Source organism: Sphaerodactylus townsendi, linkage group LG16, assembly GCF_021028975.2.
Source record: "Sphaerodactylus townsendi isolate TG3544 linkage group LG16, MPM_Stown_v2.3, whole genome shotgun sequence".
Classification (NCBI taxonomy): Eukaryota; Metazoa; Chordata; class Lepidosauria; order Squamata; family Sphaerodactylidae; genus Sphaerodactylus; species Sphaerodactylus townsendi.
Window position 1 is genome coordinate 6754205 of NC_059440.1, and position 67156 is coordinate 6821360.

A 67156-nucleotide genomic window follows, 5' to 3' on the forward strand; every position below is an offset into this window, starting at 1 on the left:
GGGGGGGGGTGGGGGGGGGGGGGGGTGGGGGGGGGGGGGGGTGGGGGGGGGGGGGGGTGGGGGGGGGGGGGGGTGGGGGGGGGGGGGGGTGGGGGGGGGGGGGGGTGGGGGGGGGGGGGGGTGGGGGGGGGGGGGGGTGGGGGGGGGGGGGGGTGGGGGGGGGGGGGGGTGGGGGGGGGGGGGGGTGGGGGGGGGGGGGGGTGGGGGGGGGGGGGGGTGGGGGGGGGGGGGGGTGGGGGGGGGGGGGGGTGGGGGGGGGGGGGGGTGGGGGGGGGGGGGGGTGGGGGGGGGGGGGGGTGGGGGGGGGGGGGGGTGGGGGGGGGGGGGGGTGGGGGGGGGGGGGGGTGGGGGGGGGGGGGGGTGGGGGGGGGGGGGGGTGGGGGGGGGGGGGGGTGGGGGGGGGGGGGGGTGGGGGGGGGGGGGGGTGGGGGGGGGGGGGGGTGGGGGGGGGGGGGGGTGGGGGGGGGGGGGGGTGGGGGGGGGGGGGGGTGGGGGGGGGGGGGGGTGGGGGGGGGGGGGGGTGGGGGGGGGGGGGGGTGGGGGGGGGGGGGGGTGGGGGGGGGGGGGGGTGGGGGGGGGGGGGGGTGGGGGGGGGGGGGGGTGGGGGGGGGGGGGGGTGGGGGGGGGGGGGGGTGGGGGGGGGGGGGGGTGGGGGGGGGGGGGGGTGGGGGGGGGGGGGGGTGGGGGGGGGGGGGGGTGGGGGGGGGGGGGGGTGGGGGGGGGGGGGGGTGGGGGGGGGGGGGGGTGGGGGGGGGGGGGGGTGGGGGGGGGGGGGGGTGGGGGGGGGGGGGGGTGGGGGGGGGGGGGGGTGGGGGGGGGGGGGGGTGGGGGGGGGGGGGGGTGGGGGGGGGGGGGGGTGGGGGGGGGGGGGGGTGGGGGGGGGGGGGGGTGGGGGGGGGGGGGGGTGGGGGGGGGGGGGGGTGGGGGGGGGGGGGGGTGGGGGGGGGGGGGGGTGGGGGGGGGGGGGGGTGGGGGGGGGGGGGGGTGGGGGGGGGGGGGGGTGGGGGGGGGGGGGGGTGGGGGGGGGGGGGGGTGGGGGGGGGGGGGGGTGGGGGGGGGGGGGGGTGGGGGGGGGGGGGGGTGGGGGGGGGGGGGGGTGGGGGGGGGGGGGGGTGGGGGGGGGGGGGGGTGGGGGGGGGGGGGGGTGGGGGGGGGGGGGGGTGGGGGGGGGGGGGGGTGGGGGGGGGGGGGGGTGGGGGGGGGGGGGGGTGGGGGGGGGGGGGGGTGGGGGGGGGGGGGGGTGGGGGGGGGGGGGGGTGGGGGGGGGGGGGGGTGGGGGGGGGGGGGGGTGGGGGGGGGGGGGGGTGGGGGGGGGGGGGGGTGGGGGGGGGGGGGGGTGGGGGGGGGGGGGGGTGGGGGGGGGGGGGGGTGGGGGGGGGGGGGGGTGGGGGGGGGGGGGGGTGGGGGGGGGGGGGGGTGGGGGGGGGGGGGGGTGGGGGGGGGGGGGGGTGGGGGGGGGGGGGGGTGGGGGGGGGGGGGGGTGGGGGGGGGGGGGGGTGGGGGGGGGGGGGGGTGGGGGGGGGGGGGGGTGGGGGGGGGGGGGGGTGGGGGGGGGGGGGGGTGGGGGGGGGGGGGGGTGGGGGGGGGGGGGGGTGGGGGGGGGGGGGGGTGGGGGGGGGGGGGGGTGGGGGGGGGGGGGGGTGGGGGGGGGGGGGGGTGGGGGGGGGGGGGGGTGGGGGGGGGGGGGGGTGGGGGGGGGGGGGGGTGGGGGGGGGGGGGGGTGGGGGGGGGGGGGGGTGGGGGGGGGGGGGGGTGGGGGGGGGGGGGGGTGGGGGGGGGGGGGGGTGGGGGGGGGGGGGGGTGGGGGGGGGGGGGGGTGGGGGGGGGGGGGGGTGGGGGGGGGGGGGGGTGGGGGGGGGGGGGGGTGGGGGGGGGGGGGGGTGGGGGGGGGGGGGGGTGGGGGGGGGGGGGGGTGGGGGGGGGGGGGGGTGGGGGGGGGGGGGGGTGGGGGGGGGGGGGGGTGGGGGGGGGGGGGGGTGGGGGGGGGGGGGGGTGGGGGGGGGGGGGGGTGGGGGGGGGGGGGGGTGGGGGGGGGGGGGGGTGGGGGGGGGGGGGGGTGGGGGGGGGGGGGGGTGGGGGGGGGGGGGGGTGGGGGGGGGGGGGGGTGGGGGGGGGGGGGGGTGGGGGGGGGGGGGGGTGGGGGGGGGGGGGGGTGGGGGGGGGGGGGGGTGGGGGGGGGGGGGGGTGGGGGGGGGGGGGGGTGGGGGGGGGGGGGGGTGGGGGGGGGGGGGGGTGGGGGGGGGGGGGGGTGGGGGGGGGGGGGGGTGGGGGGGGGGGGGGGTGGGGGGGGGGGGGGGTGGGGGGGGGGGGGGGTGGGGGGGGGGGGGGGTGGGGGGGGGGGGGGGTGGGGGGGGGGGGGGGTGGGGGGGGGGGGGGGTGGGGGGGGGGGGGGGTGGGGGGGGGGGGGGGTGGGGGGGGGGGGGGGTGGGGGGGGGGGGGGGTGGGGGGGGGGGGGGGTGGGGGGGGGGGGGGGTGGGGGGGGGGGGGGGTGGGGGGGGGGGGGGGTGGGGGGGGGGGGGGGTGGGGGGGGGGGGGGGTGGGGGGGGGGGGGGGTGGGGGGGGGGGGGGGTGGGGGGGGGGGGGGGTGGGGGGGGGGGGGGGTGGGGGGGGGGGGGGGTGGGGGGGGGGGGGGGTGGGGGGGGGGGGGGGTGGGGGGGGGGGGGGGTGGGGGGGGGGGGGGGTGGGGGGGGGGGGGGGTGGGGGGGGGGGGGGGTGGGGGGGGGGGGGGGTGGGGGGGGGGGGGGGTGGGGGGGGGGGGGGGTGGGGGGGGGGGGGGGTGGGGGGGGGGGGGGGTGGGGGGGGGGGGGGGTGGGGGGGGGGGGGGGTGGGGGGGGGGGGGGGTGGGGGGGGGGGGGGGTGGGGGGGGGGGGGGGTGGGGGGGGGGGGGGGTGGGGGGGGGGGGGGGTGGGGGGGGGGGGGGGTGGGGGGGGGGGGGGGTGGGGGGGGGGGGGGGTGGGGGGGGGGGGGGGTGGGGGGGGGGGGGGGTGGGGGGGGGGGGGGGTGGGGGGGGGGGGGGGTGGGGGGGGGGGGGGGTGGGGGGGGGGGGGGGTGGGGGGGGGGGGGGGTGGGGGGGGGGGGGGGTGGGGGGGGGGGGGGGTGGGGGGGGGGGGGGGTGGGGGGGGGGGGGGGTGGGGGGGGGGGGGGGTGGGGGGGGGGGGGGGTGGGGGGGGGGGGGGGTGGGGGGGGGGGGGGGTGGGGGGGGGGGGGGGTGGGGGGGGGGGGGGGTGGGGGGGGGGGGGGGTGGGGGGGGGGGGGGGTGGGGGGGGGGGGGGGTGGGGGGGGGGGGGGGTGGGGGGGGGGGGGGGTGGGGGGGGGGGGGGGTGGGGGGGGGGGGGGGTGGGGGGGGGGGGGGGTGGGGGGGGGGGGGGGTGGGGGGGGGGGGGGGTGGGGGGGGGGGGGGGTGGGGGGGGGGGGGGGTGGGGGGGGGGGGGGGTGGGGGGGGGGGGGGGTGGGGGGGGGGGGGGGTGGGGGGGGGGGGGGGTGGGGGGGGGGGGGGGTGGGGGGGGGGGGGGGTGGGGGGGGGGGGGGGTGGGGGGGGGGGGGGGTGGGGGGGGGGGGGGGTGGGGGGGGGGGGGGGTGGGGGGGGGGGGGGGTGGGGGGGGGGGGGGGTGGGGGGGGGGGGGGGTGGGGGGGGGGGGGGGTGGGGGGGGGGGGGGGTGGGGGGGGGGGGGGGTGGGGGGGGGGGGGGGTGGGGGGGGGGGGGGGTGGGGGGGGGGGGGGGTGGGGGGGGGGGGGGGTGGGGGGGGGGGGGGGTGGGGGGGGGGGGGGGTGGGGGGGGGGGGGGGTGGGGGGGGGGGGGGGTGGGGGGGGGGGGGGGTGGGGGGGGGGGGGGGTGGGGGGGGGGGGGGGTGGGGGGGGGGGGGGGTGGGGGGGGGGGGGGGTGGGGGGGGGGGGGGGTGGGGGGGGGGGGGGGTGGGGGGGGGGGGGGGTGGGGGGGGGGGGGGGTGGGGGGGGGGGGGGGTGGGGGGGGGGGGGGGTGGGGGGGGGGGGGGGTGGGGGGGGGGGGGGGTGGGGGGGGGGGGGGGTGGGGGGGGGGGGGGGTGGGGGGGGGGGGGGGTGGGGGGGGGGGGGGGTGGGGGGGGGGGGGGGTGGGGGGGGGGGGGGGTGGGGGGGGGGGGGGGTGGGGGGGGGGGGGGGTGGGGGGGGGGGGGGGTGGGGGGGGGGGGGGGTGGGGGGGGGGGGGGGTGGGGGGGGGGGGGGGTGGGGGGGGGGGGGGGTGGGGGGGGGGGGGGGTGGGGGGGGGGGGGGGTGGGGGGGGGGGGGGGTGGGGGGGGGGGGGGGTGGGGGGGGGGGGGGGTGGGGGGGGGGGGGGGTGGGGGGGGGGGGGGGTGGGGGGGGGGGGGGGTGGGGGGGGGGGGGGGTGGGGGGGGGGGGGGGTGGGGGGGGGGGGGGGTGGGGGGGGGGGGGGGTGGGGGGGGGGGGGGGTGGGGGGGGGGGGGGGTGGGGGGGGGGGGGGGTGGGGGGGGGGGGGGGTGGGGGGGGGGGGGGGTGGGGGGGGGGGGGGGTGGGGGGGGGGGGGGGTGGGGGGGGGGGGGGGTGGGGGGGGGGGGGGGTGGGGGGGGGGGGGGGTGGGGGGGGGGGGGGGTGGGGGGGGGGGGGGGTGGGGGGGGGGGGGGGTGGGGGGGGGGGGGGGTGGGGGGGGGGGGGGGTGGGGGGGGGGGGGGGTGGGGGGGGGGGGGGGTGGGGGGGGGGGGGGGTGGGGGGGGGGGGGGGTGGGGGGGGGGGGGGGTGGGGGGGGGGGGGGGTGGGGGGGGGGGGGGGTGGGGGGGGGGGGGGGTGGGGGGGGGGGGGGGTGGGGGGGGGGGGGGGTGGGGGGGGGGGGGGGTGGGGGGGGGGGGGGGTGGGGGGGGGGGGGGGTGGGGGGGGGGGGGGGTGGGGGGGGGGGGGGGTGGGGGGGGGGGGGGGTGGGGGGGGGGGGGGGTGGGGGGGGGGGGGGGTGGGGGGGGGGGGGGGTGGGGGGGGGGGGGGGTGGGGGGGGGGGGGGGTGGGGGGGGGGGGGGGTGGGGGGGGGGGGGGGTGGGGGGGGGGGGGGGTGGGGGGGGGGGGGGGTGGGGGGGGGGGGGGGTGGGGGGGGGGGGGGGTGGGGGGGGGGGGGGGTGGGGGGGGGGGGGGGTGGGGGGGGGGGGGGGTGGGGGGGGGGGGGGGTGGGGGGGGGGGGGGGTGGGGGGGGGGGGGGGTGGGGGGGGGGGGGGGTGGGGGGGGGGGGGGGTGGGGGGGGGGGGGGGTGGGGGGGGGGGGGGGTGGGGGGGGGGGGGGGTGGGGGGGGGGGGGGGTGGGGGGGGGGGGGGGTGGGGGGGGGGGGGGGTGGGGGGGGGGGGGGGTGGGGGGGGGGGGGGGTGGGGGGGGGGGGGGGTGGGGGGGGGGGGGGGTGGGGGGGGGGGGGGGTGGGGGGGGGGGGGGGTGGGGGGGGGGGGGGGTGGGGGGGGGGGGGGGTGGGGGGGGGGGGGGGTGGGGGGGGGGGGGGGTGGGGGGGGGGGGGGGTGGGGGGGGGGGGGGGTGGGGGGGGGGGGGGGTGGGGGGGGGGGGGGGTGGGGGGGGGGGGGGGTGGGGGGGGGGGGGGGTGGGGGGGGGGGGGGGTGGGGGGGGGGGGGGGTGGGGGGGGGGGGGGGTGGGGGGGGGGGGGGGTGGGGGGGGGGGGGGGTGGGGGGGGGGGGGGGTGGGGGGGGGGGGGGGTGGGGGGGGGGGGGGGTGGGGGGGGGGGGGGGTGGGGGGGGGGGGGGGTGGGGGGGGGGGGGGGTGGGGGGGGGGGGGGGTGGGGGGGGGGGGGGGTGGGGGGGGGGGGGGGTGGGGGGGGGGGGGGGTGGGGGGGGGGGGGGGTGGGGGGGGGGGGGGGTGGGGGGGGGGGGGGGTGGGGGGGGGGGGGGGTGGGGGGGGGGGGGGGTGGGGGGGGGGGGGGGTGGGGGGGGGGGGGGGTGGGGGGGGGGGGGGGTGGGGGGGGGGGGGGGTGGGGGGGGGGGGGGGTGGGGGGGGGGGGGGGTGGGGGGGGGGGGGGGTGGGGGGGGGGGGGGGTGGGGGGGGGGGGGGGTGGGGGGGGGGGGGGGTGGGGGGGGGGGGGGGTGGGGGGGGGGGGGGGTGGGGGGGGGGGGGGGTGGGGGGGGGGGGGGGTGGGGGGGGGGGGGGGTGGGGGGGGGGGGGGGTGGGGGGGGGGGGGGGTGGGGGGGGGGGGGGGTGGGGGGGGGGGGGGGTGGGGGGGGGGGGGGGTGGGGGGGGGGGGGGGTGGGGGGGGGGGGGGGTGGGGGGGGGGGGGGGTGGGGGGGGGGGGGGGTGGGGGGGGGGGGGGGTGGGGGGGGGGGGGGGTGGGGGGGGGGGGGGGTGGGGGGGGGGGGGGGTGGGGGGGGGGGGGGGTGGGGGGGGGGGGGGGTGGGGGGGGGGGGGGGTGGGGGGGGGGGGGGGTGGGGGGGGGGGGGGGTGGGGGGGGGGGGGGGTGGGGGGGGGGGGGGGTGGGGGGGGGGGGGGGTGGGGGGGGGGGGGGGTGGGGGGGGGGGGGGGTGGGGGGGGGGGGGGGTGGGGGGGGGGGGGGGTGGGGGGGGGGGGGGGTGGGGGGGGGGGGGGGTGGGGGGGGGGGGGGGTGGGGGGGGGGGGGGGTGGGGGGGGGGGGGGGTGGGGGGGGGGGGGGGTGGGGGGGGGGGGGGGTGGGGGGGGGGGGGGGTGGGGGGGGGGGGGGGTGGGGGGGGGGGGGGGTGGGGGGGGGGGGGGGTGGGGGGGGGGGGGGGTGGGGGGGGGGGGGGGTGGGGGGGGGGGGGGGTGGGGGGGGGGGGGGGTGGGGGGGGGGGGGGGTGGGGGGGGGGGGGGGTGGGGGGGGGGGGGGGTGGGGGGGGGGGGGGGTGGGGGGGGGGGGGGGTGGGGGGGGGGGGGGGTGGGGGGGGGGGGGGGTGGGGGGGGGGGGGGGTGGGGGGGGGGGGGGGTGGGGGGGGGGGGGGGTGGGGGGGGGGGGGGGTGGGGGGGGGGGGGGGTGGGGGGGGGGGGGGGTGGGGGGGGGGGGGGGTGGGGGGGGGGGGGGGTGGGGGGGGGGGGGGGTGGGGGGGGGGGGGGGTGGGGGGGGGGGGGGGTGGGGGGGGGGGGGGGTGGGGGGGGGGGGGGGTGGGGGGGGGGGGGGGTGGGGGGGGGGGGGGGTGGGGGGGGGGGGGGGTGGGGGGGGGGGGGGGTGGGGGGGGGGGGGGGTGGGGGGGGGGGGGGGTGGGGGGGGGGGGGGGTGGGGGGGGGGGGGGGTGGGGGGGGGGGGGGGTGGGGGGGGGGGGGGGTGGGGGGGGGGGGGGGTGGGGGGGGGGGGGGGTGGGGGGGGGGGGGGGTGGGGGGGGGGGGGGGTGGGGGGGGGGGGGGGTGGGGGGGGGGGGGGGTGGGGGGGGGGGGGGGTGGGGGGGGGGGGGGGTGGGGGGGGGGGGGGGTGGGGGGGGGGGGGGGTGGGGGGGGGGGGGGGTGGGGGTGGGGGGGGGTGGGGGGGGGGGGGGGGGGGGGGGGGGGGGGGGGGGGGGGGGGGGGGGTGGGGGGGGGGGGGGGGGGGGGGGGGGGGGTGGGGGGGGGGGGGGGGGGGGGGGGGGTGGTGGGGGTGGTGGTGGGGGGGGGGGTGGTGGTGGGGGGGGGGGGGGTGGTGGTCTCTCCTATAGAAGATTCAAAGGGGCTTACCATCTCCTTGCCCTTCTCCCCTCACAACAAACACCCTGTGAGGTGGGTGGGGCTGAGAGAGCTCCGAGAAGCTGTGACTAGCCCAAGGTCACCCAACTGGCGTGTGTGGGAGTTCACAGGCTAATCTGAATTCCCCAGATAAGCCTCCACAGCTCAGGTGGCAGAGCGGGGAATCAAACCCGGCTCCTCCAGATCAGAGTGCACCTGCTCTTAACCACCACACCACTGCTGCGTTTATATATATATAAACTGCGTTTATATATTTATAAATATATAAACTGCATTTATATATTTATATATATAATATATATTTATATATATATAAACGCAGCAGTGGTGTAGTGGTTAAGAGCAGGTGAATTCTAATCTGGAGGAACCGGGTTTGATTCCCTAATATATATTAGTTTCACAGGGAGAGAGGTGTGGGAAGTATCCCTTACTTGGAGAACTTGAACTTGGAGAAGCGAATGGAGTTCTTGATGTAAACAGTGAAATTTTGGGCATTTGCCAGAAGAGGTTTTCTGGAAAGGAAAGGATAGTGTAATGGTATTTGTAACAGGAGCGGGAGGCATGTTCGGCCTATAATAAAAAATATGGAATGACTTTTTATTTTAGATGCAAGGATAAGAACCAACTTGGGTTTGCCTTTCTTCTCCACCAGACACCAAGCAAGGATTTCACATGCCTCCACATGTCTTCATTGTTAGCCTGTGGGTACAAGTTTTCTTTATTTCCACAGCATAAGCGGCAGAGCAGGGAATCAAACCTGGTACCTCCAGACCAGAGTGCACCTGCTCTTAGTCACTACGCCACTGCTGCTCTTTAGGGAAGCTCATCAGTAGGATCCAACTGTCTGTTTTTCAGGGATTGTCTCTCATATATCCCTGTTCCAGTTTTTGCCATCTGGAGGTGCCTTCTTAACATTGGTGAGTGTGATTAGCTGAAACGGTTGCTCGTCAGAGTTCAGCCCCTTTCACTGCAGTGAAATGTCTGAAGCTCTATGGCAGGGGTGTCCAACTCTGGCACCCCAGATGTTCATGGACTACGATTCCCATCAGCCCCTGCCAGCATGGCTCTATGGGGTCGCCATAAGTCGGCCGCGACTCAACAGCACTTTACACACACACACAGTAGTTAGAAATTGCCTTAAAATGTTAATTCAAAAATGAATCCAAACCAGCAGACTGATTACCTCATGGTGTAGTGGTTAAGAGCAGGTGCACTCTAATCTGGAGGAACCGGGTTTGATTCCCCGCTCTGCCGCTTGAGCTGTGGAGGCTTATCTGGGGAACCAGATTAGCTTGTGCACTCCAACACATGCCAGCTGGGTGACCTTGGGCTAGTCACAGTTCTTCGGAGCTCTCTCAGCCCCACCCACCTCACATGTTTTTTTTTTGGGGGGGGGAGGGAGGAAAAGGAGATTGTCAGCCCCTTTGAGTCTCCTTGCAGGAGAGAAATGGGGGTATAAATCCAAATTCTTCTCTTCTTCTGTGGTTTTCAAGCATCCTCTCTCTTCCAAACCACTGTAGTAGAAGCACCAGACGTTGCGGAGGATTCTGGGAAATGTGTGCAGAAATCGCACAGGGCAATTGGCAGTTTGATTGAATGGATTTATTGGGTCTTGTGATGGTCTCCCATTAGTCAAATTGTCACTGCCAGATCCAGCTATTATACAATGAACGGGTGGAGGTGAAGCCTTACAGAGGTACCAGTTTCTGCTTGGGAACGCTTTCAGAAGAAGCCTTATTAGAATCTACCCTTTTGATTTTTTGCCCTCTAGTTGCAGCTGACTTATGGTGCCCCCGTAGGGTTTTCCAGGCAAGAGACAAGACGATTTGTCGTTGCCTATCTCTGGGTAGCAACCCTCGACTTGTTCAGTCTCCCATACAAATACTAACCAGGCCTGACCCTTCTTAGCTTCCGAGACCCGTCCTGCACCAAATTAAACGCTTAACCCAGCTACCTAGTGCACTTGGAAAAGGTATCGCAGTTCCTGCTGCCTTTCAGGTAGTACCTCTCATAGGGTTTCCCTGACTATCTCTTGAAAACCACTGGATTCAACGTCGCAAATGGGCCCTTTGGCCCAAACTGTACGAAACAGTAAGAGACTTTTTCCTCCTCTGCTTCTGTCGTTACGGCAGGTCGAGCGTCAGGAAGCCCTTGCCCGAAAGTACGGTCAACGGGAACCAGAGCGACGACTCTCTGTCCAGACTGGACCAGCTGAGACAACTGCAGACCGACGAGACTTAGCGCCCGGCGGTCGGCTGGAAAACGTGCCTTGCAAAGTCTACAGCAGCCGGTTAAGAGGGAGCTACCGAAGAACCTCTCAGGTGAACGGACACTGGGATACAGCGGTCGCTTTCGCCTTGAAGCCCGAGGACTACTTGTTTTCCCAGCTGAAGGGGAGGCATTCAGCAGCATCCAGGCCCAAGGACATCTCTGCAGGTCAAGACGAGATTTTAACTTTGTTGATAAAACACAAAAAGCAAAAACGACATGCACACGTTTGCGTGACGAAGACACGGAAGTGAGTTCTGTCTGCCCAGCCACTTGGAATGCACATCTCTGTGTGTCGGTCTTATGGTTAGTCAGTGGGCTAACATTTTCAGACTCAACCAGCCTTTATTTTTTTTTGCGGGGGGGAAGTGGGGGGTGGGGAGTCGGTGAGAACCACTGCTGGCATCCTGACGGAGGGCTTATGTAAAGCAACACATTTACACCTTCCAAGTCACTCATTTGTCCATCTTCCACCTGTATGAGCCGACTTTTAAACGGACAACCCTGAACAAACTCATGATTGGTTGCGACCCAAGTGGGATGTGACCTCACACTAAAATGGAAGAACTTTGTGTCGTTTTTTTTCGTATTGGCTACCTGTGTATGTAAATCTACACCTCCAAAGGAGTCGGGTGGGGGGGGGATTTCTCTTGAAGGAAACTTTGGACATTTGAAAAAAGTTTCACAGCCTATCCATGCAGATGGAAAGTCACAGGGATGATGTAAGACAGGCATGCATTCACCAACATTGGTTTTACCCCGGGCTGCTACATCGTAACACATATAAAGAAATGGACTGGCAGATAGCAGCTACCCCACAAGAGCGCTTGTGATGTCTCTTGGGGGTTGTTAAGAGACACCCCAGATTGGTTCTAGGACTGTCTGGATCACCACAGCAATGAGGGAAAGCAAAGGGGCTAATTTCATTGAGGTTCCTCTCCTTACGAATCAACTCGGCTCCGTTCTTTGTAGCCCTTCCCACCCCACCCCCACAAAGCCCGCATTCTCAATTTGGTTCTTGAACACACCCCAGTGTGACAGAACGTTGCAAACTTGTTTTTGCACACGTCAATATGCGGTATTTATGGACAGGATCGCTGGCTGTTCTGCGGAAAGATCCACAGTCAGCTTTTGAACAGCTGGATTAGAGATCAGCCTAAATTATGAAGTGCCAACTTTTGTGTGTGTGTGTGTGTGTATATATATATGTGTGTGTGTGTGTGTGTGTGTGTGTATTTAAAATGCATGCGCTCTGTTATGATCTGCTGCTGATAAAAAGCAGGTTGGAAAGTAAGTAATGTTAAAGGTTAGAAGTTTTGAAATATCTAACGGCTATGCGAATAAGGAAAAGGAGCAAAGCAGAAATCTTTTTATAGGATGGCTAGCTTCTTATTACTGCAGTATTAAACTTCGTTAAATGTGAACAAAATATCTAGCGTATGTACCTAAACTTTACGAAGATGCTAAAGCAGTGATGGCGAACCTTTTTGAGACCGAGTGCCCAAATTGCAACCCAACCCCCACTTATTTATCACAAAGTGCCAACCCGGCAATTTAACCTGAATGATGAGGTTTTAGTTTAGAAAAAAACCGGTTGGCTCCCTCTTCCTCCGCCCCACCCGCTCGAGCAGGGGCCAGCCTGCTCTAGCCTCCAGCAAGTCCCGCGTGCACCACCCTGTGCCTCTCTAGCATCTCTGTCTCCTCTGCGCCCCCCCCCCCCCCTCGGGCAGCAGCCACCCAAAGCACAGTCACCCGGCCCACCAGCCGAGTCCTCCCTGCTCACCGTGGTGTGTGCACATCATGCTCAATGGCCCAGGCCAGCCTAGATGTGTGTGTGTGGGGGGGGTGATTTTCCGCCCCCCACATGACGAACTCTGTGTGCGCGTGCCCACAGAGAGGGCTCCGAGTGCCGCCTCTGGCACCCGTGCCATAGGTTTGCCATCACTGTGCTAAAGTACACTTTGGCAAAAATGTTTCATGAGCAGCAGGGGTGTCCAACTCCGGCCCTCCAGATTCATGGACTACGATTCCCATCAGCCCCTGCCAGTACCAGCAGGAACTGATGGGAATTGTAGTCCACGAACGTCTGGAGGGCCAGAGCTGGTCACTCCAATATAGGGCTATATCAAATATTTGCCTGTTTTTGAAAGTTAACGCTCCAACAGCTGTATCTTTCTTTTCCTTGATCGGCCACACCGGTGAACCCACCCAAACAGGGATCACAAAATGAATCATTTCCTGCAACTCAAACGATGATATCGGCAGGAGCAGGCCGGTAAAGGAGTGCCATGAAATCGCCGAAGCAGAAGCCGTTTCTCAGCCCTGCTTGAAAGTGTTCGCAAAAAGCAGCGTGCAATTTTAACCCGGCCCTAAAGATACGTGCCGTTGCTAATGACTGCTAGTAAATGTAGAAGCCATACTGTAAAAAAAAGACTTTTAAGGCTTGGAATCTAAAGCCATTGTAAAGAAAACAAAACACCATCAAGGCCAAAATGTGTGTGTGCGTATGTGTGTCACCAGATTGTAGGCTTTTGGGGAAAAGCTAAAAGGTTCTTAGCTCTGTACAAACTGTACAAACAAAACGTTTAAATCCCATTTAGATGTATACATACGGTAGTTGTCACACTGACCAAAGATTTGGGCTGTTGGCTGACACTGTCGAAAAGGGAATCTTGACCTGAACCACGCCTACCTCCCAAACCTTTTAACACCATGGGTTGGTAGAAATAAATGGAGAGATAAAGCAGTAACAAAAGGGCAAGGGGGTCTCTGACCACACACAGAGAGCATGTCCCTCACAGCTGACTGAACACATCTTGGAATTAAGGGGAGGGTTTTGGGAGTAGCTGTCAGGGAAGCACAAGTGATGAGAAATTAAGCAACCCAGAGACTAGTGCAGGACTGAGCCCAAAGTCGACAGCGGAGGGGCCTGTCCCCTGCCATGCCTGGGGCGTCTCACTCGCAAAGCAATTTCACACAAACCAGAACACAGTCCTGGTTGCAGGTTGGAAGTTATCAAGCAACGGACTTGCCGTCTCCCTCAGCAACCTCTGACCCACGTTGGCCAAGCAGAGTGCATTTGTATTAAGTCAATGTACAGAAGGGACATGAGTTTTGTACACAGCCAGCTCGGGTGTCCACATTGCCATAGTGGAAGATCACGGTTTGCAATAACCACATTGGTGCCTGCGTGCACCTGGGATCCATACAACTTGAATACAGATTACTGTGAACTAAATTGCTGACAATGCGTCTTGGTTCTGGTGTACTTTTGGGAGGGTCGATTCTCTCTGACAGCTGTCTTGTTTTTGATAAGCAGCAGTGGCGTAGGAGCTTAAGAGCTCGTGTATCTAATCTGGAGGAACCGGGTTTGATTCCCCGCTCTGCCGCCTGAGCTGTGGAGGCTTATCTGGGGAATTCAGATTAGCCTGTACACTCCGACACACGCCAGCTGGGTGACCTGACCTTGGGCTAGTCACAGCTTCTTGGAGCTCTCTCAGCCGCACCTACCTCACAGGGTGTTTGTTGTGAGGGGGGAAGGGCAAGGAGATTGTCAGCCCCTTTGAGTCTCCCATAGGAGAGAAAGGGGGGATATAAATCCAAACTCCTCCTCCTTCCTCCTCCTCTTCTTCTTCTTCTAAGCTCAGTTTGTTATCTGCCAAGAATGGCTTTTGTAGTTTTGGTATAATGGGGTGGCCAACCTATGGGACTCCAGATGTTCAGCATGGCCAAGGGCCGATGGGAATTGTAGTCCGTGAACATCTGGTGTGCCATAGGTTGGCCACCCCTGTGGCTAAGAAAAAGAGCCATTAGATACAGTAAAAAGTTTCTCCTTGGCTGCAGAGAGGGAAGGAGGCCAGGCAGACAGGAGGGAGGTTCCTGGGACATTTACAAAGGAGTCAGCTGCTTTGAACTCTGTGGGTCTGAGCAAATATGTTTAGGGCAATGCAGTCAACTGCTTTTAGGTTAGGCACACTTTCTTCTACTTCCACACCCTTGTCTGTATCCAGTGAACAGAAATGACAACTTGCCTCTTGCTGGATTACCAACAGAGAAATGAAAAATTTTGATTTCCTGAATGTATCCAGTGCCTTTTCTTAGTCAGAAGTAAGTGAAGCTGGATAATACATCTCCGATGCCATGCTAGGTATGAGTGAAGGAGATGGCTGGGGAACGGATGGGGGGAGTTCTTCAACCTGGGGGCATATATTGAAAATGGGGGGGAGGGGGGAGATTAGGACTGATTAAAGGAAACATTTCTTCACGCAACGCGTGATTGGTGTTTGGGATATGCTGCCGCAGGAAGTGGTGATGGCCGCTAACCTGGATAGCTTTAAAAGGGGCTTGGACAGATTTATGGAGGAGAAGTCGATCTATGGCTACCAATCTTGATCCTCCTTGATCGGAGGTTGCAAATGCCTTGGCAGACCAGGTGCTCGGGAGCAGCAGCAGCAGCGGGCCATTGCTTTCACATCCTGCATGTGAGCTCCCAAAGGCTCCTGGTGGGCCACTGCGAGTAGCAGAGAGCTGGACTAGATGGACTCTGGTCTGATCCAGCAGGTTCTTTCTTATGTTCTTAGGGCCACTGCTTTCACATCCTGCATGCGAGCTCCCAAAGGGACCTGGTGGGCCACTGCGAGTAGCAGTGCTGGACTAGATGGACTCTGGTCTGATCCAGCAGGCTCTTTCTTATGTTCTTAAGGCCATTGCTTTCACCTCCTGCCTGTGAGCTCCCAAAGGCACCTGGTGGGCCACTGCGAGTAGCAGAGTGCTGGACTAGATAAACTCTGGTCTGATCCAGAAGGCTCTTTCTTATGTTCTTAAGGCCATAGCTTTCACCTCCTGCCTGTGAGCTCCCAAAGGCACCTGGTGGGCCACTGCGAGTAGCAGAGTGCTGGACTAGATGGACTCTGGTCTGATCCAGCAGGCTCTTTCTTATGTTCAACATATTTTCAAAAAAAAAACAAGCTATTTTGCATTCCCTTTAATTAGAAGGATTCTACAAGCTTGTTTTCTAGCATAAGTTACAGACAGAGTTAGCAGTACAAGGAATGGATCAACAAACTCCTGGGGAAATGGTCTGGCAAATGTCGGCCTGCTGCATTTGAACCCACACACACCTCCTAGTAAACGTGCACCATGCCATACAAGAAAGTCCAAAAGAGGATGTACGTGAAGAGGCCCCCGATCAGCCCCCCAGTAAAAAGGGGTCGTCGAGATTTAAAGTACTTGCTCCACCGCCGCCCAGCTTTTAGGACCAAGAGCACCGAGAGCAGGACGGAGGCCAGGAAGTAGAAGATGAATCCATGCAGGCCAGTCAAGCCAAGAATTCCGGCCGTTGCTCCCGAGAGGGCAGACACCGACGTCCGGCAGTAATCCAGGATAGCCGCATTCCCTCGGACTGCCGCTTCACTGATGAACTGGGGGCCTTCCCGTTTGGCCACGACTACAGCCATAGCTTAAGAGACTGGCTTCAGCGGCGCTGCTTTTGACGTTTCTACTTTTTTAAAAAAAAGTAAGTCAGGTTTGATTCTTGGGGAGAAATCATCAACCAGAATTTACAGAACAACAGATTGTTGGCTTCGTATCTAAACCCAGTTCATAATTTAATAACAAAAATACAACTTTCTCCAAGCAGACATACACAGCGCAGTATATTTTATACAATGAGAATCCCAACGCGTCCTTTGAAGCTAGTTTCAGATAGCAGCTGTGTTGGTCTGCAGAAGAACAGCTAAATTTGAGTTCAGTAGAGCACCTTGTCAGGAATCCATGCCCTACAAAGAGTGACTTAGGAAACTGGGGATGTTTAGTCTGGAGAAGTTTTCAAAGATGTTGATATGTTCCAGCAAAGACCAAAAAAGAGCCCTGATACACCTTGAAGAGTAATACATTTGTTGTACGATAAATTTCTCCTACAATAAAACTGTTAACCTTTCGGGTGCCATCGGACAGCTTCAAAAAAGCATACACGCCTGATCCTTGCAGCAAAGGGAGAGAAAAGTAGGGTATAAAAACAACTCTTCCTTTCCACGACAACGATAATGGAATTAAACAAATCTGCCACAAATCTAAGCACTAGGCAAGTTGGAAAGAAATCAGTGTTATGTACTGTCGAAGGCTTTCACAGATGGGCAACCTCCTAGAACATAGGTGTCAAACTTGCGGCCCTCCAGATGTTATGGACTATAGTTCCCATCATCCCCTGCCAGCATGATGCTGGCAGGGGATAATGGGAACTGTAGTCCACAACATCTGGAGGGGCGCGAATTTGACACCTGTGTCCTAGAAAGACCAGGGGTGCGACAAGGCGGAGGCAATAGCAAGCCGACCCCCAAAACGTCACTTGCCTTGAATGCCTGCAGGGGCCTCCAACTCTGCCTCCCCAGATGTTCATGAACTAATGATTCCCATCAGTCCCTGCCAGGGACTGATGGGAATCGTAGTCCATGAACATCTGGAGGGGCAGAGTTGGAGGCCCTTGCAGGGAATGCTCAAAGTCGGCAAAAATAGGCAAGGCTTACCTGTTTGGCACCTGTCCTTGACAAGAAATAACCGCCCAGAGCCCTTCGGGGGAGGGGCGGTATACAAGACTAATTATAAATAAATAAATAAAGCTTTGAGAGCCAGTCTCCTGAGGGCCAGCTTAATTATTCGCTGAATAAAACCTAAGTGAGCGGAGAAATCCAAAAAATCCAAACTTCACATACACGCTACAGGGGTCAGTGCTATCAGTCACAGACCAGGAAAGGGATTTAGGCGTCTTAGTTGATAGTTCCATGGGAATGTCAACTCAATGCATGGCAGCTGTGAAAAAGGCAAACTCTATGCTGGGGATCATTAGAAAAGGAACTGATAATAAAACTGCAAGGATTGTCATGCCCTTATATAAAGCAGTGGTGCTAATCGCAAGACTTGGGAGTACTGTGTCCAGTTCTGGTCGTACCACATCTCAAAAAGGATATTGAGGAGATAGAAAAAGTGCAGAGAAGGGCAAACAAGGATGATTGAGGGACTGGAGCACCTTCCCTATGAGGAGAGGCTGCAGCGTTTGGGGACTCTTTAGTTTGGAGAGGAGACGTCTGAGGGGGGATAGGATTGAAGTCTACAAAATTATGCATGGGGTAGAAAATGTTGACAGAGAGAAATTTTTCTTTTCTCACAATACTCAGAACCAGGGGCATACATTGAAAAAATGCTGGGGGAAGAATTAGGACTAATAAAAGGAAACACTTCTTCACGCCAACGTGTGATTGGTGTTTGGAATATGCTGCCACAGGAGGTGGTGATGGCCATACCTAACCTGGATAGCTCTTCTAAAGGGGCTTGGACAGATTTATGGAGGAGAAGTCGATTTATGGCTACCAATCTTGATCCTCTTTGATCTGAGATTGCAAATGCCTTAACAGTCCAGGTGATCGGGAGCAACAGCCGCAGAAGGCCCTTGCTTTCACCTCCTTCCTGTGAGCTCCCAAAGGCACCTGGTGGGCCACTGCGAGTAGCAGAGAGCTGGACTAGATGGACTCTGGTCTGATCCAGCTGGCTTGTTCTTATGTTCTTTAGATCTACTCCATTTTAATCCGACTGCGACGACGCCACAACAGCCCCGATTTCCCGCCCCCTCCCAAGCCTCGGCTCCTCCTTTCTCCCTTTCAAACCCTGAACTCCTCTCACCTTTTTCTCCGCCAGAACCCCCAGCGAACAACAGTCGACCTCCAGACCCCCTCACCGGAAGTGGCTTCGTGCCGCCATCTTGGCCCCAAGAGGGTGCCGGGAGCGAAAAGAGACCAGGCGTCGGCTTCCCTGCCCACGTAGTGTCGTCAGCGCCACCGCTTCCCTCTCCCCCCACAGCTGCCATAGAGACCGCGCGCCTCCGCTCACTACTTCCGGTTCAAACAGGAAGTACCTCTACATTCTCGGTTTTAAACCAATCTACTCGTACTCGTAACGGCAGGGTAAAGCGGTGAGCAAGCCGGAGCAAAAAAAAAAAAGGCACAATACCTTTCATTGAGGAATTCCCTCGAGTGACGCCCAAACCTCGCGCGCTTCAAACCATCGGTGCGCGAGCTGTCCCCTGAAACGCTTCTGCGCATGCGGAAGGAAGCGGCGCGATCACGTGACGAGGGCGGGGCGAGAGGGCGGGCCCGCGCCCCGGAGTGGGCGTGGCCGAGGGCTGGGTGGGGCCTTTTGTTCGGTCCGAGGGAAGAAAGGGGAGCGGCTGCCAGTGGAGCCGAGCCCAGCCGGGGCCATGTCGTACATCCCGGGGCAGCCGGTGACGGCCGTCGTGGTGAGTAGGCGGGAAGCCGAGGGGGACCGACCGGGGCTCACAGACCAGCCGCCCCTGCCCAGCGGTTCTTGTGGGGATGGGGCAGTTTCCCCCCGCCCCCGTCCAGAGACCCTTCCTCCGCCTTCCTTAGGAAGGGTCTCCCTTAAAAACCCCCCACGGATTGTGGGACACCTGTTGGGCTGGACTCGCAGGGGTCTGCAACCTGCGGCTCTCCAGATGTTCATGGACTACAAATCCCATCAGCCCCTGCCAGCATGGCCAATTGACCGTGCTGGCAGGGGCTGATGGGAATTGTAGTCCATGAACATCTGGAGAACTGCAGGTTGCAGACCCCTGGAGCACAGGTGCCAAACTCCCGACCCTCCAGATGTTATGGACTACAGCTCCCATCATCCCCTGCCAGCATCATGCATTAACATTATGCATTAACATTATGCATTAACATTAACATGTGAGAATTAACATGGTAGCATTACCATAAGTTTCTAACATCCTAACATTATTAAAAAGCAATGGAAAACAAAATTATAAAAAATGTATGTATTTTACAACACCTGAAATTGACACTGATTCCTAACCACGCAAAGGTTTATTATGTATAGTATTATAGTATGGCTTTATTTATAGCAAGTCACCTACCCGTTGGATTGCAGCGGGATCGGATCAGGAGGGGACGCTTTGCAAGGGAGGTTTCAATTGGGGTCCCCATCCCGCATCCTCCCCCCTAGGCTGGCCCCTTGCTTCCCTGCCCTCCGGCCACCTTTCTTCATAGCTGCCTGAGGATTTGCTATCTCCCGCCCGTCCCTCTAGTTGCTTAGTTGCATTTAACAACTTGCCACCCTCCTTTATGAGGTTTTAAAATGCCGTTTGAACGTACTGATGTCTGGCTTTTGTGGGTTCGTAAAAGGTGGGGAGCCGCCCCATGAGTAGAAAGATGGAAATAAATAACGTTTGACCCTTTCTCCTGTGTGCACGAAGAATGGGTGTGGGTATGTTTCGTAGGATCCCTCCGTTCCTTTATGATATATTCACAACGACCCCCGTTTCCTCCTTTGTCTTCCGCTGAACCTCTTGAGATGTCAGGAGGGCGCTGCGTTGACGGCTGACACAGCTCTCTGTTGTTGCCAGAACTGACTTTGGCAGTGCTGTTTACGTGTAAGCTCTGTTGCTCAGTGGGTTTTCCTTTGACATAAAGGTATGTGCTGGAGTGTCAAATTCATAAGGACTGGATAGGACATAAAGGGCCTGGTTTTTTTATATCCCATCTGACCCTTGTAACAAATAAGCTTGACACTTTGATATATAGGGTGCCCTACAGTGGCAGAAGTTTTCTTTCTTCCGTTAATAATGTCTGTGCGTCACACAACGATGTCCGAAGGCCCTGAAATGCCTAGAGTCCCCTCTCTGATGCTTTTTGTGTGAGTCTTGACAAGACATCTATATTTAGGTTTTGCTAGAAATGTTATTTCTGGACTTCTTGCCTCTTTGATCTGAGAAGGACGCTCTGTTCATCTGAAGCTCATGAACGTCTGTCCCATAAAGCATTTCGGGAATTGCCGGAGTGGTGCATTCTTCTCAGCAGCATTTTCACACAGATTCGTGAATCGAAGCATGAATGTGCGCATTTTCTTCTTGTTTAGTGATTGGGGCGGAATTGGAGTGCCTTTTCTCTCCATGGATGTCATTCTTAACCCTCCTGCTTCCTGTCATCCTGATTCCCGTGTTAGTGTTTGCGTCCTGAATGTGTGTCCTCGTTTCACCCTGGTTCTGCCCTTTAACTGTTTATTATTGGATTTACTTTTCCCCTTTACCCTTTTCTGAGTTGTCTTCCTCACCCCCAATAGACAAAGGCCTTCTTTTCTCCCTAGCTGGATCTTTTTGTGTTTAGCTGATATTTCCCTTTAGGGAGTGGCCGGTGAGTCAGAGCTGGGTCAGCAAATAGCCTGAAGGAGTGGTTTTATTTATCTCTTTTGTGCAGTCTGAATAAGTGTAAGTTGGTCGTGCGGGTGTGGGCTTTTCTCCGTCCTAGGACAGGAAGAGAGATTCCTTGCCTGGGGCTTTCTTGCTGCAAACAACGCACCACAGTGCTGTGTGTCGCCAGACAAAAGATACCGTATCCTCCTTAGTCCCGGGTCTGGTCTTCGATGAGGTCATCGTTGCAGGAATGTGGATGAGTAGACAACAAGTTGTCAGTGATAGATCGCCAGCCAGAAGCCTCCCTGGGTTATTGCAACAGACGAGGGGGCATAAGTTTTTAGGAGTTTCAAGCCAGTAGATGGAGGGGGAATGTTGAACTCCAGTGGGCAGAGTTTAGCCATACGAACCCCATGAGCATCAAATAGTACCCTTTGTGGTTTTCAGGGGGACCCTGGCTCAAATTAATCCGTTTTGCAGGATGATTGGGAAAGATACAGTGTGAGAGAAACTTCCAAACCCCTTTCAGGAGCAGCAGTGGCGTAGTGGTTAAGAGTAGGTGTACTCTAATCTGAAGGAACCGGGTTTGATTCCCCGCTCTGCCACCTGAGCTGTGGAGGCTTCTCTGGGGAATTCAGATTAGCCTGCGCACTCCCACACACGCCAGCTGGGTGACCTTGGGCTAGTCACAGCTTTTTGGAACTCTCTCAGCCCCACCTACCTCACAGGGTGTCTGTTGTGTGTGGGAAGGGAAAGGAGTTTGTAAGCCCCTTTGAGTCTCCTACAGGAGAGATATAAAGGGGGATATAAATCCAACTCTTTTTCTTCTTCAACTATAGCGTCCCATATGGCCTCGTGATAATGTATTCAATTGGAAGGAAAGGGTTGACATATTGGTGCTGGTGGAAGTGACCCTATATAGCAGTGGTGGCGAACCTTTGGCACTCCAGATGTTATGGACTACAATTCCCATCACCCCTGCCAGCATGGCCAATTGGCCATGCTGGCAGGGGCTGATGGGAATTGTAGTCCATAACGTCTGGAGTGCCAAAGGTTCGCCACCACTGCTATATAGGGTTTTCAAGGCAGGAGACGTTCAAAGGTGTTTTGCCATTGCCTGCCTCCCAAGTGGGCTGAGAGAATTCTAAGAGGACTGTGACTGGCCCAAGGTCACCCAACAGGCTTCAGGTGGAGGGGTGGAGAAGCAAACCCGGTTCTCTGGATCAGAGTCTGCCGCTCTTAACTGCTATGCCACATTGCAAATTGGTAGCCCTAGTGTTAACGTTCCATGGTGTTTCCTTGCTGGCAACCACTACAGTATTAGATATCACCTTTGCCCTTCTGCTGCGTGGCTGCAGTAAAAATACTGAAGATAAAGCAGTGTCCTTCTTTCTGTCTCAGATTTGGAGGCTGGGAGTGTAGATCCCTGAGGCCCAAAACAAGAACATAAGAACAAGCCAGCTGGATCAGACCAGAGTCCATCTAGTCCAGCTCTCTGCTACTCGCAGTGGCCCACCAGGTGCCTTTGGGAGCTCACATGCAGGATGTGAAAGCAAGGGCCTTCTGCGGCTGTTGCTCCCAAGCACCTGGACTGTTAAGGCATTTGCAATCTCAGATCAAAGAGGATCAAGGCCACGGGAAGTACTGCGAAAGGGTGAAACGGGCTTCTTTCCTGGTCATTGAGGTCGCATTCTGGACGCGGAAGGTTCTTCCGTGTTCCCGGCTGCTCTTTCCCCCTCCAACAATTTGTCTCAGCCGTCCTTCTCCCAAAGAATCAGTGATTCTTGTCCTACAGAGAGAAAGTTCTGGAGAGAAAAGAAAGCTAGAAACGGGCGTCTGACCTCAAGCCAAAGCTGCTCTTCGAATCCTCGGAGGCCCAGACACCGTCTGTTTTAGCGCCGGTGGTCTTGATCTGTGTTCCTGAAGCACGGCAGGAGCTTACCTCTGCCTCCGACCTTGTGCCGTCTGACCTTTCGGCCTGTGTAACAGCCAAAGAAATTATCAGCCACTTCCGTCCTCTGGCTTCGTTCGGCTGCCGCCCCTTCTTTTCCTGCTCCTGTCTTTCTCTAGAAGTGGCTGCTCTTTCCAATGAGCTCATAACAAATTCCAGTCCCCAGTTCTTTTTTTTTTTTAGTATAAAAGGCTGCTTGTTTACACAAGATGAATCCGGCCCCCCCCCCCCCCCCCCCCCCCGCTAAAACTTCATACTGGGCCTCTTTGGCCTGGGGGAATTGGTCTGGCATATCGAGAAGGAAAGACACTATGGAAAAAGAGCCCTATTTCAATGCTACTGATTCAGGGCCAGATATTATTTACTTTGTATTGTCGAGAACTTTCACGGCCGGAATCACTGGGTTGTTGTGGGGTTTCCGGGCTGTATGACTGTGCTCCAGTAGCGTTTTCTGCAGACGTTTTGCTTGCATCTGTGGCTGGCATCTTCAGAGGTTCAGATCGTCTGAAGATGCCAGCCACAGATGCAGGCGAAACATTAACAGAAAATGCTACTGGAGACGGCCATACAGCCCGGAAACCCAACAACACCCCTATTATTTATTTAGTTATTCCATTTATACCCCGCCCTGCACTGAAGTCCCAGGGCAACTTACATAATGGGGTTAAAAGCCCAATTGCAATCCTAAAAACATAAAAACAGATATGGCTAATCGTTCCCGTTATGGAAACCATCTTTCTGTGCCTGACCGTAGCATTAAACCGGTGGGGGAAGAACAGTATTTGGAAGGGAACAGGAAGTAAATGCTTATTTGGCTGCCGTGCTCCAGATTCCTTATTACGTTTATTGCTCAATTGCAAGCAATTTGCTTGTCAACCCTTTCCACTGGAACAATACATGAATGAGAAAGACCTCAGAAGTCAAAAAGAAGGTAAATTAATAAAACTTCTGTGTGCCAAAGACTCATTTACAACAGATACTGTGGCAGTTTTTTAAAAGCCATATTGCTCCTCCAACTTATGGCAACATTTAGCGTTTCCTGGTTATTCTAACCTGGCCTAGGCCTGCCAGTTTTTACATCTTTGATGTTTTAGCCTGGACACCTTTATAATATTTGTACCGACTTTTTTGTCTTAGTGCCAATCAAGGTAAAGTTGAAAGTTAATGGTTCTGTTCAGTCTCGGTTGATTCAGTGCAGGATCTAGCTGTGTCCAGCAATTCAACAGCAAATCTCTTTCTGCTGTGATGCACTCCCACGCCTCGCTGTTGGTATTTCCCTTGTTTAGCTTCAGAGAACTTTGCTTCCTCTTTTAACCAAGCATGGGTCAATGAAGAAGAAGAAGAGTTTGGATTTATACCCCCCTTTCTCTCCTGTAAGGAGACTCAAAGGGGCTTACAATCTCCTTGCCCTTCTCTCTCCCCTCCCCCACAACAAACACCCTGTGATGTGCGTTGGGCTGAGAGAGCTCCGAAAAGCTGTGACGCCCAAGGTCCCCCAGTTACCATGTGTTGGTTGCACAGGCTAATCTAGTTCCCCAGATAAGCCTCCACAGCTCAAGTGGCGGAGCGGGGAATCAAACTCGGTTCCCCAGATTAGAGTGCACCTGCTCTTAACCACTACCCCAATGGTGCTAGAGATGCATCTGGCAGACAAACCTGAACGTGTTAAAACGCAGTGCTCTTGAAGTAGCTTGCTCTGTTATCGGGAGTCCAGAGTCCAGAGCTTAAACGGACGTGTTGTGAGCCATAGGTCTGCAATCGAGCTAAAAGCCATCAGGTTCGCTTCTGACTCGCCCTTTCTTCTCCTTCCAGCAAAGAGTCGAGATCCACAAGCTCCGCCAAGGGGAGAACCTGATTCTGGGCTTCAGCATCGGAGGAGGCATCGACCAGGACCCGACCCAGAATCCCTTCTCGGAGGACAAAACGGACAAGGTGGGGACCGAGCCCCCTTCTTCCCCCAGAAAGGACTTCAGCAGGCTGCGCCGTGTTCGGATCCAGCCAGAGCAGCTTTCTCCTGTCCACTGTAAAAACCAGCCTTGTTCCTCAGCAGGGGTGTCATGAAGAGCGCAGAGCCAGAGGCATAGCTGGGCCAGAGTGTGCACTCTGCTGCCCCCCCCCCCCGGGGCTGCCCCTTTCCCGTACCCCCCCTCCCCGCACACTTACTTTGTAACTCAGGGGAAGTGGACTCTGTATCACAAATTCTATTGCACTGTGAACTCCATAATGGGGAAAGGGAGGCTTTAATTCATCCATTGTTCGTTCAGTACAGAAATTTAACTATAGTTAATTCCGATTCAGTCCTCGTGAGAATTTTACTGGAAGACCGAGTTTCTTTCATATCTCAGCAGGTAGCTAAATTTTGTATGCTGGCACATAATAAGCGAAGAATCATGTTAGGACCAAGAGCCAGACCACATGATGGTGACCGTAATAATGCTACAAGCTGATGATATTTTTTTGTGTATAGACTTATACCATGGATTTCTGTACAAATTTGATTTTTTTCTTTTGTTTATTGTTCTTTTTTTTTTTGTTCTTCTCTTCTCTTTTTTGCTGGCCTAATGGCCGTAATAAAACTGACTGACTGACTTTAGCAAACCGAGCAGGCTGGAGAACCGGCCTGCCTGTGTTCCCTTCCAGGCTGCAACTGACCTGGTGGGAACTACATTTCCCAGGAGACCCTGGGAAATGCAGTTCCCACCAGGGCCTTTGCAGCCTGGAAGGGAAAAGGCAGGCCTGTTCTCCAGCCTGCTCGGTTTGCTAAGTAAGTGTGGGGGGAGGGGGGAATTTTCTGCCCCCCACGTGACCCAAAGCCATGCGCCCGGTGCGTGGTGCACACACACCCCCGTCCCCTGGCAGCTCCGCCACTGCACAGAGCAGGTGGACGGTCTGTTCCGAGAGTTAGGGTTTCCATAGAAAAAGAAAATACTTTGTGCCCTAGTAATAGGATTATTGCTTTCCCATAACAAGGGAACATTTTTTATTCCATTTCTCATTGTGTTGTCATGTCAGAAATATTCTGTAGACAATGGCTACTGCTCATCCGGGGCTTGTCTAAGGATAGATCATTCACCTTTTAAACGACCTTGCCTGCTTTCTCTGACATCTCCTGAGTTGTTTATGCAGGCATTTGAGGTTCTTGATATCCTTATCTGTTCATAGACAGCGTACTACTAGGTTTCCCTCGCTACCACTTCCACCTCTTGGCCCACTGCGGTCACGCCCCCAGTCTTGCTTGAATAACAGGAACCAGTACTTTGGTAATAGACAGGGACAGAGCGAGGGTGCGTCCTCTGGCCCTGCCACGCCCCTGGAACGCCCTTGCCACACCCCCGCAGGGGTGTGTGCCCCCCTTTTCCCTTGGAGCTACGCCTCTGGTAACAGAATCCTTGTTTTATTGATAGCAAGCATAGGTATGTAACTTTAAAAGGGTCTGAACTGACCGGCTCCTCACAAAATACTAATTATACGTTCCAGCGGTTCCCCTCCTGCCCCCCTCCCTCCTCAAAGGACCCAGCTGCCAGGAAATGGAAGGGCTGAGGGGTGGGGGATGGGGAAAGAAGGAGTCATGCACATTCCAAAAGGCAGATAACATTTGTGACTTGATAACTTTCTTCCTCAGAGCAGTGGTGGCGAACCTATGGCACTCCAGATGTTCATGGACTATAATTCCCATCAGCCCCTGCCAATTGGCCATGCTGGCAGGGGCTGATGGGAATTGTAGTCCATAACATCTGGAGTGCCAAAGGTTCGCCGCCACGGCTGTAGAGTCTGTCTGATTGTATTGATTTATCTGAACACTGCTGTGAGCCGCCCTGAGCCCATCAGAGGATGGGCAGCCTATAAACCCAATGACAAATAAATAAATAAAGCTGTCAAAGAGCCGGTCCTTCCCTTCTTTCAGGGTCGCAGGCGCATTTAACATGAATTGAAGTCCGGAGTTTTGGAGCCAGCTCACACGGCTGCTGAGGAGCGTCCGATCAGACTGCCTGTTCAGTGGGGCTAAAAGGCGGCCGTGGCCCAGGGCTAGTCTAGTGACTCATGTGGCCAGGAGGAATACAAAGCCATGCCCCTCAGGTCAGGGTGTGTCAGGACATGCATGGGCCCAGGGCCGCCTTGAGAGGCCGTTTATCGCCTCGCGATAAAACCAGCAAAGAGGAAACAACCACCCCACCCTGATTTGACCAATGTATTGTTGAAGGCTTTCACAGCTGGACTCAATGGGTTGTTGTGGGTTTTCCTGTTGTGTGGCCGTGGCCTGGTAGATCTTGTTCCTAAAGTTTCACCGGCATCTGTGGCTGGCATCTTCAGAGGTGTATCACAGAGAGAAGTGTGTTACACACCGGAACAAGATCAACCAGATCACAGCCTGGAAAGACCACAACAACCGGCTGATTTGATCCGTTTGGGAGTGGGGGTGGGTGGGTGGAGGGTTTCCTCAGCTGGCTCGCAGGCCTGATGAGTCCTTTCAAGGTAGCCACACGCACACCAGGGCCTGGACTGATCAAGTGTCACATTCGGCCCTTGTAACAACTGAGTTTGACACCTGCTCTAGGTCTTCTAAACCAGTTCTCTTCTGCCTCAAACCCTCTTGGGGACCGCAGATGTTTAAATGACAAGCGCATTCCCGGTTTTGATGATACCCCAATCTAAACACAGACGGCACCCATATTGTGCATGGGAGAGTGTTTGGAGCTAGATTCTCCAGGCCCAGCCCTGCCTGGAGAGCCAAGCACTGTCACGGAAAACAGCTGAAAGGACACTTCACCAAGCATTGTACAGATAACGTGCCAGGCAGCGAAAGGAAATTCCCCGCTCCCGTGCAACGTTCTGTGTGCCCATTAATGGTTTGAGCAGACTGACAAGTTGCTTGCAGGAATGAATCTCTGCCTGACCCAAGATTGTTGACACTGCTGGAGGTGTGTGTGTGTGTGTGTGCGCACAAAAACGCATCATGTTGTTTCATTGCTGATACGAGTAATTTTTCCCCCTCCTCTCTCTGCAGGGCATTTATGTCACAAGAGTGACGGATGGTGGCCCAGCAGAAATTGCGGGGCTTCAGATCGGAGACAAAATAATGCAGGTAACAACCCGGCACCTCTTCTTACCCTCCCCTTTTATTTCAGCGAACAGCCAGGCAGGCCTATAGCGGCCATCGTCCAATTACTTTTTATTCCCTGGCTGCTCAGATAATTAAATTTTAAATTGTAATAGCGCAGTAGTTCTTTGTGAATCGTGAAGATTCAAGGTGCAAGTCGAAAAATGAAATCAGCCATCTGCCCATTTACTCCTTTTGTTTAATCACCCTCGATTCTTGTGGAACGAGCAGCGCCTGATCCTGTCTGGGAAGCGAGTTGCAATAAACGTAGTGGGATTTACTTGCGTGTAAAGGTGTTTGTGGTAGCATCCCAAGACTTGTGAGGTTAGTTGCTGAGTTCTGAGTCCATTAAATTCTGTCATTTGGCTGAGAGCCTAAAGCAGTGATGGTGAACCTTTTTGAGACCGAGTGGCCAAACTGCAACCCAAAACCACTTATTTATCGCAAAGTGCCAACATGGCAATTTAACCTGAATACTGAGGTTTTAGTATAGAAAAAATGGTTGGCTCCAAGGTGCACGTTACTCAGGAGTAAGCTTGGTGGTAGTCGGTGGCTTTGCTTTGAAGGAACTGGGCAACGCTTCGAACAGGTGAATCACGACCCTAGGAGGGTTTACTCAGAAGCAAGCCCCATTGCCAGCAACCGAGCTTACTCCCAGGTAAAGGATCATGCTTTAGTTCTTCCCATGAAAATCAGTAGGGTTTAATAGCGCTTAACAGGGTTACCTACACTGCTTCCCCAAAACTAGGTCTTAGGTTTAATGCTAATAATCTCCCTGAAATAATTACACTATTATCACATGACAAACTCTGTGCACGCGTGCCCACAGAGAGGGCTCTGAGTGCCATCTCTGGCACCCGTGCCATAGGTTCGCCACCACTGGCCTAAACACTTTTTGGCCCTAGCTTGTCCGATTCCTTTTCTGCCTGCTTGCGCCTTCCCACTTGGCTTCTGTCTGTACAGGTTCCATAATCCCTACAATAGCCATTTTGGGTGGCCAAAGGTCCCCACAACCCGTGTTGGTCACCTGTGGAAAAGCTAATTAGCTCCAACTCAGCTCTAGCAACATTGAGTGATGTATGTAGTTTAGTTACAATACCAGCAGTATTGATAAGAGGTCTGTATTTTGTTCATGCGGGTGTTGTAGAGTGCACAATCTGTTCCACAAAGCCAGGAAGCTTTTAATATCTTCATTTATGTCTGTAATCAACTGTGGGGGTTCTTTGCCTTTCAAAATGTGTAGCCTTAAGCTTAAAAGAAGAATAGTTGGATTTATATCCCCCCCTTTCTCTCCTGTAAGGAGACTCAAAGGGGTTTACAAACTCCTTTCCGTTCCTCCCTCACAACAAACACCCTGTGAGGTGGGTGGGGTTGAGAGAGAGCTCCGAAGAACTGTGACTAGCCCAAGGTCACCCAGCTGGCGGGTGTTGGAGTGCACAGGCTAATCAGAATTCCCCAGATAATCCTCCACAGCTCAAGCGGCAGGGCGGGGAATCAAACCCGGTTCTTCCATCTTAGAGTGCACCTGCTCTTAACCACTGTGCCACTGCATGTTTAGCTTGATGGTATCGTTGGTGTTTGGAATATGCTGCCACAGGAGGTGGTGATGGCCACTAACCTGGATAGCTTTAAAAAGGGCTTGGACAGATTTATGGAGGAGAAGTCGATCTATGGCTACCAATCTTGATCCTCCTTGATCTCAGATTGCAAATGCCTTAGCAGACCAGGTGCTCAGGAGCAGCAGCAGCAGAAGGCCATTGCTTTCACATCCTGCATGTGAGCTCCCAAAGGCACCTGGTGGGCCACTGTGAGTAGCAGAGTGCTGGACTAGATGGACTCTGCTCTGATCCAACAGGCTCTTTCTTATGTTCTTAAGGCCATTTCTTTCACATCCTGCACGTGAGCTCCCAAAGGCACCTGGTGGGCCACTGCGAGCAGCAGAGTGCTGGACTAGATGGACTCTGGTCTGATCCAGCAGGCTCTTTCTTATGTTCTTAAGGCCATTGCTTTCCCATCCTGCATGTGAGCTCCCAAAGGCACCTGGTGGGCCACTGCGAGTAGCAGAGTGCTGGACTAGATGGATCCAGCAGGCTCTTTCTTATGTTCTTAAGGCCATTGCTTTCACCTCCTGCATGTGAGCTCCCAAAGGCACCTGGTGGGCCACTGCGAGTAGCAGAGTGCTGGACTAGATGGATCCAGCAGGCTAGTTCTGATGTTCTTCTGTTGTTTATATTGGATGTGAGATTACTGTATGGTTCTTTTGTCTGAATTGTGTTGTAGTTTGTTTTTGTCCTCTGCTTTTATACATTCAACAAAGAATCCGATTCCTGCCGCAGGTGAACGGGTGGGACATGACGATGGTCACCCACGACCAAGCGCGCAAGAGGCTGACCAAACGGAACGAGGAAGTGGTCCGGCTCCTGGTGACCAGACACTCGCTACAGAAGGCTGTCCAGCAATCCATGATGTCCTAACTGCACTGTTGGGCCGCGATGAAGAACCTGGACGGGGGACCGGGAAGGACATTGATCATAGTTCACCAGCGAACCGCAGCCAGATCCTTTGGGTGGACGCCACTAACGGCCAAAAAAACCTTCCGCAGAAGCAGCACTGCCCGCGCCATCTCTGAACAAGCGCGCTCTGTGCGTACACAGAGGTGGCTGTGATGTGGTGGGTACCACCGTGTTGTCTCTGAGGAGGGTTTTTTTTTTTTGGTGGCCCAGTTGGACCGCTGTCCGAGCTCAGCCCGGAAGCATAGCAGACATCCAGTCGAGACACTTTTGGGGGAAATGAAGCCAACCCGAGGTGTATCTATTCTCCCCCTTGAGTGCCGAAAGGAACGGAGAGATCCCTGGCAGATTCCGCTCATTTATTCTGCCCGGGTCTCGCCTTGCCGGGGTCAAAAAAGCCACCGTTAACACTACAGATGGGAGGGACCAAGCTCTGGCGTTCCTGGTGACGTGAAGGCTTTCTTGTTGGGGTGGGAGGGATTCTGTGACTCAGACACCAAATGCTCTTAACCTGTTTTGAAAGGCAACCAAAGCACATTTCATGTTTGTTAGAGAAGGCATTACTGTAAATAACCACTTGGATACCGTCATTGCCTGGTCTACTTCCGTATTTCTCGTTTGGAAACTTTGATTTGATTTGTTAGGTTTGTATACCGCCCGCCCCCGAAGGGCTCAAGATTAACCTGCCAAATGCCGTCTGTTGTACAGGCAGAGGGCGGGACTGCTGTGAAGAGCTCCATGGCCAAGATCAAACCAAAAACACCTGCAGTGCCAAATCCCCATGGGGCTTTCCTGGACAACTGTGTCGGGCATTAAGAAGAAGAGAAGAAGAGTTTGGATTTATTATCCCCCCTTTCTCTCCTGTAAGAGACTCAAAGGGGCTGACAATCTCCTTGCCCTTCCCCCCTCACAACAAACACCCTGTGGGGTAGGTGGGGCTGAGAGAGCTCCGAGGAAGGTCACCCAGCTGGCGTGTGTGGGAGTGTACAGGCTAATCTGAATTCCCCAGATAAGCCTCCACAGCTCAAGCGGCAGAGCTGGGAATCGAACCCGGTTCCTCCAGATCAGAGTGCACCTGCTCTCAGCCACTGCTGTTAGCCACTACGCCACTGCTGCTCCAAGAGCTTTGCAGCTGATGGACTTCTATCTTAGAAACGTCCTGGGTTTTTTGTCCTTCGAGTCACACCTGAATGATGGGGACTCGGAAGGGTTTCCAAGGCAAGAGACTTTGGGGGTTGGTTTGCCATTGCTTTCCTCCATGTCACGACCCTGGTATTCCTTGGAGGGCCCCCACCCGAATGTGACCCTGGGGTTCTTTGGAGGGCTCCCGCCCAAATATTAGCCAGGGTCTGAGCTGACCCAAACGTGACCCTGGATTTTGAAGGTAGTAGTATGAAGCCTTAACCATTCTGACTCTTGGTGGTTTCTTCATGGGTACCAAATTCTGCAGCCTTGGAAGGGAGCAATTTCTTCTAGAAGAAGAAGAGTTTGGATTTATATCCCCCCTTTCTCTCCTGCAGGAGACTCAAAGGGGCTTATAATCTCCTTGCCCTTCCCCCCTCACAACAAACACCCTGTGAGGTAGGTGGGGCTGAGAGAGCTCTGAGAAGCTGTGACTAGCCCAAGGTCACCCAGCTGGCGGGTGTGGGAGTGTACAGGCTAATCTGAATTCCCCCAGATAAGCCTCCACAGCTCAGGCGGCAGAGCCGGGAATCAAACCTGGTTCCTCCAGATTAGATACACAAGCTCTTAACCTCCTACGCCACTGCTGCTCCTACCTACGCCACTGCTGCTCCTACCTACGCCACTGCTGCTCCTACCATCAAGTGGCTGAACGTGCAGATGGGAATCTCTAACAGCATCCCTGCTCCAACTTGGCAAACGCTTTAATGTTTCGGGACAGCTAGTAGTCGAGCCTTAAGCTTTTCTTAAGGTTCTCCACCATGCTTTGGGATGCCAGGGAAGGCTATTCCTGGTGCCGAACCCCGATTGCTGCCAGAGCAGAGGAGTATCCCATTGCTGTGGTCCCTTTTGCAGGCAGATAATCTCTGGCTCTTTTCGGCCCTTCCAAAGTTGGCCTTTGGTTTCTCTTCGAATTGCCCTCTTTGCGATTGTCCTTTCTTCAGCGCTCTCTGTAAATAATCCTGTGGAAGTTTCACTAACTTATTTCAGTATATTACTGCTATCCCACTTGCGTGCCAATTTTGCCTGAGTCATATTAACTCAGGCTGGGAGTGGAGAGGAAAGAACCCTTCTTTTCCACCGGCCCCCTCCTGAACTGTGTTTTCTTCTGGGGCCTTTTTATAACTTGAGCTACAAACCTCCTGGTGGCATAGGGGTAAAAGCCAGTCCACAACAGCCTGATTTGTTCTTGGCGGGGGGAGCATTTTGTGGTCGACGCTGCTGCCCTGCCTGATTTTGCATACAATAAAACTCAGCCGGGTTTTCTAGTGGTTGCCTTTTTCACTTTTTCTAACCCGAGATCAAAGCATAGCTGGCTTAACAGCTGTTATCACAGAAAAGCAATTTTTCTTTCTTTCAGGATAACAGGACAGGTTATTAAGCAATCTACAGGTCTGAGACCTGTTAAAGGCTTTATCTAGATCAGAGAGGTACCTCAAACGTTCCCTTCTCTCTGGACACAGTGTGTAACAGACTTCCCTCTGTGATACACGTCTGAAGATGCCAGCCACAGATGCAGGCAAAACGTTAGGAACAAGGTCCACCAGACCACGACCACATAGCCCAGAAAACCCACCACAACCAGTGTATGGTATGTGTTTCCCCCATCCCACTGAAAAGTACCTTACCCTATTACAGCTAGAGTTCTGTTGCAAAGCTTTTAATCATTATTAAGAAGCATAGGTGTTTTACACCAACTGTCCCCGGCAGTCTTGCAATAAAGTTTTAGAAGAAAGAGGCACTTCAGAGATTGTCTGACATTCTCCAGCCTCTTCTTCCTAACAGAAGGAATCATCCATGGCTGATCTTGGGCCAGGGCTGACGGCTCGCTTCAGTTTCTCCAAGTCCATGGTGCTGACCCTGAGAAGCATGGCTGTTTACTCCTTGCTTCACCTGTTCCCAGCCACCTTCTCCGAAGGTGATTACTTTGTAAGTTAGCAGGGGCCAAGTGGCTGCAGGTAAAAAGATTAGTATACAGTATGTTGATGTCGAGCTTCTTGCCTTCTGCCCTTTGAGCAGAAGAGAGGCTTCTGTTCCCCCCCCCCCCCCCCGAACGCATCAGGGGGCTGGAAACACCCAGAGGCATAAGGGTGACAGTCAGGCACAAGGGTGACTTGTAGTCTCAAAAGCCCGATGGAAAAGTCTGGTGCCTTATCGCCATTCCACACAACAAAAGCGATCCTTCTTAGACCGAGAATGACTTGGGGACAGGCTGACCCGATTAGTTCTAAGGGAGGGTGGGAGAGCTTTAACCAAAGAAGTGCTAGTAGCCTGGGAGATCGATGCAATGTGCTGGTAATGCTGGACGATAAAAACGACGTCGAAAAGGATGGAGAAAAGGCCGAGACCAAACTTGGTGAAATCTCCAAAGATCAGGTTCCATTCATCTAAAGGGAAAGGGAGGAAAACGTTCTCTGAAATGAAACTGAAGAATTTCAAGCAACTGGTTTGAAGGGGAAACGGAAAACACTTTAAATTTAGCAGGGGAACAGTTTTTAGAAAAAGCTTGCCAATTGTATGGAAGGGGGCAGTGGTGGGATCCAAAAATTTTAGCAACAAGTTCCCATGGTGGTGGGATTCAAACCATGGCGTAGCGCCAATGGGGCATGACGGGGGCGGGGCTGGGCATGATGGGGGCGGGGCATTAATCATTTCTCAGTTACTGTAAAAAACTCTTACTGTAAAAAAAAAGTTCCTAATTTCCAGCTGGTATCTATCTGTCCATAATTTAAATTCATTATAGCAAAGTCACTGTAAATCTGCTACTGCAAGCCACCGTAGAAACTTAACTACTTCTCCTCCTACATTTGACTGCCTGTCAAATACTTAATACTTTCAAATACTTCATTTTGTTTCTAGAAATCAAAAGAAGGAGACTTTCCTTAAACAAGGAACTTTACCATCTTTCTAAAACATGTTTTTAAAACAGCCCAACAGGGAGAATTATCCCATTTTCTACCTTCGCTAACCAGCCACATAGGAAACAACAGGACTTGATGATTTTTAGACCTAATGGAATTCTAATGGAAAAGCAGACCCAATTAGTAACCCCCTCTCGGCACATACAAATAATTAGTAACCCACTCTCGGGAACTGGTGAGAACCTGCTGGATCCCACCTCTGGAAGGGGGGTATCCCCCCACCCCTTTTCTCATAACACTAGAACTTGAAATTAAACAATTATTCACTTTTGCATTTAGGAGAGGAGGAGGAGGAGGAGAGTTTGGATTTATACCCCACCTTTCCCTCCTGTAAGGAGACTCAAGATGGCTTACAAGCTCCTCTCCCCACAATAGACACCCTGTGAGGTAGGTGGGGCTGAGAGAGTTCTGAGAGAACTGTGACTAACCCAAGGTCACCCAGCAGGAATGTAGGAGTGCGGAAACGCATCTGGTTCACCAGATAAGCCTCTGCCACTCAGGTGGAGGCGTGGGGAATCAAACCCTCCAGATTAGATGGGACGGCGGTGCTTCACCGGTGAAGTGAACATCTGAGATTCCCTGCCTCCCAAGCTATGCTAACGGCTGACAAACGGAGACAGCTTTTACAGAAACAAGTCAGTGTGGGAAGGGGAGGAATTAAACCTTCCATGAATGGTGTGATTTTCAACCAACGGTTGTCAGAAGTGTTTGTTAACGGAGCCTCGTTGTACAAGGCAGCTGGTGTGTAATGCAGTGGATGGCTGTGTGTGTCTCTCTCCCGTGGGCGACCTGAGAGCTCCTGCAGCCAGCCGGCTGAACCCTGCAGGAAACCAGGTGCTGACCCAGATGGGGTTCCAGCCGACACGTGGAAGACCCACAAGTCGCCCCCCTCCTGCTTACTGTTGTTATAGGACTGCAGAAACATCTGCAGCAGGCTGAACGCGCCACCCATGAAGTCCAGCAGAACATTGCCAATGCTCCAGCCCGAAGTGCTCTTCCGGCGAAAGTTCAGGTAGGCCTGAGATGGGAGAGAGGAACCTGGTGAGTCACGCACAGGAGCAGCAGTGGTTAACAGCAGGTGCACTCTAATCTGGAGGAACTGGGTTTGATTCCCCGCTCTGCCACTTGAGCTGTGGAGGCTTAAGAACATAAGAACATAAGAACAAGCCAGCTGGATCAGACCAAAGTCCATCTAGTCCAGCTCTCTGCTACTTGCAGTGGCCCACCAGGTGCCTTTGGGAGCTCACATGTAGGATGTGAATGCAATGGCCTTCTGCGGCTTATCTGGGGAATTCAGATTAGCGGCCAGTGGTGGCGAACCTTTTTGAGGCCGAGCGCCCAAACGGCCACCCAAAACCCACTTATTTATTGAAACGTGCCAACACGGCTATTTAGCCTGAATACTGAGGTTTTACATAAGAACATAAGAACAAAGCCAGCTGGATCAGACCAGAGTCCATCTAGTCCAGCTCTCTGCTCCTCGCAGTGGCCCACCAGGTGCCTTCGGGAGCTCACATGCAGGATGTGAAAGCAACGGCCTTCTGCGGCTATTGCTCCCGAGCACCTGGACTGTTAAGGCATTTGCAATCTCAGATCAAAGAGGATCAAGATGGGTAGCCATAAATCGACTTCTCCTCCATCAATCTGTCCAAGCCCCTTTTAAAGCTATCCAGTTGAGTGGCCATCACCACCTCCTGTGGCAGCATATTCCAAAGTCTTAGTTTTTAAAAAACCGGTTGGATCAGAGGCATGCGTTACTCGAGAGCAAGCTTGGCGGTTGTTGGTAGCTTTGCTTTGAAGAAACCGTGCAACTCTCCCAACGGGTGAATCACGACCCTAGGAGGGTTTACTCAGAAGCAAGCCCCATTGCCAGCAACTGAGCTTGCTCCCAGAATAAAGAAGAAGAAGAAGAAGAGTTTGGATTTATATCCCCCCTTTCTCTCCTATAGGAGACTCAAAGGGGCTGACAATCTCCTTGCCCTTCCCCCCTCACAACAAACACCAGGTGAGGTAGGTGGGGCTGAGAGAGCTCCGAGAAGCTGTGACTAGCCCAAGGTCACCCAGCTGGCGTGTGTGGGAGTGTACAGGCTAATCTGAATTCCCCAGATAAGCCTCCACAGCTCAGGCGGCAGAGCTGGGAATCAAACCCGGTTCCACCAGATTAGATACACGAGCTCTTTACCTCGATTTCGAATACCTTTAATGGCATATAAACCGCATATACATCACAAATTTAAAACAAGTTTTACAATTTCAAGCGCATTGAAATAACACCGTTTAAAAATTTAGCTCTTTACCTCCTACGCCACTGCTGCTCTCTAAAGGATTGCACTTTAGTTCTTCACATCTGTGGGGTTTAACAGCACTTAACAGGGTTACCTACACTGCTTCCCCAAAATTAGGTCTTAGGTTTAATGCTAATAATCGAGCCCACTAGCCCAGGCCAGCCTAGATGTGTGTGTGTGTGTGTGGGGGGTGACTCTGTTTGTGCGTGCCTACAGAGAAGGCTCTGAGTGCCACCTCTGGCACCTGTGCCATAGGTTCGCCACCTCTGGATTAGCCTGTGCACTCCAGCTGGGTGACCTTGGGCTAGTCACAGTTCTTCTGAGCTCTCTCAGCCCCACCCACCCCACAGGGTGTTTGTTGGGAGGGGGGGAAGGGAAAGGAGTTTGTCAGCCCCTTTGAGTCTCCTTACAGGAGAGAAAGGGAGGATATAAATCCAACTCTCCTTCTTCGCTTTTGGCCATCTAAGAGAACTTCTTGGGCTACTAGCCTGCCTGTCTGCCCGAGCCATCCACGGCCTGAACGAGCGCACGTTCGGGCCGACGAGCTGCAATTTCACCCCCCCTCGGCAGGCAGGCACGCACACGCTGGCAACTTCTCGGAATCAAAGCCCACAGGATTCTGAGAAAAGCATGGGGAGCCGATGTCAACATTCTGTGGCGCAGGTTCGGGCAGAATTACGCAACACGTTGTGGAAGTTACCGTTTTGAAATGAGAAATAGTCTGGTGGGGGGGAGCAGCTACACACCACCCCCACCCCCGATGCACACAGGAAAGTGCTTAGGCTAGTCTAGACTAGTCATAACAGTCTAGATGTGAACAAGAGACGGGCAACTAGAGAGTGTCAGAGTAAGGCTGGGGAGACCACGGTTTCAACCCTGCTCTAGCCGGGCAGTCTGCTGGGCGTCCCTCCCCAAGCCCAACCTTCCTCATGTGCGTGTAATGGGTATCACAGAAGAGGAGAGACCCTACATGACATGTCTGTCTCCGTAAATGAAAGGGGGTGGGATTTATTCATACCCTGCTTTTCTCAACCATAAGGAGTCTCAAACCGGTTTATAAACTCCTTCCCTTCCTCTCCCCACACAGACCCCTTGTGAGGTAGGTGGGGCTCACCAGTGGTGTATCACCTATGGCTGGGGGGGGGTGGGGGGTGGGGGGGGGGGGGGGGGGGGGGGGGCGGGGGGGGGGGGGGGGGTGGAGGGGGGGGGGGAGGGGGGGGGGGGGGGGGGGGGGGGGGGGGGAGGGGGGGGGGGGGCGGGGGGGGGGGGGGGGGTTTGGGGGGGGGGGGGGTTGGGGGGGGGGGGGGGTGGGGGGGGGGGGGGTTGGGGGGGGGGGGGGGTGGGGGGGGGGGGGGGAGGGGGGGGGGGTGGGTGGGGGGGGGGGGAAAGGGTGGGGGGGGGGGGGGGTGGGGGGGGGGGGGGGTGGGGGGGGGGGGGGGTGGGGGGGGGGGGGGGGGGGGGGGGGGGGGGGTGGGGGGGGGGGGGGGTGGGGGGGGGGGGGGGTGGGGGGGGGGGGGGGTGGGGGGGGGGGGGGGTGGGGGGGGGGGGGGGTGGGGGGGGGGGGGGGTGGGGGGGGGGGGGGGTGGGGGGGGGGGGGGGTGGGGGGGGGGGGGGGTGGGGGGGGGGGGGGGTGGGGGGGGGGGGGGGTGGGGGGGGGGGGGGGTGGGGGGGGGGGGGGGTGGGGGGGGGGGGGGGTGGGGGGGGGGGGGGGTGGGGGGGGGGGGGGGTGGGGGGGGGGGGGGGTGGGGGGGGGGGGGGGTGGGGGGGGGGGGGGGTGGGGGGGGGGGGGGGTGGGGGGGGGGGGGGGTGGGGGGGGGGGGGGGTGGGGGGGGGGGGGGGTGGGGGGGGGGGGGGGTGGGGGGGGGGGGGGGTGGGGGGGGGGGGGGGTGGGGGGGGGGGGGGGTGGGGGGGGGGGGGGGTGGGGGGGGGGGGGGGTGGGGGGGGGGGGGGGTGGGGGGGGGGGGGGGTGGGGGGGGGGGGGGGTGGGGGGGGGGGGGGGTGGGGGGGGGGGGGGGTGGGGGGGGGGGGGGGTGGGGGGGGGGGGGGGTGGGGGGGGGGGGGGGTGGGGGGGGGGGGGGGTGGGGGGGGGGGGGGGTGGGGGGGGGGGGGGGTGGGGGGGGGGGGGGGTGGGGGGGGGGGGGGGTGGGGGGGGGGGGGGGTGGGGGGGGGGGGGGGTGGGGGGGGGGGGGGGTGGGGGGGGGGGGGGGTGGGGGGGGGGGGGGGTGGGGGGGGGGGGGGGTGGGGGGGGGGGGGGGTGGGGGGGGGGGGGGGTGGGGGGGGGGGGGGGTGGGGGGGGGGGGGGGTGGGGGGGGGGGGGGGTGGGGGGGGGGGGGGGTGGGGGGGGGGGGGGGTGGGGGGGGGGGGGGGTGGGGGGGGGGGGGGGTGGGGGGGGGGGGGGGTGGGGGGGGGGGGGGGTGGGGGGGGGGGGGGGTGGGGGGGGGGGGGGGTGGGGGGGGGGGGGGGTGGGGGGGGGGGGGGGTGGGGGGGGGGGGGGGTGGGGGGGGGGGGGGGTGGGGGGGGGGGGGGGTGGGGGGGGGGGGGGGTGGGGGGGGGGGGGGGTGGGGGGGGGGGGGGGTGGGGGGGGGGGGGGGTGGGGGGGGGGGGGGGTGGGGGGGGGGGGGGGTGGGGGGGGGGGGGGGTGGGGGGGGGGGGGGGTGGGGGGGGGGGGGGGTGGGGGGGGGGGGGGGTGGGGGGGGGGGGGGGTGGGGGGGGGGGGGGGTGGGGGGGGGGGGGGGTGGGGGGGGGGGGGGGTGGGGGGGGGGGGGGGTGGGGGGGGGGGGGGGTGGGGGGGGGGGGGGGTGGGGGGGGGGGGGGGTGGGGGGGGGGGGGGGTGGGGGGGGGGGGGGGTGGGGGGGGGGGGGGGTGGGGGGGGGGGGGGGTGGGGGGGGGGGGGGGTGGGGGGGGGGGGGGGTGGGGGGGGGGGGGGGTGGGGGGGGGGGGGGGTGGGGGGGGGGGGGGGTGGGGGGGGGGGGGGGTGGGGGGGGGGGGGGGTGGGGGGGGGGGGGGGTGGGGGGGGGGGGGGGTGGGGGGGGGGGGGGGTGGGGGGGGGGGGGGGTGGGGGGGGGGGGGGGTGGGGGGGGGGGGGGGTGGGGGGGGGGGGGGGTGGGGGGGGGGGGGGGTGGGGGGGGGGGGGGGTGGGGGGGGGGGGGGGTGGGGGGGGGGGGGGGTGGGGGGGGGGGGGGGTGGGGGGGGGGGGGGGTGGGGGGGGGGGGGGGTGGGGGGGGGGGGGGGTGGGGGGGGGGGGGGGTGGGGGGGGGGGGGGGTGGGGGGGGGGGGGGGTGGGGGGGGGGGGGGGTGGGGGGGGGGGGGGGTGGGGGGGGGGGGGGGTGGGGGGGGGGGGGGGTGGGGGGGGGGGGGGGTGGGGGGGGGGGGGGGTGGGGGGGGGGGGGGGTGGGGGGGGGGGGGGGTGGGGGGGGGGGGGGGTGGGGGGGGGGGGGGGTGGGGGGGGGGGGGGGTGGGGGGGGGGGGGGGTGGGGGGGGGGGGGGGTGGGGGGGGGGGGGGGTGGGGGGGGGGGGGGGTGGGGGGGGGGGGGGGTGGGGGGGGGGGGGGGTGGGGGGGGGGGGGGGTGGGGGGGGGGGGGGGTGGGGGGGGGGGGGGGTGGGGGGGGGGGGGGGTGGGGGGGGGGGGGGGTGGGGGGGGGGGGGGGTGGGGGGGGGGGGGGGTGGGGGGGGGGGGGGGTGGGGGGGGGGGGGGGTGGGGGGGGGGGGGGGTGGGGGGGGGGGGGGGTGGGGGGGGGGGGGGGTGGGGGGGGGGGGGGGTGGGGGGGGGGGGGGGTGGGGGGGGGGGGGGGTGGGGGGGGGGGGGGGTGGGGGGGGGGGGGGGTGGGGGGGGGGGGGGGTGGGGGGGGGGGGGGGTGGGGGGGGGGGGGGGTGGGGGGGGGGGGGGGTGGGGGGGGGGGGGGGTGGGGGGGGGGGGGGGTGGGGGGGGGGGGGGGTGGGGGGGGGGGGGGGTGGGGGGGGGGGGGGGTGGGGGGGGGGGGGGGTGGGGGGGGGGGGGGGTGGGGGGGGGGGGGGGTGGGGGGGGGGGGGGGTGGGGGGGGGGGGGGGTGGGGGGGGGGGGGGGTGGGGGGGGGGGGGGGTGGGGGGGGGGGGGGGTGGGGGGGGGGGGGGGTGGGGGGGGGGGGGGGTGGGGGGGGGGGGGGGTGGGGGGGGGGGGGGGTGGGGGGGGGGGGGGGTGGGGGGGGGGGGGGGTGGGGGGGGGGGGGGGTGGGGGGGGGGGGGGGTGGGGGGGGGGGGGGGTGGGGGGGGGGGGGGGTGGGGGGGGGGGGGGGTGGGGGGGGGGGGGGGTGGGGGGGGGGGGGGGTGGGGGGGGGGGGGGGTGGGGGGGGGGGGGGGTGGGGGGGGGGGGGGGTGGGGGGGGGGGGGGGTGGGGGGGGGGGGGGGTGGGGGGGGGGGGGGGTGGGGGGGGGGGGGGGTGGGGGGGGGGGGGGGTGGGGGGGGGGGGGGGTGGGGGGGGGGGGGGGTGGGGGGGGGGGGGGGTGGGGGGGGGGGGGGGTGGGGGGGGGGGGGGGTGGGGGGGGGGGGGGGTGGGGGGGGGGGGGGGTGGGGGGGGGGGGGGGTGGGGGGGGGGGGGGGTGGGGGGGGGGGGGGGTGGGGGGGGGGGGGGGTGGGGGGGGGGGGGGGTGGGGGGGGGGGGGGGTGGGGGGGGGGGGGGGTGGGGGGGGGGGGGGGTGGGGGGGGGGGGGGGTGGGGGGGGGGGGGGGTGGGGGGGGGGGGGGGTGGGGGGGGGGGGGGGTGGGGGGGGGGGGGGGTGGGGGGGGGGGGGGGTGGGGGGGGGGGGGGGTGGGGGGGGGGGGGGGTGGGGGGGGGGGGGGGTGGGGGGGGGGGGGGGTGGGGGGGGGGGGGGGTGGGGGGGGGGGGGGGTGGGGGGGGGGGGGGGTGGGGGGGGGGGGGGGTGGGGGGGGGGGGGGGTGGGGGGGGGGGGGGGTGGGGGGGGGGGGGGGTGGGGGGGGGGGGGGGTGGGGGGGGGGGGGGGTGGGGGGGGGGGGGGGTGGGGGGGGGGGGGGGTGGGGGGGGGGGGGGGTGGGGGGGGGGGGGGGTGGGGGGGGGGGGGGGTGGGGGGGGGGGGGGGTGGGGGGGGGGGGGGGTGGGGGGGGGGGGGGGTGGGGGGGGGGGGGGGTGGGGGGGGGGGGGGGTGGGGGGGGGGGGGGGTGGGGGGGGGGGGGGGTGGGGGGGGGGGGGGGTGGGGGGGGGGGGGGGTGGGGGGGGGGGGGGGTGGGGGGGGGGGGGGGTGGGGGGGGGGGGGGGTGGGGGGGGGGGGGGGTGGGGGGGGGGGGGGGTGGGGGGGGGGGGGGGTGGGGGGGGGGGGGGGTGGGGGGGGGGGGGGGTGGGGGGGGGGGGGGGTGGGGGGGGGGGGGGGTGGGGGGGGGGGGGGGTGGGGGGGGGGGGGGGTGGGGGGGGGGGGGGGTGGGGGGGGGGGGGGGTGGGGGGGGGGGGGGGTGGGGGGGGGGGGGGGTGGGGGGGGGGGGGGGTGGGGGGGGGGGGGGGTGGGGGGGGGGGGGGGTGGGGGGGGGGGGGGGTGGGGGGGGGGGGGGGTGGGGGGGGGGGGGGGTGGGGGGGGGGGGGGGTGGGGGGGGGGGGGGGTGGGGGGGGGGGGGGGTGGGGGGGGGGGGGGGTGGGGGGGGGGGGGGGTGGGGGGGGGGGGGGGTGGGGGGGGGGGGGGGTGGGGGGGGGGGGGGGTGGGGGGGGGGGGGGGTGGGGGGGGGGGGGGGTGGGGGGGGGGGGGGGTGGGGGGGGGGGGGGGTGGGGGGGGGGGGGGGTGGGGGGGGGGGGGGGTGGGGGGGGGGGGGGGTGGGGGGGGGGGGGGGTGGGGGGGGGGGGGGGTGGGGGGGGGGGGGGGTGGGGGGGGGGGGGGGTGGGGGGGGGGGGGGGTGGGGGGGGGGGGGGGTGGGGGGGGGGGGGGGTGGGGGGGGGGGGGGGTGGGGGGGGGGGGGGGTGGGGGGGGGGGGGGGTGGGGGGGGGGGGGGGTGGGGGGGGGGGGGGGTGGGGGGGGGGGGGGGTGGGGGGGGGGGGGGGTGGGGGGGGGGGGGGGTGGGGGGGGGGGGGGGTGGGGGGGGGGGGGGGTGGGGGGGGGGGGGGGTGGGGGGGGGGGGGGGTGGGGGGGGGGGGGGGTGGGGGGGGGGGGGGGTGGGGGGGGGGGGGGGTGGGGGGGGGGGGGGGTGGGGGGGGGGGGGGGTGGGGGGGGGGGGGGGTGGGGGGGGGGGGGGGTGGGGGGGGGGGGGGGTGGGGGGGGGGGGGGGTGGGGGGGGGGGGGGGTGGGGGGGGGGGGGGGTGGGGGGGGGGGGGGGTGGGGGGGGGGGGGGGTGGGGGGGGGGGGGGGTGGGGGGGGGGGGGGGTGGGGGGGGGGGGGGGTGGGGGGGGGGGGGGGTGGGGGGGGGGGGGGGTGGGGGGGGGGGGGGGTGGGGGGGGGGGGGGGTGGGGGGGGGGGGGGGTGGGGGGGGGGGGGGGTGGGGGGGGGGGGGGGTGGGGGGGGGGGGGGGTGGGGGGGGGGGGGGGTGGGGGGGGGGGGGGGTGGGGGGGGGGGGGGGTGGGGGGGGGGGGGGGTGGGGGGGGGGGGGGGTGGGGGGGGGGGGGGGTGGGGGGGGGGGGGGGTGGGGGGGGGGGGGGGTGGGGGGGGGGGGGGGTGGGGGGGGGGGGGGGTGGGGGGGGGGGGGGGTGGGGGGGGGGGGGGGTGGGGGGGGGGGGGGGTGGGGGGGGGGGGGGGTGGGGGGGGGGGGGGGTGGGGGGGGGGGGGGGTGGGGGGGGGGGGGGGTGGGGGGGGGGGGGGGTGGGGGGGGGGGGGGGTGGGGGGGGGGGGGGGTGGGGGGGGGGGGGGGTGGGGGGGGGGGGGGGTGGGGGGGGGGGGGGGTGGGGGGGGGGGGGGGTGGGGGGGGGGGGGGGTGGGGGGGGGGGGGGGTGGGGGGGGGGGGGGGTGGGGGGGGGGGGGGGTGGGGGGGGGGGGGGGTGGGGGGGGGGGGGGGTGGGGGGGGGGGGGGGTGGGGGGGGGGGGGGGTGGGGGGGGGGGGGGGTGGGGGGGGGGGGGGGTGGGGGGGGGGGGGGGTGGGGGGGGGGGGGGGTGGGGGGGGGGGGGGGTGGGGGGGGGGGGGGGTGGGGGGGGGGGGGGGTGGGGGGGGGGGGGGGTGGGGGGGGGGGGGGGTGGGGGGGGGGGGGGGTGGGGGGGGGGGGGGGTGGGGGGGGGGGGGGGTGGGGGGGGGGGGGGGTGGGGGGGGGGGGGGGTGGGGGGGGGGGGGGGTGGGGGGGGGGGGGGGTGGGGGGGGGGGGGGGTGGGGGGGGGGGGGGGTGGGGGGGGGGGGGGGTGGGGGGGGGGGGGGGTGGGGGGGGGGGGGGGTGGGGGGGGGGGGGGGTGGGGGGGGGGGGGGGTGGGGGGGGGGGGGGGTGGGGGGGGGGGGGGGTGGGGGGGGGGGGGGGTGGGGGGGGGGGGGGGTGGGGGGGGGGGGGGGTGGGGGGGGGGGGGGGTGGGGGGGGGGGGGGGTGGGGGGGGGGGGGGGTGGGGGGGGGGGGGGGTGGGGGGGGGGGGGGGTGGGGGGGGGGGGGGGTGGGGGGGGGGGGGGGTGGGGGGGGGGGGGGGTGGGGGGGGGGGGGGGTGGGGGGGGGGGGGGGTGGGGGGGGGGGGGGGTGGGGGGGGGGGGGGGTGGGGGGGGGGGGGGGTGGGGGGGGGGGGGGGTGGGGGGGGGGGGGGGTGGGGGGGGGGGGGGGTGGGGGGGGGGGGGGGTGGGGGGGGGGGGGGGTGGGGGGGGGGGGGGGTGGGGGGGGGGGGGGGTGGGGGGGGGGGGGGGTGGGGGGGGGGGGGGGTGGGGGGGGGGGGGGGTGGGGGGGGGGGGGGGTGGGGGGGGGGGGGGGTGGGGGGGGGGGGGGGTGGGGGGGGGGGGGGGTGGGGGGGGGGGGGGGTGGGGGGGGGGGGGGGTGGGGGGGGGGGGGGGTGGGGGGGGGGGGGGGTGGGGGGGGGGGGGGGTGGGGGGGGGGGGGGGTGGGGGGGGGGGGGGGTGGGGGGGGGGGGGGGTGGGGGGGGGGGGGGGTGGGGGGGGGGGGGGGTGGGGGGGGGGGGGGGTGGGGGGGGGGGGGGGTGGGGGGGGGGGGGGGTGGGGGGGGGGGGGGGTGGGGGGGGGGGGGGGTGGGGGGGGGGGGGGGTGGGGGGGGGGGGGGGTGGGGGGGGGGGGGGGTGGGGGGGGGGGGGGGTGGGGGGGGGGGGGGGTGGGGGGGGGGGGGGGTGGGGGGGGGGGGGGGTGGGGGGGGGGGGGGGTGGGGGGGGGGGGGGGTGGGGGGGGGGGGGGGTGGGGGGGGGGGGGGGTGGGGGGGGGGGGGGGTGGGGGGGGGGGGGGGTGGGGGGGGGGGGGGGTGGGGGGGGGGGGGGGTGGGGGGGGGGGGGGGTGGGGGGGGGGGGGGGTGGGGGGGGGGGGGGGTGGGGGGGGGGGGGGGTGGGGGGGGGGGGGGGTGGGGGGGGGGGGGGGTGGGGGGGGGGGGGGGTGGGGGGGGGGGGGGGTGGGGGGGGGGGGGGGTGGGGGGGGGGGGGGGTGGGGGGGGGGGGGGGTGGGGGGGGGGGGGGGTGGGGGGGGGGGGGGGTGGGGGGGGGGGGGGGTGGGGGGGGGGGGGGGTGGGGGGGGGGGGGGGTGGGGGGGGGGGGGGGTGGGGGGGGGGGGGGGTGGGGGGGGGGGGGGGTGGGGGGGGGGGGGGGTGGGGGGGGGGGGGGGTGGGGGGGGGGGGGGGTGGGGGGGGGGGGGGGTGGGGGGGGGGGGGGGTGGGGGGGGGGGGGGGTGGGGGGGGGGGGGGGTGGGGGGGGGGGGGGGTGGGGGGGGGGGGGGGTGGGGGGGGGGGGGGGTGGGGGGGGGGGGGGGTGGGGGGGGGGGGGGGTGGGGGGGGGGGGGGGTGGGGGGGGGGGGGGGTGGGGGGGGGGGGGGGTGGGGGGGGGGGGGGGTGGGGGGGGGGGGGGGTGGGGGGGGGGGGGGGTGGGGGGGGGGGGGGGTGGGGGGGGGGGGGGGTGGGGGGGGGGGGGGGTGGGGGGGGGGGGGGGTGGGGGGGGGGGGGGGTGGGGGGGGGGGGGGGTGGGGGGGGGGGGGGGTGGGGGGGGGGGGGGGTGGGGGGGGGGGGGGGTGGGGGGGGGGGGGGGTGGGGGGGGGGGGGGGTGGGGGGGGGGGGGGGTGGGGGGGGGGGGGGGTGGGGGGGGGGGGGGGTGGGGGGGGGGGGGGGTGGGGGGGGGGGGGGGTGGGGGGGGGGGGGGGTGGGGGGGGGGGGGGGTGGGGGGGGGGGGGGGTGGGGGGGGGGGGGGGTGGGGGGGGGGGGGGGTGGGGGGGGGGGGGGGTGGGGGGGGGGGGGGGTGGGGGGGGGGGGGGGTGGGGGGGGGGGGGGGTGGGGGGGGGGGGGGGTGGGGGGGGGGGGGGGTGGGGGGGGGGGGGGGTGGGGGGGGGGGGGGGTGGGGGGGGGGGGGGGTGGGGGGGGGGGGGGGTGGGGGGGGGGGGGGGTGGGGGGGGGGGGGGGTGGGGGGGGGGGGGGGTGGGGGGGGGGGGGGGTGGGGGGGGGGGGGGGTGGGGGGGGGGGGGGGTGGGGGGGGGGGGGGGTGGGGGGGGGGGGGGGTGGGGGGGGGGGGGGGTGGGGGGGGGGGGGGGTGGGGGGGGGGGGGGGTGGGGGGGGGGGGGGGTGGGGGGGGGGGGGGGTGGGGGGGGGGGGGGGTGGGGGGGGGGGGGGGTGGGGGGGGGGGGGGGTGGGGGGGGGGGGGGGTGGGGGGGGGGGGGGGTGGGGGGGGGGGGGGGTGGGGGGGGGGGGGGGTGGGGGGGGGGGGGGGTGGGGGGGGGGGGGGGTGGGGGGGGGGGGGGGTGGGGGGGGGGGGGGGTGGGGGGGGGGGGGGGTGGGGGGGGGGGGGGGTGGGGGGGGGGGGGGGTGGGGGGGGGGGGGGGTGGGGGGGGGGGGGGGTGGGGGGGGGGGGGGGTGGGGGGGGGGGGGGGTGGGGGGGGGGGGGGGTGGGGGGGGGGGGGGGTGGGGGGGGGGGGGGGTGGGGGGGGGGGGGGGTGGGGGGGGGGGGGGGTGGGGGGGGGGGGGGGTGGGGGGGGGGGGGGGTGGGGGGGGGGGGGGGTGGGGGGGGGGGGGGGTGGGGGGGGGGGGGGGTGGGGGGGGGGGGGGGTGGGGGGGGGGGGGGGTGGGGGGGGGGGGGGGTGGGGGGGGGGGGGGGTGGGGGGGGGGGGGGGTGGGGGGGGGGGGGGGTGGGGGGGGGGGGGGGTGGGGGGGGGGGGGGGTGGGGGGGGGGGGGGGTGGGGGGGGGGGGGGGTGGGGGGGGGGGGGGGTGGGGGGGGGGGGGGGTGGGGGGGGGGGGGGGTGGGGGGGGGGGGGGGTGGGGGGGGGGGGGGGTGGGGGGGGGGGGGGGTGGGGGGGGGGGGGGGTGGGGGGGGGGGGGGGTGGGGGGGGGGGGGGGTGGGGGGGGGGGGGGGTGGGGGGGGGGGGGGGTGGGGGGGGGGGGGGGTGGGGGGGGGGGGGGGTGGGGGGGGGGGGGGGTGGGGGGGGGGGGGGGTGGGGGGGGGGGGGGGTGGGGGGGGGGGGGGGTGGGGGGGGGGGGGGGTGGGGGGGGGGGGGGGTGGGGGGGGGGGGGGGTGGGGGGGGGGGGGGGTGGGGGGGGGGGGGGGTGGGGGGGGGGGGGGGTGGGGGGGGGGGGGGGTGGGGGGGGGGGGGGGTGGGGGGGGGGGGGGGTGGGGGGGGGGGGGGGTGGGGGGGGGGGGGGGTGGGGGGGGGGGGGGGTGGGGGGGGGGGGGGGTGGGGGGGGGGGGGGGTGGGGGGGGGGGGGGGTGGGGGGGGGGGGGGGTGGGGGGGGGGGGGGGTGGGGGGGGGGGGGGGTGGGGGGGGGGGGGGGTGGGGGGGGGGGGGGGTGGGGGGGGGGGGGGGTGGGGGGGGGGGGGGGTGGGGGGGGGGGGGGGTGGGGGGGGGGGGGGGTGGGGGGGGGGGGGGGTGGGGGGGGGGGGGGGTGGGGGGGGGGGGGGGTGGGGGGGGGGGGGGGTGGGGGGGGGGGGGGGTGGGGGGGGGGGGGGGTGGGGGGGGGGGGGGGTGGGGGGGGGGGGGGGTGGGGGGGGGGGGGGGTGGGGGGGGGGGGGGGTGGGGGGGGGGGGGGGTGGGGGGGGGGGGGGGTGGGGGGGGGGGGGGGTGGGGGGGGGGGGGGGTGGGGGGGGGGGGGGGTGGGGGGGGGGGGGGGTGGGGGGGGGGGGGGGTGGGGGGGGGGGGGGGTGGGGGGGGGGGGGGGTGGGGGGGGGGGGGGGTGGGGGGGGGGGGGGGTGGGGGGGGGGGGGGGTGGGGGGGGGGGGGGGTGGGGGGGGGGGGGGGTGGGGGGGGGGGGGGGTGGGGGGGGGGGGGGGTGGGGGGGGGGGGGGGTGGGGGGGGGGGGGGGTGGGGGGGGGGGGGGGTGGGGGGGGGGGGGGGTGGGGGGGGGGGGGGGTGGGGGGGGGGGGGGGTGGGGGGGGGGGGGGGTGGGGGGGGGGGGGGGTGGGGGGGGGGGGGGGTGGGGGGGGGGGGGGGTGGGGGGGGGGGGGGGTGGGGGGGGGGGGGGGTGGGGGGGGGGGGGGGTGGGGGGGGGGGGGGGTGGGGGGGGGGGGGGGTGGGGGGGGGGGGGGGTGGGGGGGGGGGGGGGTGGGGGGGGGGGGGGGTGGGGGGGGGGGGGGGTGGGGGGGGGGGGGGGTGGGGGGGGGGGGGGGTGGGGGGGGGGGGGGGTGGGGGGGGGGGGGGGTGGGGGGGGGGGGGGGTGGGGGGGGGGGGGGGTGGGGGGGGGGGGGGGTGGGGGGGGGGGGGGGTGGGGGGGGGGGGGGGTGGGGGGGGGGGGGGGTGGGGGGGGGGGGGGGTGGGGGGGGGGGGGGGTGGGGGGGGGGGGGGGTGGGGGGGGGGGGGGGTGGGGGGGGGGGGGGGTGGGGGGGGGGGGGGGTGGGGGGGGGGGGGGGTGGGGGGGGGGGGGGGTGGGGGGGGGGGGGGGTGGGGGGGGGGGGGGGTGGGGGGGGGGGGGGGTGGGGGGGGGGGGGGGTGGGGGGGGGGGGGGGTGGGGGGGGGGGGGGGTGGGGGGGGGGGGGGGTGGGGGGGGGGGGGGGTGGGGGGGGGGGGGGGTGGGGGGGGGGGGGGGTGGGGGGGGGGGGGGGTGGGGGGGGGGGGGGGTGGGGGGGGGGGGGGGTGGGGGGGGGGGGGGGTGGGGGGGGGGGGGGGTGGGGGGGGGGGGGGGTGGGGGGGGGGGGGGGTGGGGGGGGGGGGGGGTGGGGGGGGGGGGGGGTGGGGGGGGGGGGGGGTGGGGGGGGGGGGGGGTGGGGGGGGGGGGGGGTGGGGGGGGGGGGGGGTGGGGGGGGGGGGGGGTGGGGGGGGGGGGGGGTGGGGGGGGGGGGGGGTGGGGGGGGGGGGGGGTGGGGGGGGGGGGGGGTGGGGGGGGGGGGGGGTGGGGGGGGGGGGGGGTGGGGGGGGGGGGGGGTGGGGGGGGGGGGGGGTGGGGGGGGGGGGGGGTGGGGGGGGGGGGGGGTGGGGGGGGGGGGGGGTGGGGGGGGGGGGGGGTGGGGGGGGGGGGGGGTGGGGGGGGGGGGGGGTGGGGGGGGGGGGGGGTGGGGGGGGGGGGGGGTGGGGGGGGGGGGGGGTGGGGGGGGGGGGGGGTGGGGGGGGGGGGGGGTGGGGGGGGGGGGGGGTGGGGGGGGGGGGGGGTGGGGGGGGGGGGGGGTGGGGGGGGGGGGGGGTGGGGGGGGGGGGGGGTGGGGGGGGGGGGGGGTGGGGGGGGGGGGGGGTGGGGGGGGGGGGGGGTGGGGGGGGGGGGGGGTGGGGGGGGGGGGGGGTGGGGGGGGGGGGGGGTGGGGGGGGGGGGGGGTGGGGGGGGGGGGGGGTGGGGGGGGGGGGGGGTGGGGGGGGGGGGGGGTGGGGGGGGGGGGGGGTGGGGGGGGGGGGGGGTGGGGGGGGGGGGGGGTGGGGGGGGGGGGGGGTGGGGGGGGGGGGGGGTGGGGGGGGGGGGGGGTGGGGGGGGGGGGGGGTGGGGGGGGGGGGGGGTGGGGGGGGGGGGGGGTGGGGGGGGGGGGGGGTGGGGGGGGGGGGGGGTGGGGGGGGGGGGGGGTGGGGGGGGGGGGGGGTGGGGGGGGGGGGGGGTGGGGGGGGGGGGGGGTGGGGGGGGGGGGGGGTGGGGGGGGGGGGGGGTGGGGGGGGGGGGGGGTGGGGGGGGGGGGGGGTGGGGGGGGGGGGGGGTGGGGGGGGGGGGGGGTGGGGGGGGGGGGGGGTGGGGGGGGGGGGGGGTGGGGGGGGGGGGGGGTGGGGGGGGGGGGGGGTGGGGGGGGGGGGGGGTGGGGGGGGGGGGGGGTGGGGGGGGGGGGGGGTGGGGGGGGGGGGGGGTGGGGGGGGGGGGGGGTGGGGGGGGGGGGGGGTGGGGGGGGGGGGGGGTGGGGGGGGGGGGGGGTGGGGGGGGGGGGGGGTGGGGGGGGGGGGGGGTGGGGGGGGGGGGGGGTGGGGGGGGGGGGGGGTGGGGGGGGGGGGGGGTGGGGGGGGGGGGGGGTGGGGGGGGGGGGGGGTGGGGGGGGGGGGGGGTGGGGGGGGGGGGGGGTGGGGGGGGGGGGGGGTGGGGGGGGGGGGGGGTGGGGGGGGGGGGGGGTGGGGGGGGGGGGGGGTGGGGGGGGGGGGGGGTGGGGGGGGGGGGGGGTGGGGGGGGGGGGGGGTGGGGGGGGGGGGGGGTGGGGGGGGGGGGGGGTGGGGGGGGGGGGGGGTGGGGGGGGGGGGGGGTGGGGGGGGGGGGGGGTGGGGGGGGGGGGGGGTGGGGGGGGGGGGGGGTGGGGGGGGGGGGGGGTGGGGGGGGGGGGGGGTGGGGGGGGGGGGGGGTGGGGGGGGGGGGGGGTGGGGGGGGGGGGGGGTGGGGGGGGGGGGGGGTGGGGGGGGGGGGGGGTGGGGGGGGGGGGGGGTGGGGGGGGGGGGGGGTGGGGGGGGGGGGGGGTGGGGGGGGGGGGGGGTGGGGGGGGGGGGGGGTGGGGGGGGGGGGGGGTGGGGGGGGGGGGGGGTGGGGGGGGGGGGGGGTGGGGGGGGGGGGGGGTGGGGGGGGGGGGGGGTGGGGGGGGGGGGGGGTGGGGGGGGGGGGGGGTGGGGGGGGGGGGGGGTGGGGGGGGGGGGGGGTGGGGGGGGGGGGGGGTGGGGGGGGGGGGGGGTGGGGGGGGGGGGGGGTGGGGGGGGGGGGGGGTGGGGGGGGGGGGGGGTGGGGGGGGGGGGGGGTGGGGGGGGGGGGGGGTGGGGGGGGGGGGGGGTGGGGGGGGGGGGGGGTGGGGGGGGGGGGGGGTGGGGGGGGGGGGGGGTGGGGGGGGGGGGGGGTGGGGGGGGGGGGGGGTGGGGGGGGGGGGGGGTGGGGGGGGGGGGGGGTGGGGGGGGGGGGGGGTGGGGGGGGGGGGGGGTGGGGGGGGGGGGGGGTGGGGGGGGGGGGGGGTGGGGGGGGGGGGGGGTGGGGGGGGGGGGGGGTGGGGGGGGGGGGGGGTGGGGGGGGGGGGGGGTGGGGGGGGGGGGGGGTGGGGGGGGGGGGGGGTGGGGGGGGGGGGGGGTGGGGGGGGGGGGGGGTGGGGGGGGGGGGGGGTGGGGGGGGGGGGGGGTGGGGGGGGGGGGGGGTGGGGGGGGGGGGGGGTGGGGGGGGGGGGGGGTGGGGGGGGGGGGGGGTGGGGGGGGGGGGGGGTGGGGGGGGGGGGGGGTGGGGGGGGGGGGGGGTGGGGGGGGGGGGGGGTGGGGGGGGGGGGGGGTGGGGGGGGGGGGGGGTGGGGGGGGGGGGGGGTGGGGGGGGGGGGGGGTGGGGGGGGGGGGGGGTGGGGGGGGGGGGGGGTGGGGGGGGGGGGGGGTGGGGGGGGGGGGGGGTGGGGGGGGGGGGGGGTGGGGGGGGGGGGGGGTGGGGGGGGGGGGGGGTGGGGGGGGGGGGGGGTGGGGGGGGGGGGGGGTGGGGGGGGGGGGGGGTGGGGGGGGGGGGGGGTGGGGGGGGGGGGGGGTGGGGGGGGGGGGGGGTGGGGGGGGGGGGGGGTGGGGGGGGGGGGGGGTGGGGGGGGGGGGGGGTGGGGGGGGGGGGGGGTGGGGGGGGGGGGGGGTGGGGGGGGGGGGGGGTGGGGGGGGGGGGGGGTGGGGGGGGGGGGGGGTGGGGGGGGGGGGGGGTGGGGGGGGGGGGGGGTGGGGGGGGGGGGGGGTGGGGGGGGGGGGGGGTGGGGGGGGGGGGGGGTGGGGGGGGGGGGGGGTGGGGGGGGGGGGGGGTGGGGGGGGGGGGGGGTGGGGGGGGGGGGGGGTGGGGGGGGGGGGGGGTGGGGGGGGGGGGGGGTGGGGGGGGGGGGGGGTGGGGGGGGGGGGGGGTGGGGGGGGGGGGGGGTGGGGGGGGGGGGGGGTGGGGGGGGGGGGGGGTGGGGGGGGGGGGGGGTGGGGGGGGGGGGGGGTGGGGGGGGGGGGGGGTGGGGGGGGGGGGGGGTGGGGGGGGGGGGGGGTGGGGGGGGGGGGGGGTGGGGGGGGGGGGGGGTGGGGGGGGGGGGGGGTGGGGGGGGGGGGGGGTGGGGGGGGGGGGGGGTGGGGGGGGGGGGGGGTGGGGGGGGGGGGGGGTGGGGGGGGGGGGGGGTGGGGGGGGGGGGGGGTGGGGGGGGGGGGGGGTGGGGGGGGGGGGGGGTGGGGGGGGGGGGGGGTGGGGGGGGGGGGGGGTGGGGGGGGGGGGGGGTGGGGGGGGGGGGGGGTGGGGGGGGGGGGGGGTGGGGGGGGGGGGGGGTGGGGGGGGGGGGGGGTGGGGGGGGGGGGGGGTGGGGGGGGGGGGGGGTGGGGGGGGGGGGGGGTGGGGGGGGGGGGGGGTGGGGGGGGGGGGGGGTGGGGGGGGGGGGGGGTGGGGGGGGGGGGGGGTGGGGGGGGGGGGGGGTGGGGGGGGGGGGGGGTGGGGGGGGGGGGGGGTGGGGGGGGGGGGGGGTGGGGGGGGGGGGGGGTGGGGGGGGGGGGGGGTGGGGGGGGGGGGGGGTGGGGGGGGGGGGGGGTGGGGGGGGGGGGGGGTGGGGGGGGGGGGGGGTGGGGGGGGGGGGGGGTGGGGGGGGGGGGGGGTGGGGGGGGGGGGGGGTGGGGGGGGGGGGGGGTGGGGGGGGGGGGGGGTGGGGGGGGGGGGGGGTGGGGGGGGGGGGGGGTGGGGGGGGGGGGGGGTGGGGGGGGGGGGGGGTGGGGGGGGGGGGGGGTGGGGGGGGGGGGGGGTGGGGGGGGGGGGGGGTGGGGGGGGGGGGGGGTGGGGGGGGGGGGGGGTGGGGGGGGGGGGGGGTGGGGGGGGGGGGGGGTGGGGGGGGGGGGGGGTGGGGGGGGGGGGGGGTGGGGGGGGGGGGGGGTGGGGGGGGGGGGGGGTGGGGGGGGGGGGGGGTGGGGGGGGGGGGGGGTGGGGGGGGGGGGGGGTGGGGGGGGGGGGGGGTGGGGGGGGGGGGGGGTGGGGGGGGGGGGGGGTGGGGGGGGGGGGGGGTGGGGGGGGGGGGGGGTGGGGGGGGGGGGGGGTGGGGGGGGGGGGGGGTGGGGGGGGGGGGGGGTGGGGGGGGGGGGGGGTGGGGGGGGGGGGGGGTGGGGGGGGGGGGGGGTGGGGGGGGGGGGGGGTGGGGGGGGGGGGGGGTGGGGGGGGGGGGGGGTGGGGGGGGGGGGGGGTGGGGGGGGGGGGGGGTGGGGGGGGGGGGGGGTGGGGGGGGGGGGGGGTGGGGGGGGGGGGGGGTGGGGGGGGGGGGGGGTGGGGGGGGGGGGGGGTGGGGGGGGGGGGGGGTGGGGGGGGGGGGGGGTGGGGGGGGGGGGGGGTGGGGGGGGGGGGGGGTGGGGGGGGGGGGGGGTGGGGGGGGGGGGGGGTGGGGGGGGGGGGGGGTGGGGGGGGGGGGGGGTGGGGGGGGGGGGGGGTGGGGGGGGGGGGGGGTGGGGGGGGGGGGGGGTGGGGGGGGGGGGGGGTGGGGGGGGGGGGGGGTGGGGGGGGGGGGGGGTGGGGGGGGGGGGGGGTGGGGGGGGGGGGGGGTGGGGGGGGGGGGGGGTGGGGGGGGGGGGGGGTGGGGGGGGGGGGGGGTGGGGGGGGGGGGGGGTGGGGGGGGGGGGGGGTGGGGGGGGGGGGGGGTGGGGGGGGGGGGGGGTGGGGGGGGGGGGGGGTGGGGGGGGGGGGGGGTGGGGGGGGGGGGGGGTGGGGGGGGGGGGGGGTGGGGGGGGGGGGGGGTGGGGGGGGGGGGGGGTGGGGGGGGGGGGGGGTGGGGGGGGGGGGGGGTGGGGGGGGGGGGGGGTGGGGGGGGGGGGGGGTGGGGGGGGGGGGGGGTGGGGGGGGGGGGGGGTGGGGGGGGGGGGGGGTGGGGGGGGGGGGGGGTGGGGGGGGGGGGGGGTGGGGGGGGGGGGGGGTGGGGGGGGGGGGGGGTGGGGGGGGGGGGGGGTGGGGGGGGGGGGGGGTGGGGGGGGGGGGGGGTGGGGGGGGGGGGGGGTGGGGGGGGGGGGGGGTGGGGGGGGGGGGGGGTGGGGGGGGGGGGGGGTGGGGGGGGGGGGGGGTGGGGGGGGGGGGGGGTGGGGGGGGGGGGGGGTGGGGGGGGGGGGGGGTGGGGGGGGGGGGGGGTGGGGGGGGGGGGGGGTGGGGGGGGGGGGGGGTGGGGGGGGGGGGGGGTGGGGGGGGGGGGGGGTGGGGGGGGGGGGGGGTGGGGGGGGGGGGGGGTGGGGGGGGGGGGGGGTGGGGGGGGGGGGGGGTGGGGGGGGGGGGGGGTGGGGGGGGGGGGGGGTGGGGGGGGGGGGGGGTGGGGGGGGGGGGGGGTGGGGGGGGGGGGGGGTGGGGGGGGGGGGGGGTGGGGGGGGGGGGGGGTGGGGGGGGGGGGGGGTGGGGGGGGGGGGGGGTGGGGGGGGGGGGGGGTGGGGGGGGGGGGGGGTGGGGGGGGGGGGGGGTGGGGGGGGGGGGGGGTGGGGGGGGGGGGGGGTGGGGGGGGGGGGGGGTGGGGGGGGGGGGGGGTGGGGGGGGGGGGGGGTGGGGGGGGGGGGGGGTGGGGGGGGGGGGGGGTGGGGGGGGGGGGGGGTGGGGGGGGGGGGGGGTGGGGGGGGGGGGGGGTGGGGGGGGGGGGGGGTGGGGGGGGGGGGGGGTGGGGGGGGGGGGGGGTGGGGGGGGGGGGGGGTGGGGGGGGGGGGGGGTGGGGGGGGGGGGGGGTGGGGGGGGGGGGGGGTGGGGGGGGGGGGGGGTGGGGGGGGGGGGGGGTGGGGGGGGGGGGGGGTGGGGGGGGGGGGGGGTGGGGGGGGGGGGGGGTGGGGGGGGGGGGGGGTGGGGGGGGGGGGGGGTGGGGGGGGGGGGGGGTGGGGGGGGGGGGGGGTGGGGGGGGGGGGGGGTGGGGGGGGGGGGGGGTGGGGGGGGGGGGGGGTGGGGGGGGGGGGGGGTGGGGGGGGGGGGGGGTGGGGGGGGGGGGGGGTGGGGGGGGGGGGGGGTGGGGGGGGGGGGGGGTGGGGGGGGGGGGGGGTGGGGGGGGGGGGGGGTGGGGGGGGGGGGGGGTGGGGGGGGGGGGGGGTGGGGGGGGGGGGGGGTGGGGGGGGGGGGGGGTGGGGGGGGGGGGGGGTGGGGGGGGGGGGGGGTGGGGGGGGGGGGGGGTGGGGGGGGGGGGGGGTGGGGGGGGGGGGGGGTGGGGGGGGGGGGGGGTGGGGGGGGGGGGGGGTGGGGGGGGGGGGGGGTGGGGGGGGGGGGGGGTGGGGGGGGGGGGGGGTGGGGGGGGGGGGGGGTGGGGGGGGGGGGGGGTGGGGGGGGGGGGGGGTGGGGGGGGGGGGGGGTGGGGGGGGGGGGGGGTGGGGGGGGGGGGGGGTGGGGGGGGGGGGGGGTGGGGGGGGGGGGGGGTGGGGGGGGGGGGGGGTGGGGGGGGGGGGGGGTGGGGGGGGGGGGGGGTGGGGGGGGGGGGGGGTGGGGGGGGGGGGGGGTGGGGGGGGGGGGGGGTGGGGGGGGGGGGGGGTGGGGGGGGGGGGGGGTGGGGGGGGGGGGGGGTGGGGGGGGGGGGGGGTGGGGGGGGGGGGGGGTGGGGGGGGGGGGGGGTGGGGGGGGGGGGGGGTGGGGGGGGGGGGGGGTGGGGGGGGGGGGGGGTGGGGGGGGGGGGGGGTGGGGGGGGGGGGGGGTGGGGGGGGGGGGGGGTGGGGGGGGGGGGGGGTGGGGGGGGGGGGGGGTGGGGGGGGGGGGGGGTGGGGGGGGGGGGGGGTGGGGGGGGGGGGGGGTGGGGGGGGGGGGGGGTGGGGGGGGGGGGGGGTGGGGGGGGGGGGGGGTGGGGGGGGGGGGGGGTGGGGGGGGGGGGGGGTGGGGGGGGGGGGGGGTGGGGGGGGGGGGGGGTGGGGGGGGGGGGGGGTGGGGGGGGGGGGGGGTGGGGGGGGGGGGGGGTGGGGGGGGGGGGGGGTGGGGGGGGGGGGGGGTGGGGGGGGGGGGGGGTGGGGGGGGGGGGGGGTGGGGGGGGGGGGGGGTGGGGGGGGGGGGGGGTGGGGGGGGGGGGGGGTGGGGGGGGGGGGGGGTGGGGGGGGGGGGGGGTGGGGGGGGGGGGGGGTGGGGGGGGGGGGGGGTGGGGGGGGGGGGGGGTGGGGGGGGGGGGGGGTGGGGGGGGGGGGGGGTGGGGGGGGGGGGGGGTGGGGGGGGGGGGGGGTGGGGGGGGGGGGGGGTGGGGGGGGGGGGGGGTGGGGGGGGGGGGGGGTGGGGGGGGGGGGGGGTGGGGGGGGGGGGGGGTGGGGGGGGGGGGGGGTGGGGGGGGGGGGGGGTGGGGGGGGGGGGGGGTGGGGGGGGGGGGGGGTGGGGGGGGGGGGGGGTGGGGGGGGGGGGGGGTGGGGGGGGGGGGGGGTGGGGGGGGGGGGGGGTGGGGGGGGGGGGGGGTGGGGGGGGGGGGGGGTGGGGGGGGGGGGGGGTGGGGGGGGGGGGGGGTGGGGGGGGGGGGGGGTGGGGGGGGGGGGGGGTGGGGGGGGGGGGGGGTGGGGGGGGGGGGGGGTGGGGGGGGGGGGGGGTGGGGGGGGGGGGGGGTGGGGGGGGGGGGGGGTGGGGGGGGGGGGGGGTGGGGGGGGGGGGGGGTGGGGGGGGGGGGGGGTGGGGGGGGGGGGGGGTGGGGGGGGGGGGGGGTGGGGGGGGGGGGGGGTGGGGGGGGGGGGGGGTGGGGGGGGGGGGGGGTGGGGGGGGGGGGGGGTGGGGGGGGGGGGGGGTGGGGGGGGGGGGGGGTGGGGGGGGGGGGGGGTGGGGGGGGGGGGGGGTGGGGGGGGGGGGGGGTGGGGGGGGGGGGGGGTGGGGGGGGGGGGGGGTGGGGGGGGGGGGGGGTGGGGGGGGGGGGGGGTGGGGGGGGGGGGGGGTGGGGGGGGGGGGGGGTGGGGGGGGGGGGGGGTGGGGGGGGGGGGGGGTGGGGGGGGGGGGGGGTGGGGGGGGGGGGGGGTGGGGGGGGGGGGGGGTGGGGGGGGGGGGGGGTGGGGGGGGGGGGGGGTGGGGGGGGGGGGGGGTGGGGGGGGGGGGGGGTGGGGGGGGGGGGGGGTGGGGGGGGGGGGGGGTGGGGGGGGGGGGGGGTGGGGGGGGGGGGGGGTGGGGGGGGGGGGGGGTGGGGGGGGGGGGGGGTGGGGGGGGGGGGGGGTGGGGGGGGGGGGGGGTGGGGGGGGGGGGGGGTGGGGGGGGGGGGGGGTGGGGGGGGGGGGGGGTGGGGGGGGGGGGGGGTGGGGGGGGGGGGGGGTGGGGGGGGGGGGGGGTGGGGGGGGGGGGGGGTGGGGGGGGGGGGGGGTGGGGGGGGGGGGGGGTGGGGGGGGGGGGGGGTGGGGGGGGGGGGGGGTGGGGGGGGGGGGGGGTGGGGGGGGGGGGGGGTGGGGGGGGGGGGGGGTGGGGGGGGGGGGGGGTGGGGGGGGGGGGGGGTGGGGGGGGGGGGGGGTGGGGGGGGGGGGGGGTGGGGGGGGGGGGGGGTGGGGGGGGGGGGGGGTGGGGGGGGGGGGGGGTGGGGGGGGGGGGGGGTGGGGGGGGGGGGGGGTGGGGGGGGGGGGGGGTGGGGGGGGGGGGGGGTGGGGGGGGGGGGGGGTGGGGGGGGGGGGGGGTGGGGGGGGGGGGGGGTGGGGGGGGGGGGGGGTGGGGGGGGGGGGGGGTGGGGGGGGGGGGGGGTGGGGGGGGGGGGGGGTGGGGGGGGGGGGGGGTGGGGGGGGGGGGCCGTGTGGGGGGGGGGGGGGGTGGGGGGGGGGGGGGGGGGGGGGGGGGGGGGGTGGGGGGTGGGGGGGGTGGGGGTACCAGCATGGCCAATTGGCCATGCTGACAGAGGCTGATGGGAATTGTAGTTCCTGAACATCTGGAGAGCCGCAGGTTCCCTACCCCTGAAGGAGAAGGGCAACAAAAGACAATATAGATTAGAAAGAAACAGGGCCCTAGTTCATCTTGCGTCAAAGAACCAGGTGCTGACATCTTCCAATAAGGGCACTAGTTTGCCCCATCCCCACCCTTTCAAATGATGATGATGAACTTTGGGGTGTATTCTTGTTACTGCTATTCTGATGTAACCTATAAAAGAGAGAACACACTGTCATTTTACGTGGTTCCCCTGATGCTGTTTTGCCCGTCTGTTGGCGTGAATAAAATATTTATCAGATTTTATTCTTTTGTCGGCTTAAGCTTTTTGGCTTAAATATTTTGAACCCGTTACCCTGTTGTAACAGAGGTCCCTGTCCTGCCCAGGCCTGTCCCCAAAACTTCAGGAGTTTCCCAGTCTGGACCTGACAAACCTACCCCCCCCCCAACTTGGTGGCCAGCGGATCTAATAACCCTAGTGTTAGGGAATATTCAATAAACTGTTAGGGTATTCAATAAATTGCTTACTGCTGACCGCCTTGTTTGGAGATTCTCTTTGGGAATAATTTCCATAACCCTAGCTGCAGGTGAGCCAGCTGAGGCCAAGCGGTGGTGTGCCCTATTTTCCAGGGTTCAGTTCATTCTGAATGTACGCAAGGGAAAGAGAGAACAGAGACAGGTAACAAGTGCGTCGGGTCACCTTTTGGAGACTGCGGTGAATGCATGTAAATAGAAACAGAAAACAGAAATAGATTCTCCCTTCTGTCAAAAGCACTTTGCAAACAGAGGACTAGCCCGGCAAGTAAAGAGAAAGGGCAGTCCTTTTCTCGTGCCCTGTTAGTTTGCTGTTTGCAGGGAGTTTGTATTGTAAAGGGGAGTTTGTATTGTAAAGGAATGTTCAAAGGTAGAATCCACCACTTGCAACCAGAAGGGATATAATTTGAACTCCTCCACCTCTACATTGTATTGCTTCATTCTTTTGCACGCAGTATTCAGCATTCATTGTACAACTTGTCCCAGATGATGAAGAAGAAGAGTTTGGATTTATATCCCCCCTTTCTCTCCTGTAGGAGACGCAAAGGGGGATACAATCTCCTTGCCCTTCCCCCCTCACAACAAAACATCCTGTGAGGTAGGTGGGGCTGAGAGAGCTCCGAGAAGCTGTGACTAGCCCAAGGTCACCCAGCTGGCATGTGTGGGAGTGTACAGGCTAATCTGAATTCCCCAGATAAGCCTCCACAGCTCAGGCGGCAGAGCGGGGAATCAAACCCGGTTCCTCCAGATTAGATACACGAGCTCTTAACCTCCTACTGCTGCTCCTACAAGGACATATGCGCATTGCCTAAATTTCAGACCTGTGCATGTATATGAGGCAGTAAGTCCAACTCTACTCAATGGGTTTACTTCTATGTAAGGTTCAGCTGCATTTGCATTAAGGATTTCTGCTCTGCCCCCCCCCTCCCCCACGCTGCATATTTCAGAAACCCTGAGGGCAGAACTGCCCATTACATCTACCACATGAAGATTGGCAGCTGTGAGTTCCCCGTGGAAACTTAATTCAGAAGCGCCGAGGTGCCCAATTCAGATTGAGACCATGGCACAGAGGAAGGAGGGGCTCTTGCCTGCCTGCCCCCTGTGCCATTTTCCTGGCCTGAAGTGATTTCAGGGGGCATTATTTGCCTAAGGGGGGTTGCGCAGTGGCGTATCTTCTTCAGAGAATAAAGGGAACCATCCCTTATTTGAGGTTGCCCTTCTTCTGGTCATTGAGTAAAATGGAAGCCCCACATGATGACCAGGAAGTCCTGCTGTCTCATCGTTTTCGCGTGCCTCAACCCGCCCGAGGCACGCAAAAAATGACGAGGCAGCAGAACTTCCTGTTGCCTCCAAGCACCCTCAAACCCCCCCTGAACTCCCCCCTCCCTTCCTTCCCCCCCCCCCCCGCCAGCTGGGCTCCCAGCTGGCAGCCCGGCCGAGCAGACCGTCTTTTATTAGCACTGAGGCTGGGGGTGGAGCTTGGGGAGCAGGAAGTCTCATGGGCAGGGTCGAGGGCATTGGGGGTGGAGCCTGGGGCATCAGGGGGTGGAGCTAGGGTGGGGGGGGGCAGGGCCTGGGGGGTGTCCTGGAGACAGGTTGTGTCTCTGGAAAGCCGTTGCCCTAGAGCCACGCTTCTGGGGTTGCGCATTCAGTACACGTGGCCTTTCTACGTGTTCTGCTTAGGAAGGCACAGTCTGTTTTGTTTATTTTGCAATAGCTTGCCTTCAGTGACTGTGAAAGCAAAGATGGTCTCTTGCTTCCAGGTACACTAGAAAAACAAACCACCCTAAATAAACTGGAGTCTTTTGGTACCTTAAAGGCACATTAAAGGCACATTTCTTTCTAGCATAAGCTTTTGTGGACTGGGGGCCATTTCTCCAGATGCTCCAGTCCAAGAAAATGTGTTCTAGAGTAATACTTTTTTCATCTTTAAGGTGTTGCGAGAGTCCAGTTTGGTTTTGCTGCAACAAATTACCCAGCTTTCCCCCTGGAGTTGTAATCTGTTATTACCACATTAAATGAACCTCTTCTAGGTGCAAAATGGCAGAATGTGCCATACCTAGGGAGCAATTCTAAGCAGAACTACTTAGAAGTAAGCCCTGTTTTATTCTGTGGCACTTTCGCTCAGGAAAGAGTCCTTTGGATTGCAGGCATAGTGCCTTAGCAGTAATGCATGTGCGCATGCATTTTTTCCTGCATTTCTTAACTTGCTCTTGCAGGGGGATGAACAAGATGTTCAGAAGATTGTAGCTGCATTGAACGAATGCCTTACGGCCCTCCCTCAGCAACGCCTGCAGAGAGTTCACCGCATTGGAATCTGTGGACAGATGCACGGGGTCATGTTTTGGAAAGCTGGCCGAGGTAAGCTATCCTGGTCAAAAAGCTTGCGCTTCGTTTGTTTCACTCTGCCCTTCTCTTATGTGAGTGGCAAGGAATTTTAAAATTCACGCATTAATAGGAAATTGAGACCCAGTGAGGAATTGTAGGGGTCGGGGCAATCTGGAGGTGTCTGGAAGAAATTGGGGTGGGGAGGGGGGAATCTTACACAACTCTCCCAGATTTTTCCTTTCAGGATTCTCTAAGCTCTGAATGGCTTGACCGTGTCTCTTGGTCCCTTTTAACTGACTTTCAGTTGTACCCCACAATCAGTGCTTGCCTCCTGGCGCGTACTCAGGCCTATGTTTATTTCCCATTTGGATTAATGTACAAAGGGCCTCAGGTGGCAGGACCAGAAAAGAATCTTTTCTGCCCAAGCTCTTGGAGATTTGCTACTAGTCAGAGCAGAGAGATGAACCAGGGTCGATTCCCCACTTTTTGGGATCCAATAGCTATATTCCCTCTCTGTTATCAGATCACTTTATTTCAGAATGGTACACTTTGATCTTTAGAAAGGTTGAAGCTATTGGTTTCCCCTTGGAATTACTCCTCATGCTCACAAAGGTGGAAGCCTTCAGACTAGTTAAGAATAGGCTCTTGGATCTTGCTTTTCATAATTTGACTCATGCTGCCAAGACAACCTGTTCTCCGACTACATTATTAATCCCATCACGAGCGATGGAATTGTAGCAACATATCTTAGATCTGCTTTGATTAATCCCACCCAGAGGAGAGCCTTGGCTACTGCAAGATGTAATGTGCTGCCATCAGCTCTGCTGGAGGGAAGATTTAAGAATATGGAACGCTCTAAGAGTTTGTTCATGTGATATGACTACGGTTGAAACACTTGACCATTCTTTGTTTCTTTGCCCTAAATACAATAAGATACGCACGAAATCCATGAATTCCATTTTCTTGCAATGTTCTCAGTGGCATGAGTGTTATAAGATACCCAATCTCCTGAACAGCTCTGATGTGCTCTTTTGTGAAACTGTTGCAAATTTTATACTCGAAATTAGTAATTTTAACTGTATTTCTTAACCTTGTTTTGTTTTAAAATTTTGCCCTGTTTTATATGCCAATAAAGGCTTGTGTTGTGATTCCCCACTTTTAATTAGTTCCAGAACAGTGACTGGAAATGTTGCAGTTTCCTCCCGTTTCCCCCCCTGCCGAACCTTGGGCCACAGATCAGTTCCGGCTCTGTTGCTCCCCCCACCCCTTACCCCGCATTCCTCCCGTATCTGGTTGCTTGTGCAACTTTTGCCAGGACACGTTTACATTCTGGATTGATGGGGAATTTCGGGCGACTGAGTTCATTTTCAGACTCCCGCCCTAGCAGTGACACGATTGCTCCCAGCCAATCGGAACGTGCCAGGCAGTGTGCAATGCACGCGCAGATTTTTCTTTAAGTTTCGGTTTCATCTCGTTCGGCTCCTCCTGTTCCTCTGATTCGGTCATACATTTACCGGTCTAACGATAAAACGAGAACTTGAGAACTCAAGAGAACGGGAACAATCAGATTCCCCTGCTCTTTTTACTAACGATAGAACGGGGGGCTTCTTGGATAGCCGCGGGTGCGAATGATGTGATAACGTGTTGGAAAGTATCCGCCCCGACCCGGCACGACAGCCAATAAGAACATAAGAACATAAGAACTAGCCTGCTGGATCAGACCAGAGTCCATCTAGTCCAGCATTCTGCTACTCGCAGTGGCCCACCAGGTGCCTTTGGGAGCTCACATGCAGGAGGTGAAAGCAATGGCCTTCTGCTGCTGCTGCTGCTCCTGAGCACCTGGTCTGCTAAGGCATTTGCAATCTGAGATCAAGGAGGATCGAGATTGGTAGCCATAGATTGACTTCTCCTCCATAAATCTGTCCAAGCCCTTTTTAAAGCTACCCAGGTTAGTGGCCATCACCACCTCCTGTGGCAGCATATTCCAAACACCAATCACACGTTGCGTGAAGAAGTGTTTCAGGACAGCCCTGGCAATCTGATCCCACGGTAGTGGGGAATGTCCGTTTTCTGGAATCAGAGACAGGACCAGATGCCTTGCCTGCTGTGAGGTCGAAGAAACCGCGACAAAAAGGTCCGGTTACTTTTCAAACTTGCATTAATCTACATCAGATTTACAGTGGGAAATTGACCCAGGAGTCTGACTCAGTATAAATTCGCAATCTGGGCAGGACTCATCACTTCGTGGTGGAGCAGACTTCTGAGATGCCGGGTTCAGTCCCCAATAAAATGATGTGTCAAAAGAAACTCTTAGATGACTGAAATCCACCAGAATCCCTTCTCATTTGAGCTGGTAATTCTGAGCTCAGCGGGACCACTGACCTGGTTCTATTTAAGGGTAGCATTAGTCGTTCAGCTGTGTGAAGAGAGCGAGGCTGGAGGAAGCTGTAATTGCTGCTCATAAAACCAGTTTCCTGAAAGGATGATCTGTTCTCTATCTGAGAGGATCCTTCTGAGACTCCCAGTACTCTGTGGTGTGATTGTTTGAAACCATTCACGATTCGGGAAACCTGTAGCATCATTTCCAACTCTCTCGTGAAGTCAGACCACCAAACCCCTAAACAATAGCAACAAAAAAAGTCATGCAAGTAAATTCTTCAATAGAAGTGCTTAATTTTTGTTTGTTTGTTTCTTTCCAAAGCGTCACGCTCTTTCAACGTGTTTGGCCTGGGTGCCACCGCCCGACCACGAAATGGCTGTCTGTTCTCCCGAGTGGATTAAGCGAAGTTGCAAACGATACTCTTTTCTGTTGTGATGGCCTCTTTTCCTTTTAAGGGCTGGTCATTAACTTTGCTTCAAAGAGCCCATTTTATCGCTAGGGAGATAAATGAGAAATGTGGCCGAGAGCCGCTTAAAAAGAGGCAGGAGGAAATGAGGCAGAAACGTACTTTTCCATGGTTTATGTCCTTTATTTGCATTTTACAAGTCCAGCCTTTGTCAAAGGGCTCAACGTCTTCATATACAGAGGCTGTGTTTTTTTTCTGTACGGTTATTACTGGCAGTTTCATCTCCTCTGTGCTCCATCCCTTCACGTGACCAGTTTTGTCTTCAGGGACTTTGTAAAAACCCTAACTTGACTCCCAAGCAACCTGTCTGCATTGGAGAGGGAACTGTGAAGGGTGGAAAACTGGATGCTTAGAAGAAGAAGAGTTTGGATTTATATCCCCCCTTTCTCTCCTGCAAGGAGACTCAAAGCGGCTTACAAACTCCTTACCCTTCCCCCCTCACTACAAACACCCTGTGAGGTGGGTGGGGCTGAGAGAGCTCCGAAGAACCGTGACTAGCCCAAGGTGACCCAGCTGGCGTGTGTGGGAATGCACAGGCTAATCTGAATTCCCCAGATAAACCTCCACAGCTCAAGCGGCAGAGTGGGGAATCAAACCCGGTTCCTCCAGATTAGAATGCACCTGCTCTTAACCGCTACGCCACTGCTGCTTAGTATGCATACAGTGTGGGGGCAGGCATGGGGTTCCATTGTAATAGAGAGCCAGCATTCTTTTTAATCTTCCAAGGCAAGGTGGGTATTTCAATATTTATGTATTCAGGAATTTTTATCAAAGAAGGTATCAATGAAAAATAAACTGCACAGCACATCAGCAATGTTAAAAAAACCCAACAATAAATACTGTATTGTAAAATCAGACAAAGTGTCAGACCCCAAATATAATAGAAACTGTAGATTTGGTCTGTAGTCTTTATTTGGCACCTGAAGGAAGACTTAAAGGTCATCAGCATGATAAGGCGCTTCTGAAAAGCCGGCGCATAGGACTCCGCTCTGCCTATCCATCCCCGAAAGCAGTGATGGCGGGAACTACTTTTTTGAGACTTGAGTGCCCAAACTGCAGCCCCAAACCCTTGTCTGTTTATCGCAAAGTGCCATACACGACGAATTGCTTGAATACTGAGGGTTTAGTTTTGAAAAAAAAATGTTGGCTCTGTGTTACTTGGAAATAAGCTTGGTGGTAGTTGTTGGCTTTGCTTTGGAAACAACCCGTTGTCAGGACTCTTCCGAGCGAGGTGAATCACGACCCTATAGAGGCAGTTTACTCAGAAGCAACCCATTGCCAGCAACTGAGCTTACTCTCAGGTAACGAAGTCGCGCTTTAGTTCTTTGCATGAAAATCAGTGGGGTTTAACAGAACTGTAATAAAGTTGACCGTATGCTGCTTCCCCAATAACTAGGTCTTAAGTTTAAATGCTGAATAAAATAAGGAGCCCAGCGGCCCAGGCCAGCCCTAAGATGTCGTAGCTAATGCTGGGGACTCTGTTTGCGCGTGCCCACAGAGAGGGCTCTGAGTGCCACCTCTGGCACCCGTGCCATAGGTTCGCCATCACTGCCCTAAAGTTTCCTGCCCCTCCCCCCCGTAGCCAAATGGCCAACCGGCTCTACTCTGCCCCTAGAACAGGGATGGCGAACCTTTTCAAGACCGAGTGCCCAAACTGCAACCCAAAACCCACTTATTTATCGCAAAGTGCCAACATGGCAACAACCTAAATACTGTATTGTATCTGAAATATCAGACGGTGTCAGGCTCCAAATGCGCCGCGTCACTTCGGGGAGTAAAGCTTGGTACGGATTTAGCCTGGAGTGGCTTTGCTTTGAAGCAACTGTACGTGGCACTGCTCCGAACTGGTGAGCATCCACGCGACCCTAGGAGGGTTTACTCAGAAGCAAACCCCATTGCCAGGAACCGAGCTTACTCCCAGGCAAAGGATCACGCTTTCGTTCGTCCCATGAAAATCAGTAGGGTTTAACAGCGCTTAACAGGGTTACCTTCACTGCTTGCCCAAAACTAGGTCTTAGGTTTAATGCTAATAATCTCCCTGAAATAATTACACTATTATCACATGACGAACTCTGTGCACGCGTGCCCACAGAAATGGCTCTGAGTGCCACCTCTGGCACCCGTGCCATAGGTTCGCCACCACTGCCCTAGAACAAAGCACAGAAAAGCTGGGAACAGTTCACACTTGATAAGTGGCTGCTCTTCCTGGGTCCAAGGCCGCAGACAGCGGGAGAGCGATCACCGGACACCTGCAAAGAAGAAAGCCTGACAGTTCCTTTGCAAATGCTCGCCACCCCCAACAGTCACAAAGCAGTAATAAATCACAGGCTAGAAACAGCCCTCCCTATTACTAGCCTCCTAACCTTTTGCAATCCCAAATGGACACTTGCAGCCCTACATACCCTTTCAGGTCCTCTGCAAACGTTTGGCTTAGAGTTTCTAAAAAACACAGTGGGTAACAGACTTCCCTCTGCGATACACCTCTGAAGATGCCAGCCGCAGATGCAGGCAAAATGTGAGGAACAAGATCCACCAGGCCACGGCCCACAGCCCGGGAAACCCACCACAACCAATAAAACATTGGTCAATTCTGCACTTGCGTTATCGACCTAAGTTCGAGCTGCGTTCGACCCAAGTGCTCCGCACAACCACTGGGGTTGACATGGTTTTGTACCAGCTTCGCCCCGTGTAACGGTCAAATTTCCGACTCCAGTTGGGAACTACTACTTTTTCAGGGAACCACGCTCGAACTCAGCTCGATTCCAGTAAAGTGCGGAATCTGGTGCTAGGAGTCCCCCATTCAGCCAATCACAGCTGAGTGTTTCGGGCATGTGTACAGCTGGCCAATTAAAAAAACGCTACCTTTGTCCCTCCATTTCTGTGGCAGTTTTTTTATAACGTGTGTGGGGATAGACGGAACATGGCCGTAGAACAGTAGCCAATCGGAACGGAGCGGCGAAGAGGCACAGGATGATTCCGCCCTCCGAGCTGGGATCAAGCTGGTTGCAGTGGGGAACCACAATGGCTTCGACCTAGGTTAGTACCCTTCTCAGGGAACTGGGTCGAACCTATTTTACTCGTGTGCAGAATCGCCCATTGATTCGTAGGGTCGCCATGAATCGGAAGTGACTTGACAGCACTTTACACACATACAGACACATCGTATGACCACATTGATTTGTTCCACTCCAAAGCCCAGATGCTGCATGCCAGTGGAATGTTCTGAGTTCTCTTCAAAGTTTACCCCACGTAGCATGTTTTACAGTAGTCCAGTCTAAAGGGTACCACGGTGGGGGGTCAGCAATGTCCAAGGTCGTGGTGGGGCGGCAGACCAATTTCTGCACTGAATGCAGTTGAGGAAAAAGCAGGATCCTATGCTGTTTTCTGTTATTTTTCACCTGAGAGGGCTAGGTCCCAAACTGATGACTACCCAGGTGTTCTCGTGACTTTGTTTTACTGATCTCTCCTTCACATTTGGGCTTTTGCCAAATTGCATCATTGCTGTGAGTCGACAACCCGCCTCCTCTCCTGTTTTTCTTTGTTGAAAACTTTTATTAAGCAAGCAGCCAATTGCATTACACCTACTCACTCATCACTTCTGATTTGAAATTGTACACGACTGAGGTACTGTAGGACATTCTACCAAAATATTGAAAATATTGGCACACCATTTCATAGCTTTTGAATGAACGCTTGTTCCATATTGAAGACCCGGGTTAAATGGTGCTAAACTTTTCAACCCTTACCTCAGGTTGCAAATGGACAGGAACCGGCCAACGATTTGAGCCGGAGGAAGTCAGTCACCTGATCACATGGCGAGACAGTCGATGCAGTAGCAACTTCCTCTCCTCGCTGCCACCACCGTGGTCACATGTTAGTGTGGCGACAGGATTCGGCTGCGCCACCATCTACTGGTACTTGCAGAACAAGTAGGTACTGCCGTGCTTTGGAGGGCACCTTCTCCATCTTGTTTGTTTGTTTGCCTCTGATCCTTTGCTGCTTCGTTGCAGGCAAAGCCCAGGAGTTCAACTTCATCTTAAGAAGTTTAGGTAGGCATAAGCAGTGATGGGATTCAGCCGGTTTGCGCCACTTCGGCAGAACCAGTTGTTAAAATGGTGCTTGTAAACAACCAGTTGTTAAATTATTTGAATCCCACCACCGGAACCGGTTGTTAAATTGTTTGAATCTCACCACTGGGCATAATCCAGAGGTGGGA

At 67.3% G+C, this 67156-nt stretch overlaps 3 protein-coding genes across 6 annotated transcripts in view; 2 read left to right on the forward strand and 1 right to left on the reverse strand.

Annotated features, from left to right (window-relative positions):
* Nucleotides 1-14869: 14869 nt before the first annotated feature.
* EMC6 (ER membrane protein complex subunit 6) lies at nucleotides 14870-18018 on the reverse strand. 4 transcript variants are annotated; one of them, XM_048519433.1, is made up of 2 exons: nucleotides 17902-18018; nucleotides 14870-15397 (listed from the first exon to the last, which is right to left on the reverse strand). In XM_048519433.1, exon 2 carries the CDS (start codon nucleotides 15354-15356, stop codon nucleotides 15024-15026), a length of 333 nt encoding a protein of 110 aa, XP_048375390.1. In that variant the 5' UTR covers nucleotides 15357-15397; nucleotides 17902-18018; the 3' UTR covers nucleotides 14870-15023. The 4 variants fall into 4 exon arrangements, with proteins under 4 accessions (XP_048375390.1, XP_048375391.1, XP_048375389.1 ...); XM_048519434.1 differs by having other exon boundaries at nucleotides 14870-15400; nucleotides 17902-18013; XM_048519432.1 differs by lacking the exon at nucleotides 17902-18018 and adding an exon at nucleotides 17575-17828 and having other exon boundaries at nucleotides 14870-15400.
* Nucleotides 18019-18041: 23 nt separating this feature from the next.
* Nucleotides 18042-30250, forward strand: TAX1BP3 (Tax1 binding protein 3). The gene is made up of 4 exons (XM_048519430.1): nucleotides 18042-18187; nucleotides 23865-23984; nucleotides 27058-27135; nucleotides 29487-30250. The coding sequence occupies exons 1-4, from the start codon at nucleotides 18149-18151 to the stop codon at nucleotides 29622-29624; spliced, it is 375 nt and encodes a 124-aa protein (XP_048375387.1). The 5' UTR covers nucleotides 18042-18148; the 3' UTR covers nucleotides 29625-30250.
* Nucleotides 30251-59855: 29605 nt separating this feature from the next.
* SHPK (sedoheptulokinase) overlaps nucleotides 59856-67156 on the forward strand; it is a 21841-nt gene continuing 14540 nt past the window's right edge. The window contains exons 1-2 of the mRNA XM_048519613.1: nucleotides 59856-60127; nucleotides 66692-66869. Coding sequence (XP_048375570.1) covers nucleotides 60094-60127; nucleotides 66692-66869 — 212 coding nt within the window. The 5' untranslated portion in view covers nucleotides 59856-60093. The remainder of the gene's footprint in view (nucleotides 60128-66691; nucleotides 66870-67156) is intronic.

What these genes read in the sequence shown, in the direction of transcription:
- TAX1BP3 (XM_048519430.1), top strand. Translation starts at nt 18,149, where the DNA reads ATGTCGTACATCCCGGGGCAGCCGGTGACGGCCGTCGTG. An exon ending in AGCCGGTGACGGCCGTCGTG is followed by an intron (nt 18,188 to 23,864) that starts GTGAGTAGGCGG and finishes TTCTCCTTCCAG; the next exon opens with CAAAGAGTCGAGATCCACAA. An exon ending in CGGAGGACAAAACGGACAAG is followed by an intron (nt 23,985 to 27,057) that starts GTGGGGACCGAG and finishes CTCTCTCTGCAG; the next exon opens with GGCATTTATGTCACAAGAGT.
- EMC6 (XM_048519433.1), bottom strand. Translation starts at nt 15,356, where the DNA reads ATGGCTGTAGTCGTGGCCAAACGGGAAGGCCCCCAGTTCATCAGTGAA.